Below are 72,089 nucleotides of genomic sequence, written 5' to 3'. Positions count from 1 at the left end.
TTAGGCAAAGGGTGTATGCTTTTGACTTATGTTTTTTCTCTGGCTACTTTTTGATCCCTTCTGTTGTTTTTAGAGGCGTATACATTTTGACATCATGTTTTTCCTTTGACTGGCTTTTCTTCTGTTTGGAGATCTTAATCGATATTTTAAATAGTGTAAAATATATATTTTACCTGCGTTGTTGTATTGAAACTATAAGGGAAAATAGGCAAAATTCCCCAAAATGGGGGTCAACTTGTCAAAATGCCCAGTCATTTGAAAATAAGTCAAAATGTCCCATTTTGTTAGTTTTTCTGTTACATAGAGTTAAGTAGTCAAATACGCACGCATGCGTACTCTCACGTGGGAAAATTTTACATTTTTATCCTTCAAAACTGGAGTGAACCAATGTTTGCCACGTGATAGTTTGATCCAACGGGTATCTTTCACATTACACGCACATCACTCACACGTGTTACATGCAATTTTACTGACTCTGGCATTGACTTCTTCGGAAATGGTCACCGAGTCCTTAGTGATAAGATAGCGACATGTGTCAGAGGATCTAGAATGGACAGCCACAGATGATTAAAAAAATCCACTGATATTTCTATATTCCTCACAATTACATGAGTTCAAATTAATTTATCTATTCTTAAAAGAGAACACAATTACTTGAGCTTAGGGGTGCACATATCCTATCCTTAACGGTCATTTCTACCCTATCCGCCATTGTTTTATCCGTACCCTATCCTACCCGTCAAACGGCGGATAGGGTGATGGTTAAAGATTTTTTACCTGCCATTAAATGGGTAGGGTGACGGGTAAAACTCGAAATTATCCTACCCTACCCGCCTACCCGCCTAATATCTGAAAAGACTAAATAGTCCTTTCATTTTTTTCTCCTACGTAAATTTTTGTTGTTTTCATCGATATTAGGGGTAAAAAGCTAACATGTTTTTGCTCTTCCTTCTTAAGTTCTTATCTTTCTTCTTCTCGCAAATCAAACGCACACCCCATACCTAATCGAACACACAAAATACTTCCTCCCATATCTATCAGAACAAATGGAGTACTTATTCGATTGAATTCTTAACGAAACCCCTTTCTCCTGTTATTGCTCCATGTCCGTGTAAAGAGGAATACAACAGGTAAATTGGATTTTGTTTGATTAATTGGTGACTCTGATATGTCTACTAATTTCATACTCTGCATGTTTATAAAATCATCTCCTTTGAATTGATTTATGGTCTCCCTCTCGCCACACTACCCTTCTAGTATCTGCATCTTCACTGCTAATATCATTTCAATGTTTTTCTGTTTTGTAGAGTAACGATTTAATCGCAGGAGGAAAAAGCAAGAGAACCAAAAGGATAGAACCAAAATCCAATGGTATCTACTTGAAACTTCTTGTCAAGGTATAAATCTAGAAACCCATTTCTGCAGTTCTTATTGTTTTCATATTCTCACTTGAAAATCTCATTAGATGTTGTATCTTGGTTCTGTGATTGATTTAGTTGTTTCTCTCGATCAGAAATTAGGGATTTGGTCATTTGTAAACTGATTGATAAATTGGATCTTCATGATTTCTAGCTAAAACCCATGTCTTTAAATGTATACATTTTCAATATTTCAAACAATTTCAGTAAAAATTTTGATTATTTGACTTTGAACCCATGTCTTTAAAAAAAAATTGCTGCTCTTCAGTTGTTTAGTATTTTTGTATTCACATTTTGGACTTTTGGTATGAATTTAGGTTTTCTAAGTGAGCAAAAGATGAAGGTCTCTCTGTTTATTGCAACGTGGAGGGCTAAACCAACAAAGAATGAGAGTAACTTAACTTATCCTGCATCCGAATCTTTGTAGGATGATAGAACATAGTCAAATTTATTCCTATCTGTGGTGGTGTTTCTATATAACTGCACAACTAGGGAGGCTAGGTTATACAATAAAAGGTTTTCGCATGAGTACTATACGTTTGTATCTGTTATATTTTGAAAAGCCTGCATTTACGATCAAAATTTGCAAACGAATTTTCTAATACAGTAGTGGATATTCTAGATTACCCGGCAAATAATTCAGTATAGATACTTAGTTGCTATAAAATAAATATATTGTGTCAGTCATATTGTATATGTTCTTTACGTACGTTCTAATGCTTGGTGTTTCATTTGTATTTGAAGAAATCATTTGAGAAATTAACATGCATGTTAACTAATTGATGAAATTTCTCATAGGAATTTGTTCCACATGGAGGACGAGTTTTAATGGGATTCTTAATTGGACATTTGTTGATTTTGGTCTAAGGATTCTTTACCAAAAAAGTAAGGTTAGAGTCTTGATTTCCTTCTTATTACTGTAACTGATTTTGAAATTCTTGTGAATTCCTTACCACCCACCAATTCCAGTTTTTTCCTGCACTCTCACCAAACAAGATGGTAATTAGAATTTTTAAGCTTGTAGTCTGTACTCCATTTACTGTCTGTTAATTGAGTTCTTCGTCATTTATCTATAATTACTTATTCGAATATGCATCTTATTGGCAGTATCGTTCATCAATGGCTTCTTTCAAGCAGTTCTTCTCCTTGCCCATCTTATGATCACTCTCATCTTTGGTTTCATGTTGGTCTCCTCCTTTGTTGATGCTGGCAGAGCTTAAACTTGTTGCAGGGTAAATGACACTACCACTTAATCAACATTTGTTGATTATTAATTTGATTCTGGTTTTTAACAATTTAGGTTGTTATTCTTTTCTGGCCTTAATTTTGTGCAGGCTTAGTGTGGGAAATATGGTTGAGATTACATAAGTGAAGTCAAAGAGACCTCATATTCCCTCTCAAGCTGCATCTCAATCTGTGCAACGAAGGGCCAGTGCGGTTGCATCTCCGCCGCCTGCACCTCCACCATCTTCTCAACCTGAGGTCAGAGAAAGTATGAAGCGGAAGAGAACATCTTGGGTATGGGATCATTTCGAAAGGAGTGTTGATGAAGTTGGTATTACATGGGGGAAGTGTAACTACTGTGAAGGTGGTAAATATAAGGTTGGTGGTAAGGATTATGGAACATCTAATTTGAACTGGCATTTGACTAAGTTTCAGAAGTATTTGGATACAGTAGAATCTGCACAGCCTAGCAATCTGGGAGATCATCAATGTATGGTTGGGGATACGTTTTGTCAAGAAGCATGTAGGAGAGCCTTGATAAATTTCATAATCACAGATGAACAATCTTTCTGAATGGTTGAGGGTGAAGGGTTCATAGCATTTTGAAGGTATCTTGAGCCGAGGTTCAAACTTCCATCTCGGATGACCGTCTATCGTGATATATGCAGGTTGTTTGTGACTGAAAAGGCCAAGTTGGTGAACTATTTCAAGGTGAACAAGGTTAGAGTTTGTCTCACAACAGATACTTGGACGTCCATTCAGAACTACAACTACATGGTAGTTACTGCCCACTTTATCGATGACCACTGGAAATTACACAAAAGAATCATATGTTTTTGTTTAATCACTAGTCATGGAGGTGAACATATTGGAAGAACATTGAAGAAGTGTTTGATCGAGTGGGGGCTTGAGAGAGTGTTCACCATCACTCTCGACAATGCATCTGCAAATAAAAAAGCAATAGAATATGTCAAGGAGAGAGTTTTCAGTTGGGGATCATCAATTATTGGAGGTAAACATTTGCATGTCAGATGTGTTGCCCACGTATTAGCTTTAGTTGTTAAGGATGGGTTGAAGAAGTATAATACTTCAGTGTCAAGAATCAGGTCAGTGGTTAAATACGTCACAGCCTCTCCTGCTAGGATGAAGAAGTTCTTAGAAGTTGTATTTGACGAAAGAATTGAGTATAAAAAAGGATTAATATTAGATGTAAAAACAAGATGGAACTCCATTTTTCTGATGTTGGATTCCGCGAAAAAAATATGAAAAAGCCTTTATAAGGCTAGCACGGTCAGATAAAGCATTTCGTGAGAGGTTTATCTTCGATATTCCCGATGAACCATAAATGGGTGTTAATATTGATGCTATTGACAGTACAGATGTTCCCGATGAATATGAATCCACTTCATCTGATTCTGATGCTCCTGAAGAACCCGTAGCTGGTCGGAGAAAAGCCAAGAAAAAAAGCCTCGTGTGCATGCTCCTGAAAAGTATGATTGGGCTAATACTCGAGTCATAGTTCCGTTTTTACAGGTATTTTATCTTTTTTTATCAACCATTTTAGAACTGATTGCATGAAACAAAGCAAGGTCTGAAACTTAGAACTGATTGCATGATACAAAACAAAGTCTGAAACCAGTAGATGGATTGTAGACTGCGATAGTCAAGGTGGTTAGTCTCAACTTTTGTTGATCACTCGTTGAATCTTACCTCGTCTGTCACTTGTCAGTGTTTGTTGATTGCTCATTCCAACTGTCTCTGTTTGTGATTCCGTGTCTTGTTAGAATAGCATAGTTTGAATGGTACAGGCCCTGCAGGGTATTATTACTGTACATGGTTTAATATGCATTATCAACTGGAGCAAATTTATTGCAAGTTTTGCTATGACAACATCCATCTCTATGGACGCAACGGTTGATAACAATTAGTACTGTATCTACAGGTATTTTTTGAAGCCACTGTTAAGTTTTCTGGTCCTACGCATGTCACTTCGCATACATTTTTGGCGGAAATTTGTGATGTACGTGGAGAGTTAAATGAATGGCAAAAAGCTCATTATGATCCTCACTTAAGCCATATGGGTGAGAAGATGTTACTTAAATACAACAAGTATTGGGGTGAGTATAAAAACATGAATCCTTTATTGTTTATTTCTGTGCTTCTTGATCCAAGAGAAAAAGAACGTGGAATGCAAGTAATACTAGAAGACTTGATTGTGCATGATATTCCTTGGATGAAACAAAGATTGGTAAAAAATTGATTAGATAAAGTGAAAGAGGATTTTAATGAATTATATACATCTTATAACGTAGAATATGCAGGTGTAGGAAGTGTGTTAGCCTCGTCAGAATCTGTAGGTGAAACTGGAGGTAGTCCTAGTCAAGAGAGATCTAGCTCTAGTTCTACGTTACATAGAAAGAGAAGATATAAGGCCCATAGAGAAGAACGTAAAACCCAGTTGTCTACAATGGAGGATTTTGACAAATCAGAGGTGGAAAGATAATTATCGGAGCAGATTTACTCACCAACAAAAGACAAGAAAGAAGGTTCAAAGTTTGATATATTGACTTGGTGGAAAAGCAATGCTGCAAGGTTTGATATTCTGTCACTTATAGCAAGAGACATACTTGCTATTCCCGTCTCTTCAGTTGCAAGTGAATCTGCTTTCAGTACTGGAAAGCGAATACTTGGTCATTTCCGTAGTTCTTTAAGACCCTGAACCGTGGAAGCATTGATTCTCCTACAGAACAGGTTGAGGACGCCGATTGATATGGATCCATCTACACTAGGAGCTGAAGAGAAGGAGGATGACGTCTTAGAGTCAGGTATACAACTTTCCTACATTGATTCTCCTACATTTTTCAAGTCTCTGCTGTTTTCAGTTTCTTAAAATATAGTATAACCATATGTATATTTCCATTAGTAAGTATACTGAGACCTCTTAATCAACATTTGTTGGTTCTCCTTCGGTGCAAGGATTTCTATTTTATCATGTTGTTGTAATCAAGTGCCATGTAGCTTGAAGTCAGAATTGCTTTACAGTTCGCAGTGCCTAAATCAGATCTTTTGATGACTGTAAAGGATGATTCAAGCATATAAATGCATTGTATTATATTAGGTGTTGTAGAACTACCTGGCATGTATCTCATTAGGAAACCGTGAAGTTGCAGATATAGCTTTAGTGTCTTTTTATTGATGTAGTGGTGATATATGCAAAGAGATGTGAACTCAGAAAACAAAAAATACAGAAATAATTGTTCCTGATAGATCTTAACTTTTTAGCAACCTGATTAATAAGGACACTCGACCTTCTAGATATTTCCATGTCGGACAGCCAGGTGCCTCTTGGACACTTCGATACCGGCACATGTAACGGTGTCATTGTTACAATGTGGAATACAGTGCTCTGAGTTGCATGTTAGTTCTAAACCTATCAAAGGAGCAGTTTCTTCTTCTTCTTCTTGTTCTGTACTTTTTTTTTGAAGTATAGTTAGCTATCTCGAACTCATACAATTTAGCAATTTCCTAACCTCTTATTTTGTCTTTCAAACATTAACAGATACAGAACTTGTTGTGATATTATTACTTGATGTTGGTATTATGAGTGAACTTTGCATCAAATCATTCACTATTATGACTGAATCTAACAAGAAATAACTTGTATGCCGATTTATTTGGTGATCTTAGTACTTATTCCATCATCGTAGATGATGATTGAAGAAGAAGGTCAATATGAAGAGATTTTCGTGATGATATTGTTATATGAAGAACAAGGTCACGTGAAGAACATGGAATTGGGCTGGGATTCATCGTCTATTTCAAAAAGAATAGAACTCTTTTCTTGAGAATACTTTTGTTTGTACATTTTTTATGGTTATACTTTTGTTTCTTGAGAAATAGAACTTGTTCGGAGTCTGAACTTCAGACTTCCGAAAGTCATGGAAAAAAAAACGGTTATACCCGCCACCCTACCCGACCCGCCAGAGAATGAGTTGGGTAGGATCTTACCCGTTTAATGGCGGGTTGGGTGGCAGGTAAAATTTTTCTTAACCGCCAGTAAACGGGTAGGGTGACGGGTATAGGCCATGTCCTACCCACCCTACTCGTTGTGCGGCCCTACTTGAGCTTATTGAATTCACTGGTTATTATACCAATGATCAATCATTTACAGTAAACTAGACTAATAAGTATAGATAGGATATACGGTAGAAAAGAGACCTAACACAGTTAACATTAAATCTCTCAAGAATACATGATGAATAATTCAGTTGTATTCTCCATAACTGTATCATGAAGCCAAAAGCCTTTTGGCTGGGGCACGTAAAGCAACGGCACTACGTTTATGACTTGAGTATTTGTTGAACACCACCCTCAGCTTATTTTCAGCTATCCCAGCATGGAATCTCACCAATAACTTGGCAAAATCACTGTGTAAAGTGAAATAAGAAATAAAACGGATGAGTTTGTCTTTTTGGCAAAAACCGTCAAACATGTCTGTCCACAATGCAGTTATGTTGATCTAGTATGGAAAATATATATACAGAGAAGAAGCAGCTTACATTAACTGAGAAGCAGTGTAACATGTATGAATCTCAAGAGTTTTGTCCCAGAGTGGGGTCTTGTTCAGGGTGCACCGTGTTGCATAGACTGCAGAGGCGACCAATATCGATCGACGGAACATTACCACCGCGTACTGGCAACTCATATCACTTACACATAAATCTCTATTCTCAGTACCCGTTCTGAAAGATTTAACAAAAATAAACCAATTCAATAAGTAAGACAGAATTCATTCTATTGCAACATTGGGTCACCATAAACAGAATGCAACAATCAATCATAACAGTATGTACTCTTCGCAGAATTATCAAAAGTATGAGTGGCAATGTTTTTGATAGTTGAAAAATGGGCGTAGCCCATTAGATTTAGTAGCTAATTTATGGTCATATGTCATATGCTTCCAATTCAAATCGTTAATCTCATCTGTCTCCATAATCCACTTGACAACATTTCAGAAAATATTAAGGTACTAGCTACTCAATCCAGAGTTGCAGATTTGTATCTTACAAGTGATTTTATCTCTAAGATGAAAAACAGGAGCGCATGTTGTATACACGAATGGATTGATCAACTAAGAAAAAATAAGCTAACCAAAAAAAGTAGACGAAAACATAAGAATAAGTGGAAAAAGAGATCTTGTTCATGAATAAGTATTAGTGAAACAGAACTATCCCAATACCGAGTGAAACATCCAATACGTACATATTTTGTTCATAAGTTCCGTCCTTGGATTTGTATTACTGCTTATAATTGGGCTACAAATATTTTATCAAACCATAAGGCTTGGATTTCTAAAACCAACCATAAACTAGTTCATATGTATTGCACAACATTACCTACAGTTTAACTATGTCATAGCATAACTACCAAAAAAAGAGTAAATTAGGTGAATGCATACAGCTAAATTAAATAATTACGGTTACTATACTCACCAAATTTGCGCCAAGAGTGCAAAACAGAACTAGCACGAACAACATCAAATACAAGAAAATTTTCAACGATAAGTCACGGCTGAGCATCTGTAGAAAATCCATAGAAGTCTCCATTCAAAACAACAGCTTTGAGAGAGCCAAACAAAAAGTAAGTACTGGAACTTTAACTCAAATTACAGGATTGAACTAAATTGGCAGCACTAAAAATGCTCCAGAACAGTACATATCGTCACTCAATTTGAACAATACATCTTGAAGAAAGTAAAAATATTTAACCAAAAAATTAGAAAACAAAAAAAACAGGCCATGGTACATACAAAATACCCAATTTAGGGTACAAAAATACCTCCTAAATTACAACTACTACAAGAGACTTCACCATCGGTACACACGAAATACCACCCAATTGAGGGTAAAACATCATACACTATGAACAACAAAATTCAAAAAAAAAAAAGAAATCATAGTACCATAAGCAATCACATGTCAATTTCTAATATTCAGAAACAAACAACGAACATACAAAAAACAATTCATTTCGTTGTTGATATGCATCAACCAAATCATGCATATTACTTTCAGCTTCAGTGAATTCCATTTCATCCATACATCCACCAGTATGCCAATTAAACTACTCTAATTTCAGAATCAAGAAATTCCCAAATAAATTGAAACCCTATATCTCCAAATATATTGAAACCTAATTTCCTTTCTCTAAACGAATATTTCAGAAAAAGCAAACATTCAACTACACTCATCAGAAAATCCATTCGAAAATCAACAACAATTAAAACGAATTTAGGGTTTCAGTTCTTACCTATTCCCCTCGCTGTTTATGAATTAGGGCTTCAATCTCTTCTGAGTCCTTGACTCTTCTCACGATAACATCTCTTGTTCCACCTCTCTCTCTCGATCTAACTATCTCTCTGCAATTAGTTCGCTCCTCCCTCTCTCGATCTATACCTCTCTGTCTCTGTGACATTACATTACGGATTCAGAAAGTGAACGAATCCCGACCACGAAAAGAAGATATAAAAGTTATAAATTAGCAGTAAGGCTAAAAGTGACATTTCAAAACAGCATTGACTGGTCAAGATTCCTTAGTTGACCACTTAACTCTCTTTAACGGGTAAATTAACAGAATGGGGCATTTTGACTTATTTTCAAATGACCGGGGCATGTTGGCAAGGTGACCCCCCATTTTGGAGCATTTTGCCTATTTTCCCAAATTATAATACATTGCACCCACAATTGTGTTTGTAATATATTGTACCAATCCATCAACATGTATAATGGAACGTGAATGGGGAGTCTACCTGTAAAAACATACCATGAAATGAATCAGACGTAGACCAACAATAACACCTTTCTAATATTAAATCAATGTTTCAGAAACTTTATAAGAAACAAAACTAAACTGAAAACCCCATGACTAATTGCCAATGAGGAAATTCAGAGAGTAAGATTTCTACTTTACGGTCTGCTCTGTCAACATAAACCAAGTCAAATTTCAACCTGTTTTACACATATGAACCAAGATGTTGCTTTGGAAGAGAGCCCTAATTTTCTTGTATATGACACTGTTGTGATTCTTGTGAAAAGGAGTTTCAAACTAGATGCACCATTTGGATGTGTCTTTTGTAAGACAACTGAAAAGGTAGTGGTGATGTTGATGTATCAATGATGCAGAGTTATCAATGTTTCAGACATATTGATGATGCAAGAGATATCAGTTCAAAAGATAAGGGTTTTTGTATTAAGAGTTGATGAGGTAGACAGCACATCATAGCATTTATAGCTAATGATAAGGACACAAGACCTAGAAACCCTAAAGGGATAAACCTAGGATATTCCTAGGAGGAAACAAACAAATCAAACGGTAAAGAAAGCAGTAAAACATAAATAACAAAGTTACTGTCTAATACTCCCCCTCAAACTGAGTCCGGAGAGGCACAGAAATGCATCAGTTTGTCTCTAAGGCCATCAAGGATTGGAAGAGGGAGACCCTTGGTGAAGATATTCGCAATCTGAAGAGCTGACGAAATGAACTTTATGTCTACAATCTCATCCTGAACTAGGTCTCTGATGTAGTGATATGTCAGTTCTATGTGCTTTGAACGAGAATGAAACACAGGGTTCAGAGCTAGAGCACGATCTCCCATGTTGTCGCAGAATAAGTGATGTGGTGTAGAGGGTGTAATGTTAAGCTCTTCAAGCAGAGTTGCAGTCCACAGAACTTCAGATGCAAGACATGACAGGGCCTTGTATTCAGCTTCAGTTGAGGACTTGAATACGGTTGCATGCTTCTTGGATTTCCATGACACCAAAGTAGAACCAACAAACACACAATAGCCTGAAGTGGATCGTCGAGAATCGGGACTTCCAGCCCAATCCGAGTCTGTGTAACCAGAGATAGTAGTTACATCACCTGAGGCAATAGTAATGCCAGATCCAAGGGAGGACTTCAGGTATCTCAGAATTCTCTTCACCAGCAGCATGTGCTCAGAGGTCGGAGCATGAAGAAACTGTGAGGCATAGTTTACAGCAAAAGCGATGTCTGGCCGTGTAAGTGTGAGATATTGCAACGCTCCAACTATGCTTCTGTAGTCTGAGGGGTTCGCTAGCAGTTCACCAGTGTGGATGGAGACCCTAGGGCCACTTTCCACTGGAGTAGAGGAAGGATTACACTCCAACATAGTTGTCTTCTCAAGCAGCTGAAGTGTATACTTTCTCTGAGTAAGTAATAAGTTGTTTCTACTGTTGGATTTAGTAACTTCCATGCCCAAGAAGTAATGAAGATCTCCCAAGTCCTTCATGGAAAAAGAAGTGCTGAGTGTAGACACAAAGCTTGAGAGTAGACAAGAAGAGCTTCCAATCAGAATTATGTCATCCACATAAAGTAGTAACAAGAGCACTTCACTGTTGGAGAAGTAAAAAAATAAGGAGTGGTCTGAGTCACTCATGATGAATCCAGCATTAATCAGAAAACCACTAAACTTCTCAAACCAAGCCCTAGGGGCCTGTTTTAGACCATAGATAGACTTGATAAGTTTGTAGACATGCTTAGGTCTTGTTGGATCAACATAGCCAGGTGGCTGCTGGATGTAAACTGTCTCAGTTAAATCTCCATGCAAGAATGCATTGGAGACATCAAGCTGCCTGATAGACCATCCATTGGAGACAGCAATGGTGAGAAGAATCCTTATGGTACTTTCCCTAACAACTGGACTGAAGGTCTCATTGAAGTCAATGCCTTCCACCTGATGAAAACCCTTTGCCACCAACCTTGATTTACACCTTTCTACTCTGCCATCAGAGCTCAGTTTGACTTTGTAGACCCACTTGCATCCCAACACATTCATGGAAGGATGATACTGAACCAAAGACCAAGTATTATTTTGTTGAAGTGCATTGTACTCATCATCCATTGTAGGTCTCCATATAGGACTTTGAATTGCAGATTTAAAGGATTTGGGTTCCCTAATCTGTTGAAGTTAAGTAACAAAGGCTGAGTGAAGGGGATGAGCTACTGAGAGGTTAGTGACAAAATCAGGGATCTGTTTAGTTTTTGTGATGCCCATTTTTGACCTTGTGGTCATAGTATGAAGAGGTAAAATGGGTTCAGGTGGTGGTTGTAAAGAAGTAAGCTCAGTTGAGTCAACTGGTGAAGATTCAATGGTATTGAGAGGTTCAGTGGTCTCACCAGAAGATGTCTTAGCTAGATCAATGTCAACAGGTGAGGGTGCTGACTCGAGTGAGAAGGATATAGGTAATATAGTGGTGCTATCAGCAGGTGTATAATAAATGGAGGCACAAGTACAAAAGGGAAAGGTTGTTTCTTCAAAAACCACATGCCTTGAGATAAAAATCTTCTTAGTTGAATTGTCATAGCACTTATATCCCTTATGCATTGGACTATAACCAATGAAGGTACATTTTGATGATTTGGGACTAAGTTTGTCTTTCCTATAAGGTCCAAGATAGGGGTAGCAAGTGCAACCAAAGACTTTGAGAATTGACAAATCAGGTTCTTTGTGAAACAATATCTCATATGGGGTTTTGTCGGCAAGCAATTTTGATGGGGTTCTATTTATGACAAATGTAGCAGTTAGGAAAGAGTCATACCAAAAAAATTTGGGCAAGCAAGCTTGAAAAGCCATGGTATTCCCCATGTCAGTGATGTGCCTGTGTTTTCTTTCAGCTACTCCATTTTGTTGGGGTGTGTGAGGCCAGGAAACACACACTGCAATGCCTGAGTCATCTAGGAACTTTCTCAATGAGCCTTGAACCAACTCTAGTGCCCCATCTGTTTGAAAAGTTTTGATCTTGCAGGAGAGAAGGTTCTCATTGAGTTGTTTGAAGTGCTTGAAGCAGACTATGCTCTCAGCTCTAGTTGTCATTGGGTATATCCAATGAAACCTGCTGAAATCATCTATAAACAATATATAGTATTTATATCCTAGATCAAATAAAGTTGGTGAAGGTCCCCAAATGTCACAACGAATGAGCTCAAGTGGTGTTGTGGTGACCCTTGTGGAAGGCTGAAATGGAAGTCTTTTACTCTTACCCAGCTGGTAAGAGTGAAACAGTGGATCTTCACCCTTGTTGTTGAACTGTATGCTAGAAGAGTGACAAAGTTTCTGGAGGATAGCTTTAGAGGGGTGACCCATTCTGTTGTGCCAAACTGATGATGGAGCTTGAAGAGAGACATTTGCCTGAGTAGTGGAGGTGACTTGAGCAGTGATTGGATACAAAATCTTGTCTACTTTTCCTTCAGCTAGTATTTGTCGAGTAGCAAGATCATATATACGAAAACCCCATGGTAGAAACTCAAATGAACAAGAGTGTTCATGAACAAACTTGCCAACAGAGATGAGATTTCTGTAGAGTGTTGGTACATACAAAACCTCTGGGAGTAAAAATAGCTGTATCAGTGTGCAACGCAGAAGTACCAATCATTGCAATAGGCAAATGATCACCATTTACAACTAGAACGCTTCCTAATCCAGTATATGGAGTTGGGTTTTGGAGAGCTGAGAGATCATTTGTCATATGTGCTGTTGCATCTAATCCAGTATAAGTCAGGCAGCCAGTCAATAGCTGCAGGATAGGATGAGTCTTCAGAGATATTAGTTGTATGAACTTGTAAACACATATTTGCTTGATGACCATTGTTTGAATGAGAGTTGTTGGTTGATTTTGAAGTTGTATAGCGATAAAAACATTTGTTTGCTGTATGGCCATTCTTTTTACAAATCTGGCAGGTAATGGAGCTGAAGTCAGTAATTGTAACGGATCAGGAAATCTAGACTTCCAAGGAACCGGGTTTCGGCCCGCTTGGCCAGCTCCAACTCTCTGACACGCCACTCAAAAAACCGGACCTTCAAGTTTTGCAAAACAATTCTAATTTAACCTGCAAAATGTTCATTGAATTATCCCAAAAAATACAAACTGGAGATCTTGCTAACAGAAAACTTGATCATTCCTAATCCTGCACACGGTAAAAATCTCATTAGTCTCAAACTCAGAATTCTATGAGCATATGTCCCATACCATAATACTCATAAAATTTGACAACGGTTCCAATTCCAAAATAAATACATACAAGAGTCGTCTAATTGCCTAAAATAAAATGTAGCATGTTGCCAACTCAATAATGCATGCGGCCACACGGTCCAGTTGCCTCAAAAATAACACGGGCCAGTTGGCCCAAAAATAACACGGGCCAGTTGGCCCAAAAATAACACGGGCCAGTTGCCCAAAATTAACACGGGCCAGTTGCCCAAAAGTAGAATGCCACTAGGTAGTATGAACAGCTAATACTGCAACTACCTCTTACCAACGATATATAGACTGCTAAGGTTGCAATCATCTCCGAATTCGGATGGTATGAATTGCCAAACAGTAACCAACTCCTTTTAGACGATATCAACAACCTTGCATAGTTGTGCTGAACCGCATACCTACGTACCCTCTCTGTTGATCGAAGGGATCAAGCACGACCGTAGTTCGTCATTATTTAGATAGTATGAACTTCCGAACAGAAGCAACTATCCCTCACTAGATGATATGAACTACTTTGTAAAAGTAGCAATCATCCCTTGCTAGATGATATGAACTATCCAGTTTAGGCAGTAATCATCTCCTAAAAATGGATAGTACGAACAAAAATTATCCCCAACTTCAAACTAACAACAAGAAGTCAACGATTGCATCTGCACCTGTACCTCAAGAAAATCAATAGCAAACTACAACGGAACTCATCCATAACAAGTGTATATAATAGTTTAAGTGTACAACTAGTCTTCAATTAAACAACAACCATTTTGAAGCTACACCAATATTTAAGAATTTAATCACTAAACTTAACCATCCCAAACTAAACGTCGTCATCATGCAGTAACTAAGTGTAGCTGAATTTTTATCATCATATCAGAACTACGACACAAATTCATGGAGAGAGCTGACTACACTCTCAATCGGTAATTATCAAATAGTGTATCGAAGGACATCATCCACAAAAAAATAGCTTATTAAACTGAAAGATAGAAGGCACACATGAATTGCTTTTGTAATAATATACTGAAGGAATTTTAATCTTTCATACTCTCAAGTTCTCAACCACAACACGAGTAGTAGAAAAGCAAGTATCACACAGGTTTCAAGGACTAGTTTTGAAACGCAAGGTTCGGTCCCAATCATTCAAATGTCAGTCGGAGGGGTGACATTTTTGTACAAGTTAACTATTCTGTCTACATTGTACGGTAGTCGTAATCTTTAAAAATGAAATAATCTTCATTAGCTAACTACTTAATTTAGCCACTTACCGACACATCCATGGCATTCCATTACACAAATTTGAAAACCTAGCTCCACAGATATTACAAACTCCATTTCCCATTTCCTAACAGTTGACTAGTTAGAGATGTGGCAACAGAAAAACATGGTCTCCTCCACAGACACGTGGGGCTATTGGATGCATTGAAAAAAAAAGGACTTTTCATTCTCTTTTCAATGAAAATGCTAACATACCAAAACGTGAGTTTTTAATATACTAATCAAATCATTACCTTTGATATCAAACAACACCGTCTTAAATTTTGAGTAGTAGAGTTCAGGTGAAACCAAGGTCTCAAAAAAAAAAGCAAAGGGATACAGTACCCTGTTTCATTTTAAACCCACGACAGGCCATTTTTCATAGTACATGTAAATACCAAATACTACCAAATATTGTCAACCAAGGTTATCAAAGGAGGGGAAGCATCAATGCCACACTACCACCCGTACTACTCTATAATGCATTAGAACCAAGTATAATCTCACTGGGCCATATAGCATAATAGCACTACAACTAAAAATGGAACAAATCAAAGGTACTAGTTTATGAATGAGGCAAAATTCTGTTGTTCCACCTATCACCAGTTTGCAAGCTAACTCTCCGGAAATGATCATGCCAGTACATATCCAAGATACTAAATCCCATTAATTTAGCTAACCAATTCAACATGTACATTTACTTTTGTACGTTAACTTAGCATGTCCTATTAAACTCAGTCAAGTACTTGGCTGTATTACAAATTAGAAAGTGACCCTACTAACCTTTCATCAACTCTCTTCCAATACGGAGGTATCAATTTACAAGTCCCAAACGACAAACATTTTCAAAGTATATGTATCTTACGAGCCCTTTTTCTGAGCCAAAGTGATGTCGATTTCGTACATAAGGTCATGGATCAAACAAAAACATGAAATGTATAGCATAATCATTTTATAATTTAGTGGACAACACTAACACTATCACCTAATGCAGCTTTCGTAGTATCCCGCGGATCCGAACGACTACTAAAATATTGCATGAAATGAAAGAACATTAGATAGCTTGAGGTAAGTCATTCATACCCCATGGAACACTAAGCCCCAGTCTTCATTTCTAGAAAGTTATCTAGACACACTTTCCCTCTTCAAGGTCGGAAAAGCTTACACACTAATCAATATAGTGTAAAATCAAAAGCACCAGGACCGCTTCATTTCATTTATCTACTGCATTTGTATTAACAAAATGTTAGAAAAATTCAAATGCAGTCTACATGAAATTTCGCATTTGCACCGTAAACCGACGAATTTTGTTAGGCAAGTCAGGCCTTTCTAGACCAGGCCTTAAGAACAAAACTTAGTCCTCTACAATTCGGTATATAAGCAGATAACTCTAGCTTTCATTTCTAAAGCATGTCTAATTCAGAACAAGTGACACCCATTTCAATGACTTTGCACAAATAATCAAAAATGGATAGATTTGCACTAAGCCTTAAGCCTAAACGACATTCATATCATTATTCTATAAATTTTAAATTAGTGTAATCTTGTACTAATGACTCGTCTCGGTATGCATGAATACAGATTTAACCATTTTGGGTTTCTCATTAGAGTGCCATAAATTCAACTTCAAAAAGAACACAATGCAATCTAATTTCACTTGAATACTAACCTTGATGGTCTGGAATCTTAATTATTCTTCAAAGCAAAAGGTCAGGTTTATGTAGATTGACTTACATAAACACTAGCTTTTCTTCCTCTTATGAGTTCTCTTCCAGCACCATTGAGGCATAACAACAAACACTTTATACTCAGGTATGTTAGACCACTTCCTTGGGAATAAGAAATTGAATCGGTTATGCTAATTAACACAAAGAAATAAATCAAGGGTTTCAATAAAATTATAAACACAAAATCCAAACCCAAAAACCTTTCTCCTCCTCCCTGTTCTTCTACATCATGACCAAAAAGTGTAAATCAACTCCATTAATTTCTCTCCAACTTTTACTGCTTTCTCCCCAACTTTGGTGTTGGTAGTTTTGGCTAATATATCAAAGGATACGATACGAGAGTATATATGAAGATAAGGAAAAACAGGAGTTGTTCTTCTTCCCCCTCCTTCCAATTCCTCTATCAACTCCTATTTTTTTATCCCCTAGCTCCAAACAAATACCGCGTGTAGAAAAACTAAACCTGATGTGTAAACACATGTCCAGCTCCATGCATAGATATTTAGGCACCCAGAGTTTGGTTTAAGACAAACCATTCTATCTAGGCACAAACATATACTACTGGGGAAACCCAGTGCTAAAAATACATGGATATCGCAATTTTAGGAATTCAAAATTCATTAAAGGCTCCAAATGTTAAGTTTTTTATTTTTATTTTTATTCTAAGCGTTTAATTTGGTTACTAGGTTCACTTAAACCCGATAAAAAGAACGTGGTGCTACAGTAGTTGTTGGGTTTGACAGAGGTATTGAAAGGTGTATCTTTATAAGGTTTTGAAGATGTATTTTTAGATGTAGAAGGGTTGAAAGTGGTTTTAGTAAAAAAGGCTGAGTTCATGGCAGAATCCAGACTCTTGGTAAGATCAGCTTCTTGAGTAGACAACCATTGCTCGTGATGGATAAGTCTAGATCTCAGTTCATTGAAGGTAAAGGGTACATCCCTATTTTGAGTGGAGACAACAAAGTTGTCATACTCTCTACCAACACCATTAAGAGTGTACATAACAAGATCTGACTAAGAGACATGCTCATTGATAGCAGCTAAAGAATCAGCAATTTCTTTAAGACGGAGCAAATAATCAGACATCGAAGAAGAACTCCTTTTAATAGAATGAAGCTGATTTCTTGATAAATTTTTTCTTGCAACAAACTGGTCAGAAAAGTTCTTAGCTAGAGATAGCCATACCTGTTTAGATGTGGATAAACCAATAATAGCAGATGAAACAGACGGAGTGAAAGTAGCGTTTAAGCAGCTCATAACAAATCTGTCCCATTTCCTCCATTTAAGATACTCAGGGTTCAAAACTTCAGTAAAACCAACTAGTATTGATGGTGAAGGAGGTGTGATGCTACCATCTATGAACCCAAATAGATCTGTGCAAATGAGTATTGATTCCATCTGGTTTTTCCATATCAAATAGTTGGAGTCATCAAGTTTTGAGGTGACAAAGTTAGTGATAGTGGTAAAGGGTAAGGTAGAGATGTTGAAATCAAAAGAGGTACTGGTATTTTGTTGTTGTTCATACTTATCAGTTTCATTTGATTGATTTTCTGAGAATGGGTTTTCTGGTGGGGTGGTATCATTAATGAGAGGTGTAGACATCTTTCACCAGAGGATAAGGTGATGAAAGCAAACGGCGGAGAGTGGTGGACACAGATCCCAGGAAATAGTTTTAATGATTTCCCGATGATACCATGTAAGACAACTGAAAAGGCAGTGGTGATGTTGATGTATCAATGATGCAGAGTTATCAATGTTTCAGACATATTGATGATGCAAGAGATATCAGTTCAAAAGATAAGGGTTTCTGTATTAAGAGTTGATGAGGTAGACAACACATCATAACATTTATAGCTAATGATAAGGACACAAGACCTAGAAACCCTAAAGGGATAAACCTAGGATATTCCTAGGAGGAAACAAACAAAGCAAACGGTAAAGAAAGCAGTAAAACATAAATAACAAAGTTACTGTCTAATATCTTCATCGAACTGTTTCAAACAAAACTAATGAAACAAACGTTCACATAATCGCTTGGATCCTGATAAGGAATGCCGCAACTTGTAATACATATTCATATGGTCTTTACCTTGAACCTTGATGATTCTGTCCATCCATAGCAAGCTACGTCCTGAGAGTAAAATCCTTTGCGCCATTCTTTTTTGTAAAATCTGTTACTCTGCAATACTACATTGATGTACCATAATTACTATTTTAAAAGAAAAATTACGAATCCATTATATACTTGGACTGCAAAAAGGATTGAGTTCATTAAACAAAACTAATATAATTATTATTTATGGTGCTCTGTCTCAGTTGAAATACAAAATACGATTTAAACGAGAAAAGAAACTTGACCCGGCCATATAATTCCTTTCTTATATTTGTCTTCCAACAACTTTTATTTGTCCAGAAACAATGTTCGCCGCTCAATTACAAGTGCCACCACCAGGTCCTCCAAAGTGAAGGATGGCGTGTTCATCATCCCAAAATGAATCATAAGACCCTTTACAATCAACTATAGGCTGAATCTTGGGATAAGGTACCCAACGGTCGTCCTTGTCTTTATATTCAAGTTGTTCAAAATAGCCAGTGCGATTGGTAAACCTATCTGGTCTATTACCACTAGCCATTTCTGGCATCCCGTCTTTTCCGGATTTTACGTGACCACCCCAGTAAATATAATCGGCACCAGATTCAAAAAGAGGGAATAGTTCTCTTGGCCAGTAACCAATTTGAATCTTGTTTTCAAGCATCAACCACCAATGCCCTGTTTCACGTTCCTGTAATGCAACATGCACACATTACTTAATCATAGGGTGGTTAGGTCATTGGTGCAACAAATGGTAAGGCTTACTATTAGATAATTGTTACTACGAGGGAGTCAAAGGTAAAGAAAGGCTATAATGTTCAGTTACATACCCGAATAATACTCGATATAAGTATATACTGGGTGCCTCCAATAGTTGATGTGTCAGCAAAGGCCATAGCAGGGGTATAATGTTGGTCCACTTGTACAAATCCAGAGCAAAGAGTGTTGTAACATCCTGTATTACCATCACCCTGATAAGAAAAACAAAAAATTACCATATTCATAAATTTTCCAAGTCAAAAACTGACCAAAAAGATAAATGCTGTGAGGTTTACTATCAAAAACTTACAGTCCAGTACGAATAAGTTGAAGTCAGATCATCCCCATATAATTGTGGATTAACCTGATAGATGTAAGTCAAATAAATTACAAGAACAATGATGAAACAAAAACAGTTGTTTTTAGAAGAAACTTACAAATGAAAAGTAGGATATCTTTGCACCCTATTTACTGGGAGTGCGGAAAATGGGATTCATGATACGGAACTGTTTAATTAACAACACGTATATATGTATTTGTGGCAAACGCCCTAATATGGTTGTTATAGAAGAAGAGAGATGCAAGAGACATTTGGAAGCAACGGAAAGACAGGTAGGGAGGTACGTTTAGATGTAAAAGCTAGTGAAGTGCAATGGTTTAATCTTTTAATAACATTCTAATGTGATGGTAATTATTGTTATTTAACTGTAAAACGAAAACAAATAGAGAAACTAATACTCACTGTCCATCCAAATCTGATTTCATTAGTCTGGTCTGCCGGGCCTGCTGTTACTGAAATTTCAGCCCCGCTAAATTGGTCGGGATTTACTTTGGGATGCCACACATTTACTACTCCAGTGGCTCCAAAGATTTTCTGGTCTGATGTTTGAAGAGTACTACCTGCTCTCTGAAAACAAGCAATTTTTGCAGCATAAAAAAGACAGTTTAAAACATTATATGATAAAAGGATTCACCACTAATAATTGAAATTGCAAATACAATTAGAGTTATTTTACATACATATTCATCGCCTGGGGCGTTGGAAGTGGAAGATAAATATTTGGCTCTCAAAAGATCTTCTTTAGTTGTCCTACGAATAGGAACTGTTCCCTTTGGGCATCCTTCAATTCGACTCATTAATGTTTCCTTTGGGCTTCTAGGTGCAGTTTCGACTTTTTTCTGAAAGTAAAACTCAACCATTAGACCATATCCATAAATTAGGATCACAAAATATTACCTAAATATTAAACGCGACAAAAAGAAATCAATCGATAAATGCATCCGTCTATATTAATCATCATTTCTATGACCAAAAAGCTGCCTAACAAGGAGTAATTAAGCACAACAAAAATCTTACAGATGGAGAGACAAAAGCATTACCGGGATTGCATGTTTCTTCAACAATGGATTATCAAATGCAGGTTGCTTGTGGAATTCAATGCAGTCATAGATGACGCCCCAACGGGTCTAGTATGCCATAACAACCAAAATAGTAAAATCATTAGTATCATTTTATTTTTCCGTAGATTCCACATATATATATAAATGGGTATACACATCCATGTGAAATAGTAAATTTCCCCGTAAACCATCTTGGCAGAGATCACTAGGCCTCATATTCAGGATACCTTTTCTTTTATTCGGTGTTCTTTTAATCTCACAATACTATTCTTTACCGACCAAAATTAAGACAACTATGAACAGGAAGAGCAAAACCAAAATTGCAAAATCTAAGACTGATAACATCATGAAAAGAAACATACACTGGACCAAATACTTACATGTATTGTTTTGATAGGTGGTTTGTTTAGCATCTGGAGTTGTCTTTCCACCTCCAGATTCTCTTCCTCGGTTAATTTACTAGCAATATCCCTTACTCCTTCTACTTGTATAACTACATGATATGCCAAAAACAATCCAACAAAAAGTGGTACGAAGCTAGTAATCTTAAGACCAGAAAATGGAGCCATGTAAATTGTTTTGACCAGAGAGCAGAATCGTTAATTACAAAATGAAATTGTAGTCGGAGGAAGACTGGTTTATAAAGGACAGACTTCGTGTATACTTGGAAATATAATAAAGTTTTGATACTCCATTATTATTAAGATTTGATACTCTTTCATATTTAAACATGGCATTTATGAGTATATTTAATTTATATTATATGATAATAAGATCTTTAATGCCCACTCAATGGTGACATATATCCACTTTGAAATGCTTTTGACATTTTCTAGTGATCCATCATAAGTGAAAATATAATTTGAATCGTTTTTCATTCCCAGAAAACAACAAAACAGTATTCATTCATTAAATCTCCATGCATTGTCACTGCCAAGGGTGTACACCACGATATTTACCAAATTGGGTTCTTTATGTAGCTGTTGCAATAGTACAACTTTGTACTCGTTCGTTGAAGGAAGGTAACCAAATCCTGTCCACCTTTTTATATACAGACCAGACCTTTTGATAGGTTAAATTTAATCCTTAAATTTTAGGAATCCCATCTTACTTAAACTGCTTCATCGGCTAATCTCCACCTTCAGCGTCCTCACCTTAAACCAACTCCGTTATATTCGTGTATTTTTCTCTCACAATTGTTTCCGAGGTTGATTCTTTTGGATCATAAAAACGGAGAAAATAAGTATTGTAGCTTAAACTATCGCCACTCTTCCTAAAGGCTAATGGTTGTCCTTGGGAAGTCTAAACTCAGAAGTCCAACCCGATCCGGAAGCACTTCACGTATGAAAGTTCTCAGTAACCATAATCAACCCTCTTCCATCTTGCCACCAATAAAGAGCTCCATTCAAAAACTCACCTGGTCTGTTGAAAGTACTGTAATTTCCGTCCTAGATAAGGTTAACTTTAGAATCAAATTTTGCAACATTTCTCCATCCATGGCCACTACCAAGTGTATACACCATGGCCTCTAAATAGCAGGGGTCTTTATACAACGCGAGAACTTTGTATTCATCGGTTGAAGGATGGCAACCAAATCCGCTAGACCAATAACTACGATGACCAGAACTAGTCTTACGTTTAGGAAGAATAACACATTCCTTTGTCACGGGTTTACAAATGCAAAATCTATTGTCCTCCATATCGCAAAGACATATCAGACCATTAGTCGAACCGAGGATCGAAGACAATAAACGCATAATCATTCTCAAATGGAGAGTTATTTTGATCCTTCTAATTTTAGTTCCATCAATGGGTGGCTTATGATCTATGATTCTCAAGATATTCAAAATAGTGGTGTAGTTGGGGAAAATACCACAACTACACCGGATGAAGTGATAAGAACACTAAGTCTAAGGTTTGAAGATGAACTTAAACATTAATGATATTACCCCCCTTGACACTAAATATGATCTTCACACAATGTTTATATTGGAAGTATGATGTTATTATTAATATCACAAGTATTCATACATAATACAATGGAAATGACACTACAGGAAAATATGCATTTAGTAACAAATATTTTTGTCAATGAACTACCTTGTTTAGTCAGTCGAATAAAATTTGGAACAAAAAAATATTTGTCGTCTAATCATCGTCGTGGAAACTTCTTTTGGTCGCGGAAGATAATTTCGGTGACACCAAATATTATGTCGTTTTATATGTTTTTCAATGACTAACATAAATTGTCTTGAAAGTAAAAAATTAACTTTAAAAAATTAGGACATCAAAAATTTCGCCGTTGTAAATCTATTTTTCACTAACAACTATTTTTTGTCACAAACATATAAGTTACCCTAACAACAAGTTATTTCGTCAGCGGAAATTTTTTGTTGTGTCTAAAAATTTTTCACTCTAAAACATACTTTCGAGCGACTATTCTTGTTCCTGGCAGAAAAAACATGCTAGCGTTAACATTTTATTTCTCACCTAAAGTTTATATCGTGGCGAAGTATTTTAGATGCAAAAACAGTATGGCGACAAAATCCTGTCTCGTCGCAGTTAAAAGTTTTCAACAACCATTGGATATTGTCGCCCTATATATATTTAACGACAAAACGGAATAGTAGTTACAAATCATTGTCAGTATAAGTAAATTTGGTGACTGGTGAAATACTCTCCGAACAAATCATTAGCGACGGAGAAATTCACAACAAGTTTCGGTTGTCATCCATGCTTTCGGTGACAATTGGAAAGACAAAAAAAATATATTTGCCGCAAAAAGAATATCTATACTAATAATTTTGATATTCGGTACAAGTGAATATGTTTCATGACTAAAAAACTTTGATGGGAAAACATTTGTCACTAAAGGACCATTTTCTTGTAGTATTGGAAGCCAACTCTACTGGCTCTCTTCTAGTGATGGTTTTAACTCTTGTTTCTTGACTGAATTCTCTTTCAACCTGCCTCCTCTCTCTTCATTATTTGAATTCTTATATAGCCAAATGTCATGGTAAAAGACAACAGGGTTCACATGCTAAGTCTCTGCCTACTGATCTCTGCTTATTCTGTCTTACTAGCCAGGCTTTGGGGGACGCCGCTATCTTTCGCGCCGCTGCTTCGTGCTCATCTTGGCGGACATCGTTTTATGCTTGTCGTATGGTTATTCTTCGTATATATTTATTCTTATCGCATAATTATTCTTCGTCCGGTTTCTCTCTTCGTTGTGTTGATGATTATCTTGGTTTGGACGAGGTTATGGGTTTTCCCTTGTGCGATATTTCGCCCCTACATTTTTCCTCTTCTCGCGTTATTCTTCTGTAGGTGGAATAATGCGAGAATCCTTTGGTCAATTCCTCGTGTCAGACCCGCGTGTTTGCGGTTTCGTCCTCTTTGGGCGGCACGTCTATACTGCTTTCCTTCTGTTAAATATAAGAGAGAGGTAAAAAGAAAAAAAGTTTTTATTTTCTTACTCCCCTCTCTTTCTTACCTGTTCATCTTATTTTTTCGAATTCTTTCTTTCAGCTTCTCTGTTTCTGATATTCATGGCGGATCAAGAGGTACCTGTTCCTTCTGCTGTTGCTCCATCACTTTCTGGTAAGTTTTTGCCAATTGCTATTTTCCCTCAGCCATTTTCTATTTTGCCTCAATTGCTTGTTTTTTCATGAGTATGATTCTCCTTTTGGCTCTGTCGTTAATTTAACATCCCCATATTGATTCCCTGAGTCAATAACAGTGCAAAGCGGAAACCCGCTAAGAAGTGGGTTGATGTTCTAAAAGAACATCAAACTATCCTTGAGGAGAAGGGATTCACAATTATTGTTCCTCCTGGTTCGTCACCTGCTGTTCCTTTAAGCGAAAAGGAGATTTTGGAGGGTTCATGGAGCGCGACCCGCATGCCTATCGCGTTCGGGCAGTTAAAAGTTGGTCTTCTGCTTCCTCTTTTTGATCCTGAGACTCCTTTATTCTATCAGATTCTTGCAAGGATGGATCGAGCCGCTTACCAACTTAGTGGTGACGCAATTCGCATCATTCGTGAGTTTTCGCTTAGAGCGACCAGGGTTGGGAAGTCTCTATGCCCTGACGTAATAGATCCTTACGATCCAGTAGACTACACTGTTGAGTCCTTCTTTCAACAATATAATGTGAAGTGGTCTATGAAGGATGGTTCGCGTTGGGGTATTCGTTTAAATAAGGCGAAATTGAAAGAAGGAGCGAAGAAGCTTATGTTCATCGTGGAGCATAGCAACACGAATTCCCTTCTTCGACATTACAGTGATCCCAGTTGGATGAATTTATTTTTGATTGTTGAGGGTCCTCTTCAATGGGGTAGTAACGCAGATGGGACTCCTCGCACTGCTCCAGATGTCTCTCTTGTGGGACCTGATGCTCTCGCGTACTGTCCTTAGAGATTCAACTGGCCAAACAGAGAAGATTGTGTATGGGCGCCTTCTTTACCCTCTGATCCTTCGTTTTCTGTATATCCTGTGTTTTTCTGTATCTCCTTTGGGTTAATAGTTGGCGAGAGAGTCCACTTCGCTTGAAAACAAAGCGAAGGCTGCTACCAAGAAGAAGAGCAAAGATCTTGCTGATGCGAAAGCGGGAAAGAGATCTCCCCATTCAAAAAAGGTAATGTGTTTGTGCCGTTTTGCAAATGTGTCTTTTTTACTTTCTGTGGCTAAGTCACTCCTCTTATATTTTAGTCCATTTATGAAGGGGAGGAGGTCGAAGATGGAATGGATGAAGAATGTAAGAAGGGCGAAGGTTCTGAGGACGAAGGTGGAAAGTCTGATCATGAAAGTCCCCCTGTTTCGCACAAGTCCAAGAAGGCGAAGACTAGCAAGTTTATCCAGACTTCCACTAGGCCCAAATGCATGCTAAAGGGTAAATATTTCATGAACGTGGTCAATCCTTTAACTCTGGGATCCACCAATCCGTCTGCCTCGGCTAAAATGGTTGGATCTGTCGAACTGTCTTCACTTAAAAAGCTCTTCATTGCATATTCCGAGAGAGGAATGGGTTCGAGTGGAGTCACGCATTCTTCCCATGTGGAGATGTCTGAAAAATCTTCTTCCCAAGATGTTGGCATAGATTTTGCTTCAAAGTTAGTTTCCATTGGTCAATTTTCTGTGTTTGATCCTCATCTTGCTGTTGTGCGTGAGATGGCACTGAATCTCGCTTCTCTCCCTTCTTCTGATGCTTCTCAACCCGGATGGGAATTCCACTCCGAGCTTTCTCTCGATCGTCACCTTGCATTTGACTATCTGGTAAGTTCTGTATTTGATAGTTCTTCATTTCAGCAAATTGCGTCATTTTATTGATATCGTTCGTGTTACTTCTCAGAACATATGTCGCTCGAGTGCTCAAGTGGAAGATTACCGTAGATTGAAGATTCAGAGCTTACCGTATTACTAGAAGTTGATAAACATAGATTCCCAATAATTCTCTATCAACAAATCTTTGGACTTTATTGATTCCCAATAATTCCATATCAACAAATCATACAATGTTGTAAGGAGAATCCAATCTTCCCCTTCCACCATGTACAACCTAAATTATAATGTTATGATATGCAGCAGGTAACCAAAACTCTAAAAAAAAAACTGGGTTTGCTAGATTCATAAATCAAGAATAAAAATCGAACTTACCACCATGAAACCGTACCCCTTTCTTTGCTAGGGTTTCTCTGATAGGGAACTAATTTCTCCGGAACAAATAAAAATGGGGAAATCAGGGGAAGAGGAAGAGAAAATAGAAAATGGGGAATTGGAAGAAAAAAAAACTGAATTGGTGGGGAAACTGGGGTGTGCTTTCTCGAATCTTCACTCCCACAATTACAGTAGGCAGTGGGAAATATGGGGATTGAGGTTAACTAACCACCAAATTCACTCTGATTTTTTCTCATACACGATCGTAAAGGGGAAAGAAGAGATGGAGATAAGATTTACTCCATTTAGATTTAGAACATCAAACACGTGTATTTTATGCACACCGGGAAGGTCAAGTTTATACTTGTGATGATTTAGCCACGCGTCCCTTAATATTCCGAGACCATTAAATACCTACGATGTGGAGACACGGTTCACACAGATCTCGAGACGAAAGATATGATGAATGGTCACGGGATCTCAAAACACCGTGTCAAACAGAAATTTAGTCACGGTTCTAGCTTAAACCGTGACAACGACAACCGTGACCATAACCCCTTATTCTACTAGTGTTGTTCAATTGTTTAGAAAACATAATTGAAATCAAATAGGTTTGATTCACTAGAATCCATCGTGGACATTATAGACACGGTTTGAAAAGATTGCATTCCTTACGATTTAAATGCACAAGTCCATGAACCGACCGACTTGACAAAGTAACCAGCATAAGTATGCGTACGGGTATGCGTACTTAAGCAACCGGATTTGAGTTTGTTAAATTTCCAAACTCAGCAGAAATTTTCGGTTCAAAAACTTCCTCCAGTATGCGTACGATATGCATACTTAAGGTGACTCAGTAGCTTAGTTGGTTAGAGCGTCCTGCTAATAACGTGAAGGTCGCAGGTTTGAGACCTGCATGGACCATTTGTTTTGCTATGTTGCAGAATAGATAATAGCACAAATTAATGGTTCCCAATCTCAATGAACCTTGGTGCTGATTTTTTTTAGCTATTGATATGAAAAGCAGAGATCGCATTAGTATCTTCCTTTTAGGTAAAGCACTCTTGACTATAAACCAAGCATGCCATACGATGTACTCCGACTTTCAAAATTAATTAACACCTAGGTGCGAAATTCTGAACCATTGTTCCATGATGGTTTTTAGATAAGTTTTACAATGAAATTCTAGATTGGTTAGGATTTCTGTGCAATCTGAACATACATTCATTATTGTACTCAAAATCTCACATTGCAATTATTGGTCTCTGCCAAACTCTATTCGAATGAAGTATGACCAATGGCAATGGTAATAGTCGAGATTTCACGGAATAATGGCTAATGATTTGTGGCTGGTATTGGGACATACATGCAGGTCTTTCAACCCAATGTATTCCCTCCTTTTGCAATGTGGATTTGTAACTAGAATTCTCTATTTGTTGAAAGCGACCTTGAATGGCTGATGTCCTTGGAGTCATTGCCGAACCAAATCTTTTGCGCCATTTTTTTTTGTAAAATCTGTTACTCTGCAATACTACATTGATGTACCATAATTACTATTTTAAAAGAAAAATTACGAATCCATTATATACTTGGACTGCAAAGAGGATTGAGTTCACTAAACATAACTGATATAATTATTACTTATGGTTCTCTGTCTCAGTTGAAATACAAAATACGATTTAAACGAGAAAAGAAATTTGAGCCGTCCATATAATGCCTTTCTTATTTTTGTCTTCCAACAACTTTTATTTTCCCAGAAACAATGTTCGCCGCTCAATCACAAGTGCCACCACCAGGTCCTCCAAAGTGAAGGATGGCGTGTTCATCATCCCAAAATGAATCATAAGACCCTTTACAATCAACTATGGACTGAATCTTGGGATAAGGTACCCAACGGTCGTCCTTGTCTTTATATTCAAGTTGTTCAAAATAGCCAGTGTGATTGTTAAACCTATCTGGTCTATTACCACTAGCCATTTCTGGCATCCCGTCTTTTCCAGATTTTACGTGACCACCCCAGTAAATATAATCGGCACCAGATTCAAATTGAGGGAATAGTTCTCTTGGCCAGTAACCAACTTGAATCTTGTTTTCAAGCATCAACCACCAGTGCCCTGTTTCACGTTCCTGTTAATGCAACATGCACATATTACTTAAAACACAGGGTGGTTAGGCCATTGGTGCAACAAATGGTTAAGGCTTATTATTAGATAATTGTTACTAGGAGAGAGTCAAAGGTAAATAAAGGCTATAATGTTTACATACCCGAATAATGCTCGATATAAGTATATACTGGGTGCCTCCAATAGTTGATGTGTTAGCAACGGCCATAGCAGGGGTATAATGTTGGTCAACTTGTACAAATCCAGAGCAAAGAGTATTGTAACATCCTGTATTATGACCACCATCACCCTGATAGAAAAACGAAAAAATTACCATATCCATAAATCTTCCAAGTCAAAAACTGACCAAAAAGATAAATGCTGTAAGGTTTACTATCAAAAACTTACAGTCCAGTACGAATAAGTTGAAGGCCGATCATCCCCATATAATTGTGGATTAACCTGATAGATGTAAGTCAAATAAATTACAAGAACAAAGATGGAACAAAAACAGTTGTTTTTAGAAGAAACTTACAAATGAAAAGTAGGATATCTTTGCACCCTACTTACTGGGAATGCGGAAAATGGGATTCATGATACAGAACTGTTTAATTAACAACATGTATATATGTATTTGTGGCAAACGCCCTAATATGGTTGTTATAGAAGAAGAGAGATGCAAGAGACATTTGGAAGCAACGGAAAGACAGGTAGGGAGGTACGTTTAGATGTAAAAGCTAGTGAAGTGCAATGGTTTAATCTTTTAATAACATTCTAATGTGATGGTAATTATTGTTATTTAACTGTAAAACGAAAACAAATAGAGAAACTAATACTCACTGTCCATCCAAATCTGATTTCATTAGTCTGGTCTGCCGGGCCTGCTGTTACTGAAATTTCAGCCCCGCTAAATTGGTCGGGATTTACTTTGGGATGCCACACATTTACTACTCCAGTGGCTCCAAAGATTTTCTGGTCTGATGTTTGAAGAGTACTACCTGCTCTCTGAAAACAAGCAATTTTTGCAGCATAAAAAAGACAGTTTAAAACATTATATGATAAAAGGATTCACCACTAATAATTGAAATTGCAAATACAATTAGAGTTATTTTACATACATATTCATCGCCTGGGGCGTTGGAAGTGGAAGATAAATATTTGGCTCTCAAAAGATCTTCTTTAGTTGTCCTACGAATAGGAACTGTTCCCTTTGGGCATCCTTCAATTCGACTCATTAATGTTTCCTTTGGGCTTCTAGGTGCAGTTTCGACTTTTTTCTGAAAGTAAAACTCAACCATTAGACCATATCCATAAATTAGGATCACAAAATATTACCTAAATATTAAACGCGACAAAAAGAAATCAATCGATAAATGCATCCGTCTATATTAATCATCATTTCTATGACCAAAAAGCTGCCTAACAAGGAGTAATTAAGCACAACAAAAATCTTACAGATGGAGAGACAAAAGCATTACCGGGATTGCATGTTTCTTCAACAATGGATTATCAAATGCAGGTTGCTTGTGGAATTCAATGCAGTCATAGATGACGCCCCAACGGGTCTAGTATGCCATAACAACCAAAATAGTAAAATCATTAGTATCATTTTATTTTTCCGTAGATTCCACATATATATATAAATGGGTATACACATCCATGTGAAATAGTAAATTTCCCCGTAAACCATCTTGGCAGAGATCACTAGGCCTCATATTCAGGATACCTTTTCTTTTATTCGGTGTTCTTTTAATCTCACAATACTATTCTTTACCGACCAAAATTATGAACAGGAAGAGCAAAATCAAAATTGCAAAATCTAAGACTGATAACATCATGAAAAGAAACATACACTGGACCAAATACTTACATGTATTGTTTTGATAGGTGGTTTGTTTAGCATCTGGAGTTGTCTTTCCACCTCCAGATTTTCTTCCTCGGTTAATCTACTAGCAATATCCCTTACTCCTTGTACTTGTATAACTACATGATATGCCAAAAACAATCCAACAAAAAGTGGTACGAAGCTAGTAATCTTAAGACCAGAAAATGGAGCCATGTAAATTGTTTTGACCAGAGAGCAGAATCGTTAATTACAAAATGAAATTGTAGTTGGAGCCTTGGAGGAAGACTGGTTTATAAAGGACAGACTTCGTGTATACTTGGAAATAAAATAAAGTTTTGATACTCCAATATTATTAAGATTTTTTAATTTTTTTTTTTTGAAGCATTATTATTAAGATTTGATACTCTTTCATATTAGACATGGTATTTATGAGTATATTTAATTTTATATTACTCCTATATGATAACAAGTGTTGCGCATGCCCGTGCAAAATGCACGGGCTAGTGTCCTAATATTGCTCCCGGTTTTCTGTTTACTAAGAACTGAATTTTTCTTTGGATCGATAAAAAGAATCTAGAACGGGATTATGTAGCGGGTAAGTCACATTTAAGGCGTAAGTATGAACTACTAATTCTTTTTGTACTTTCACTTTTCATTTTAATCTAAAAATTGGTCAAATTGAAGAAAAAAAAATTAACACTTTTCCAAAAACGGAACGAGTATATACGATGCCTTAATTTTAAAAAAATATTAATAGGTCAGATAGTGTCCTATGGTGTCCTAACCATTGGCATGATTATTTGTTGTTCCAGAAGTAACTTTTTTGTCCTTTCTGCTCCTCTTACAGTTCATTCAATGGTTTAACTTGTAAGACTGAAAATTTCTATGCCATCCACGTTCCACCAAATCTTGTTTAAACCTACATTTTTGATCACGGGAGAAATTTTGCGATGTTGACATATTTAAACAGGTACTTCTCGGGTGTTGTTCTGTTGCAGAGCTCGACATTAATATGGGATTAATTAGGAACCACCGAAGTGTGTCCAAAGAAATCCGATGAACTTTTTTGTTTACTGGTAGTAACATCTCTTCTAAAACCCTTCTCATCAATGATTGTTTCAGTGGTCAACCATTTGGCATAGTGATTGGAACATTATTTTTACCATGCACCGTGAATCTGGACTCGTAGTTCCACATGGTTTGTGAATCATGTACTCGCAAACTGTCTCAAATGCATGCCATAAAGTTATAGCTCCTTTTTCATTAATTTGATTTTACAACTATTGCCCTTTCCACCTCTTCAATATGGATTTTATCATGGAATATCGTAGGTTATGTGACATATCCACGTCCTAATTTTTTAAGTAATTCTCATGCCACTATGTCTTCCATGTATGCATCCTTCCCTAATCATCATATAAAAAACATTCATGAACAAAAATTTAATCAAACGATCAATGTTATGACTTACCATTTCTATATTACTATATATGTTGAAGGGATTCTTGACTTTCCAGCTTTGTATTTCTTTTTGGCTAATGCTCATTCTTCCTTCCATTTTATTAAAGTATTGAGGCATCCAAGCTGCAGGATCTTAAATAACTCAACCATGTGGGACTAATAATCTCAACACGCCCCCTCACGTATAGTTTCGGGTCTTACAAACACGTGGACAATTAAATCGGGTGACGCGGAATAAAAGTGCGGTCAACTGACTCGACACAAATAGTCTGCTCTGATACCATATTAAAGTCGGTGGTATCCAACTCAAAACCAATTGGCTATAAGTGGAGAGGCCCTAATAGATTATAAACTGCAGGATCTTAAATAACCCAACCATGTGGGACTAATAATCTCAACACATTTCTAAGTTCTTCTTTCTTTTTTTTTATCTTTCGTTGGACTACTTCCCACTTTGTTAACCTCTGTTAACATAGCATGCATCTTTCTCGTTATTATTACTCATGGAGTTTGTCTTCCTCATGTGAGTTGAGTTGTACACCAACGGCCAACCCTGTAACTCAATCTCTCTATTTCTCTATCAGCCGATCACGATGAAATTAGATGTCGTTTTGATAGTACGAGGAGATAGACTTGACTTAAATTATGCCATTGATAATTTCTCCCTTACTTTCGTATCCCTGTAAAACAAACTGTAAAAAGAATACCGCATTAATTAGTTCTCTATTTCTCGAATTTTAGCTAATCGCTAGTTCACAAACTGCCTAACTATGACCACATTACTATATCAAAAATATAGGTTCATAGGTTTAAATTCCTATCATAAGCATATTTGGACGTCTGTATATATATGCGATAACAAATTTTAAATCTCAAGTATTCTTTTGATTTCGAGAAGATATCTTGAGTGGTCGACATTCCTGGCGGCTGATAGTGTTCAGTTCAGTGTCTTCGTCCACCATTGATTTCAGTGTAAGTCTGTAAAAGAGATGGGCGCTCCATTTAGATCAATCGACAACCTAGGGATCCAGTGGTATAAACATATCTTAGAAGAACAAATAAAACCAAATCAAGATGTTGTAGAGACTTTGAGAATATGTATATTTACAGCTATAAACAGTAGACATACCTGCGCCTGTCCATTTCTTGCCAAAAGATATACCAGTTGGCCGTTATTGCAGCGAAACATGCAATCAAGTTTACACTATTCCACTTGAACGAAGCGAAGATCGATACCACTTTTGCGGATACCTGAATCTCCTAACATCACCAACTGCAATTGTAAGATATATATCAGAAACATGAAATCAAATACTCATCAGAGTAACAAGAGTTCTACCAATATATGAAAGAAGACGAATAGACGATGTTCTTTTGTTTGGTAAAACTATATGAAGAATATTGTTCTCTAAATGGAATGAAACAGTTGCTAAAACCATTTTAAAAATTGAACTGTAAAACTTGAATGCAATTAAATGCAAAAAAACTTAATATGAAAGATACAAAATTGGATTTTTTCTGAGAACTTGAACTTTTTTATAGTTATGGTTTCTACCTTGTTATCATCAAGAATTACATTTTGATTTTTCACTACGTATTTGCATTTCATCTTTCAAATGGATGATTCTGCGATTAAAAAGGAGTGACATTTTAAAAGAAACAAAAACTAAAAGCAAAAAAAAAAAAAACGTGTTTCCAAAACCGGGCTAAGGAAAGAATCTGATCAAAAGGAGACTTGAATTTGAGTTTATTACCTCTTTAGTCATTGATGACTTTGAATGTCCTTTGAGAGTAACACGGCTTCAAAAGGACTTGTGCATGAAAGTTCATCTCAAAGTTTTATATTGTTCTTCTACCAACAACTTATTGAATTTCCATCACTTCATTTGATTATTACTGAGAAAATAATTCAGTGAAAGTACTTTGGATCCCATTGAAATGTAAGCAAACATAGAGTTATATCCCCTAATTTTATTCCTGAAGTGTCTGTTTCCTCCTTGGTATAGTCCAGCAGATTCTCGACAAAACAGCAGGTGCACTTGACCATTGGAGCAACAGATTGAGAACTCAGGTTCTTTAGTTCTTTGAGATTTATTATTTCTCTCCTCGTACAATTGCATTACCTTTATGGCACGTATGTGTTGGAGGGCCAATATTCCAAACCTTGTTTACTATACATAAAAAATTTGATTAGCAATACCCCGAATTAACTTCATATGAAGAATCCATAATCGGGCAACACTCAGTTGAATTTGAGATATGAAATATCTAATAAAGCGTTAAATTAATGTGACACCACGTCATTTTTTGTAACTATAAGGTTCAGTAGCATATCTGAAATTAAGTTTTGCAAAGATGATCATCTATGTAGAATATCTGATATCAAAGACTTAATGAAAGAATACAAAACTTAACTCAAACAAACTCTCTTCAATTGATGTGGTTCTTCTCATGGCTCAAAAACGTATTTATATGACTCACAAACTTGACTCTCAAGTAAAAAGACTTTCCTAATCAAAAACAAACTCTAACAAGAAACTTCTAGACAATTCTCACGAGAACAAATTCTTAAAACAAGTATTACTTGTAACCCAAGTAAACTTCTAAAAACCGTACCGTGGATCAACAACTCTTGTTGATCCATCCACTTGATCCATACTATACTGGATCAACACACACTGTTGATCCATATCACTTTCTTCATACTGTATCAACACACATTGTTGATCTCTTCTATCTTCTTCATAGTATCTTGGTTTACTTGTCAACATTCTCCCGTAAACCAAGATACTCTTTTCTAATCATTCCCAACTTTCCACGCAAGTAAATGAAAGTGTTAGACTTCAAAGACTTGGTGAAAATATCTTCTACTTGCTCTTCACTCTCAACAAACTCCACAGCTATCTCCTTGTTACTGACAAACTCTCTAATGTAATGATACTTAATATGAATGTGCTTCCTCCTTCCATGAAGCACTGGATTCTTAGTTAATGAAATTGTAGACTTGTTGTCACAAACTATTGTTGTTAGTGTCTTATGTTCTTGAAACAATGACTTCAGCATCATTCTTAGCCATACAACTTGTGTAGCACAGTTGCTAGCAGCTATATACTCAGCTTCTGTTGTAGATAATGCAACAACTTGTTGTTTCTTTGATGACCAAGAGAAAAAACTAGTTCCTAACTGAAATCCATAACCTGATGTACTTCTTCTTCCTTCTGTATCACCAGTCCAATCATTATTAGTAAAACCAACTAGTTTTGGATCTTCTGAAAACATTATAGAGAATTACCATACTGGTTTTACCTCTAACATATCTCAGAATACGTTTTGCAGCTTGTAAATGTGATTTCCTTGGATCTTCCATAAATCTGCTAACCAATCCAACTGCATACATGATGTCAGGTCTTGTAGCAGTCAGATATCTAAGACATCCAACAAGACCTTTAAAGTCAGATATCTACATACATAAAGCTTTGTTTAGCTTGTATACTTTATTCTCCTTCCCCTCCATAATGTAACCAGCTAGTTGCTCAATGTAAACTTCTTCTTCCAATACTCCATTCAAAAATGTTGACTTCACATCCATCTGAAAAATCTTCCACTTCTTTTGTGCAACTAATGCAATTATCATTCTTACTGTATCTAGTCTTGCAACTGGTGCAAATACTTCTGAGTAATCTACTCCTTGTCTTTGTCTATATCTCTTAGCAAATAACCTTGCTTTCTGTCTGTCCACTTCACTATTTGACTTGTATTTTTTTTTAAACCCACTTAACACCATGGGTTTCTTCCCTGGTGGAAGTTCTGTTAGTTCCCATGTATCATTTTTCTCAATTGACTTCAGATCTTCATTCATAGCTTGAATCCAACCTTGTTCTTTTGATGCTTCTTCATAAGTTACAAGATCACAATCTCCAAATGGTGCAAAATTTACCACTTCATCATCAGTATCTTCATCATCTCTTGATACAATATAATCAACCTAGCAGGTATGATATATTTTCTTCTTGGTCTTGTAGTTTCTTGTTGTTGTACTGTTTCAGTTCCTTCTTCTTCATGTTTCTCTTCAACATTATCTTGAATCTGCACTTCTTCTTCAACTTCAACTGTAACTGTTCTGACAGCAGCAGGTGGATCAACATCCCTTGTTGATCCAATATTATGTGGATCAACATCCCTTGTTTATCCATTGTTATATGGATCAACATTAGTTGTTGATCCATTATTCCAGTTCTATTTTGAATCTTCATCAAAGATCACATCTCTACTTGTAAACATTTTTCCTTCTTCTGGGTTGTATAATTTATATCCTTTGGTTACTGAACTATAACCAACAAGGATACACTTCTCACTCTTGTGATCCAATTTCTTTCTTAGTTCTTTGGGTACATGTGCATATGCAATACACCTAAAAAATTTCAGATGTCTTACACTTGGTCTTACACCTCTCCAAGCTTCTTCTGATGTTATGTTGTTCAAACTATTTGTAGGACATCTGTTGATTAAATACACAGCTTGTGTCAACTACATAACCCCAAAAACTTTTTGGTAAATCTTTTGTTTTTCTTATAGTTCTTGCCATCTCCATTATGGTTATATTCTTCCTCTCTGCAACTGCATTCTTTTGTGGTGTATATCTTGCAGTTAGTTGATGCTGAATGTCATGCTCTTCCATAAACTTGTCAACAACAATATATTCTTTACTTCTATCATTTCTCAAGATCTTGATACTCTTACCAATTTGTCTCTCACCATAAGCTTTGAAACTTTTAAAAGCTTGAAATGCATCACTCTTTTGTTTAAGCAAATAAACCCATGCTTTCCTAATAAAATCATCAATGAAAGTTATAAAATAATTATTACCTCCATGTGAAGTTACTTCAATAGGACCACACAGATCACTATGAACAATCTCCAATTGTTGATCATCTCTTCTAGCTTTGTTGACTGGGAATTGATCTTTGTGTTGCTTGACAAAGATGCAATTTTCACATCTTGATTCTGGTACCTCAATAAAGGGTAATCCTGACACCATCTCCTTCTTTGCTAAAGTTTGCAAACTGTTAAAGTTTACATGTCTCATCCTTTTATGCCATAACCAAGAATCATCATGAACACTGCTACTATAACAGCTTTCCTTTTAATACTGAATATTCATAGGAAATAATATATTCTTAGTCATTTGCACTCTTGTAATAAGTCTTCTAAAACGATCTCGAATTGTACAAACACCATTAAAGATGTTCATAGAATAACCTCTTTCAAACAATTGACCCATACTCAAAAGATTTTGATGCAAACCCGGAACATAAAGCACATCCATAATATATGTTTTTGCACCATTTTTCAAAAAAATTTCAATCCTTCCTTTTCGCATAACTGGAATGGTAGAATTGTTTCCAAGCTTCACAATTGATCGTACTGATTCATCAAGATTATCAAACAAATCTTTTCTTCCACTCATATGATTACTGCAACCTGTATCTAGATACCACTTATGTTGAGGTTGTTCTGCAGGTGTATGACAAGCCAACAACATATTTTCAGCTTTCTTTTCTTCTTCATCTTCTTCTTCCTCTTGACATGCAAGTAGCATGTTTTCATCCTCCTTTTCTTCTTCTTCTTCTTCTTCCTCTTGACTTTCTGCAATATTAGCTTTGAAATTTTCTTTGTAGTTATTAGCAATTGTCTTTCTAGGTTTTGGACATTCAGTAGCAATGTGTCCAAAATATCCACAATCATAACACTGTATTTTTGATCTATCAAATGGCTTCCTATAACTTCCATTATTTGATCTCCCTCAATTATTGTATCCTCCTTGAAAACCTCTAGCAATAGGTTTTCCTTGATTATTTCTCCAGCTAACTTGACTTTGAAGAGCTTCTTCAACTTGTTTTGCAACAATTGTCTTCTCCAACAACCTTTGTTCATAGGCTTGTAAATAACCCAATAACTCATTAAGAGTTATGGTTGCAACTGTGTTGCATTCCTCTATAGTAGTCACCTTGGACTCAAATTTTTCTGGTAAACTTCTTAATATCTTTTCAACAACTGTTGAATCTTCTACAATATCACCATTAGCCTTCATCTCATTGACAAGATTCAAAGTCTTTGAGAAAAAATCTGATGTTGTTTCAGTACTTTCCATCTGCAATAATTCATATTTTCTCTTTAGAGTTTCCAATCTAACCTTCTTGACTTTGTCAGACCCTGTGTAGTAGCTTACCAAACCATCCCATGATGCTTTAACTTGCTTGATATAGATAACTCTGTCCATCAGAGATTCATGAATACCCTGATGAAGAATATATGTAACTTTAGAATTTTTATTTATGTTTTCAGTTAATTGAGTTTGCGCAGCTCCTTCAAGTACAACTCCTTCTGCTGGTTCTACATAACCATCCTTCACAATATCCCAAACCTCTTGAAATATGAATATATTCTCCACCTGCAACCTCCAGTGTTCAAAGTTTTTACCTTCAAACACCGACGCCTTGATTGAACTTAAACTTGTCATCTTCTTCAACTTAACTTCTCATACCCACAACACTAGAACCTGATACCAGTGCTCTGATACCAGATGTAGAAAATCTGATATCAAAGACTTAATGAAAGAACACAAAACTTAACTCAAACAATCTCTCTTCCATTGATGTGGTTCGTCTCATGGATCAACAACCTATTTATATGACTCACAACCTTGACTCTCAAGTAAAAAGACTTTCCAATAAAAAACAAACTCTAACAAGAAACTTCTAGACAATTCTCACGTAAAAGAATTCTTAAAATAAGTATTAACTGTAACCCAAGTAAATTTCTAAAAATTGTGTCGTGGATCAAAAACTCTTGTTGATCCATCCACTTCATGTCAACTGTCCCAGTTGATCCATACTATATTGGATCAACACACACTGTTGATCCATATCACTTTCTTCATACTATATCAACACACATTGTTGATCTCTTCTATCTTCTTCATAGTATCTTGGTTTACTTCTCAACAATCTAGTAGGTAGTGTCTCCTTGTTTTTTAATCTTGTCTGGCTTGATTCTCCTTCAATTGATTAAATGCCGTGATTATTATCTTGTAAGCTAATGTAAGATCAGGGGATCACTTGTTGCTCTGGAATTCAAATCATAAGCCTAATGGTTAATATATAAACTTCTCCAATCAATGTTTTCTCCGCTTTCCCTAACTGGAGAGAAATTAGTCGGCATAATCGGAATGGTTAAAGTTAATGTTAACCAAAAAAAAAAAAAATTGGCATATTAATAGAAAATAATCTCCAAGCCGACTCATTGGAAAATGAGAAGGTTTTCAAATAATATTACCTTATGAGGTTTTCATCCCTTAAAAAAAAATCAGTTTTAATATTTCGGGTCTTGATGAAGAGCGAAACATCTACAAACAATTTTCTGATCAATGAATTCTTTGAGTTGTTCCTAATGGCGAAGTTCCTTTAAAGTTCCTCACTCACTGCCCGATAAGATTGCAACTTTTCAAACAAAACTCTTCGGAACAAAGAGAAAGGGTTTTCAGGAAGCGTAAAATCCTCACGACACGTCAGACTAAAAAATATGGAACTTCCCAACTGTCCTTGAATTGATTTTGCAAATGGTCGTGTTTGTTTTGGTATTCACCGTTCCGTCGGTATGGAATATGGAATCTGAGTAGGTGGTCCTCATAGAATTTTCTATTCCGTTGAGTGGTTGATTTTGTTTGTGTTCCTATTTGGTCCATGAACACCTTTTCGACGCAGATCGATAATCTTTTTCCTTTTTTCTCTGACATAGACTGCAGGCTGTTGGTTCAGTGTATTATCCATGGCGCGCTTTCTCTTCACTCTCTCCTCCATCTGATGTTGTTGTTTATGTCTATCCAGTATCGTAGAGAACAAACTAATGAATCTTCCGGGATTATAATTTGTGAAGAGAACAAACTGTAAAGGAAGATAATTGCGAAGGGCAATCTTTTAACACTAACTGACCAAGAGGGGTGTATTTTCGTTGATTTCTAACACAATGACCCAGAGACGCAAATTGAACAAACGTCACGATTAAGAGTAACCAATCGGTTGAATGAGAAATTGTTCCTCTTCGAAAAAGTAACTAATCGGGTAAGTATTGTCTATGTGCCTCACTTGAACTGGAAAAAATGTGAGGGATGTTGTCGAGCCTCCACGTCATCCAAAACATTCTCCTTTATATAAAGAAAAATTGATTGATTGATAAGATCTTTAATGCCCACTCAATGTACGGGCTAGGTTTTGGTTATACTTTACATTGTTAAATAAAACCCGTACTCATATTGGGTCCAAATAAGCATTTCTTTAATGATTTTTCACCTATTAATAACCTCGTTTCAGAAAAGAAATTGTTCACAATTGTCTGATTCTATCGGGATGATTATACCAAGTTGCAATTAACCTGACTTGAAGTGGCTTCAATAAACGTCATTCACTTTTCAGGTATCTCTAAATTTTATGTATCCGACACAAATCACATCCATGGTAAACATTTTTCCTAAAGAAAAATATGATAATCTATATAAATATATTCTTTCAAAAAAAAAATCAGTGAAAATAAATAACAGAAAATGCTAATTTATTTTCCCAATAAATAACAAAGACGTGCGTATCTTTATTTTCCACTGGCTATTTTCATAAACAACATAAGTGAAAATCAGTAGCACATAGTTCTACTTTGAAATGTTTTTCACATTTTCTAGTGATCCATCATAAGTGAAAATCTGCTTTAAATAGTTTTTCATTCCTAGAAAACAACAAAACAATATTCATATCATTAAATTACTCGTTCATAAAATCTCCAGCATTTTCATGAAGACATATCAAACCATTAAATGAACCAACCAAAGTATAATATTGTTAAATGGAGATGTTGGATGAATCCTTCTACCTCAATGGGTATCTTACTGTTCTCATTGTATTCATGAATAGTATATGTTTGTACCATGGTAAAATTGCAACATATTGTGCCAGAAAATTGTCTGGGTCACTATTCAGTTGCCATCCAGCCAACCAACACAGTCCACTAGCCCACCAACCGAAGTAACTACCAGCTAGTTCAGTGCTCCATGAAGTCATTGACTGGTCAACAGTCAAAGTCAACGCCTTGGTCAATGGTCAAAGTCAACCGACGGTCAACTTTCCAAGCCAACTTGCCAACCGTGCTTCTAGCAAGTTTCCATCCATATTGCCAGCAGTGCTGCCAACCAGCGTCCAACCAAGTTGTCAGTCGAACTGCCAACTAGTTTCCACCCAAATACTCAGCCTTGCTACCAGCCAGCCTCCCTCCATGTTGCCAGTCGTGCAGTCAGCCAGCCTCCATCCAGTCTCCTGTCAAGGCAGTCTGCCAGTCAAAGATCGATAGTCGCGGTCTACAACGAAAGTCAACCATGTCAGTCAAAGTCAAGGTTGATGGTCTAACCCGCAAGACCATGTCTATTTGGCCCGTTTACACCGACCCAATACAAAAACCCTGGAAGAGGATTTTGGAAGTTTCTGGATGACTTGCTGAACATGTTACTTGCACATGAAGTTTATCTCGAAATCAGGGTTTAACCCAGGTACTCAACTGTATAAATAGAGGAAATTATAACCATAAAAGGACACACCCTTATAAAGGAATATACACCAGCAAACCCTAAAAGGGATCAGAAATCATTGTAACCCATACATTAATAAAATATCTCTCCCTACGGGGATTCATCCGTGGAAGTAGGAAAACCATGCCGAACCACGTTAAATTCGTGTCTATCATCTTTATGCTTGTTTTGTGTAAAATCCTAGATCTGATCATCATCACCAAAATCATCGTGTTTAGTGCCTGGAAATATTTATGGGTACAAACTGTATAGTTAGTGATTCTTAGTCACGGCAAGAGAGTACAACACAGTAGGATTGCAAACGAGTTAACAGAACAATAATATTTCTATTCGCGCAACTATCTGTGGCTTGAGAATGTCAGAGAGGATTTTCATTCTTCTGAGGATCTCGACTGGAAAAAGAATGTTGCTGCATGTTGGGATCACAAGAGACGAAGCACTGATTTATAATAAAATATGAACCATTCATCGCTCTTATAGTAGTTAGTTTTATTATGCTTCCAAATAGTTAGCATTCTAATAGTGTTCATGAATTTTTTAGTGTCATATTATTCTTCATTTGTAAGGCTTAAGCTATTGTAGTGTCAACACTCAATAAATTCGACTGCAACTTATATAGAACACATACAATGATAAATATATTGCTTCGAGTTTGTAAGATTACCATTTATAAGGATTAGATTTTAGGAATCTCATCCTACTTAAACTTCTTCATCGGCTAATTTCCACCTTCAGCGTCCTCAGCTTAAACTAACTTCGTTATATTCGTGTATTTTTCTCTCCCAATTCTTTCCGAGATTGATTCATTTGGATCATAAAAACGGAGAAATCAAGTACTGTAGCTTAAACTATTGCCACCCTTCCTAATGGTTGTTCTTTGGGAAGTCTAAATTCATAAGTCCAAACTGATGAATGATATAGTTCTTTTATGTCACTATTATCATTCCTGTTTTTATACAGCCATACGTTATAAGATGTTCCTCCTATGCTGCAATTTCTCTCGGTACAGATCAAATACCCAAACCCTAATTTCAACAGCGTTCCACTGCCTAGCGAAGCAGCAGGTTGTGGAAGTTCTTCACCAAAGTTTCATTAACCAAATTGAAGACCATAATCAACGCTCTTCCATCCTACCCCCGAATAAAGAGCTTCGTTCAAAAATTCACTTGGTCTGTCGTAAATATTAGGAACCGCAGAATCAAATTTTGTAACATATCTCCATCCAATGCCGTTACCAAGTGTATAAACAATGGCCTCTAATGACAACTTTGTATTCATTAGTTTAAGGAACGCAACCAAATCCGCTAGACCAATAACTACAATGACCAGAGCTAGTCTTACCTTTAGGAAGAATAACACATTTCTTTCGTCATGGGGTTACAAATGCGAAGTCCATTTCTCCATATCACAAAGACATATCAAATCATTAATCGAACCGAAAAAGACAATAAATGCATAATCATTCTCAAATGGAGAAGTTAATGGGTGGTTTATGGATCTCAAGATATTCAAAATAGTGGAGTTGTTGATCCATAGCCAAGGCAAGAAAACTCAACTTTCCAAGATCAGTATAATGATGGAGTCGATTTGAGTGCATCCTACATACCGATGGATGTAGAATTAGATTTTTCCATGATTTGGATACTAATTTGCACTCTAAAAATTAAAAATAGATTCAGTGGGTAAGCGATTGACAATGTCTAATGTAATATCTATTGGAAGGCAACTTAAATTCTCCATCGAAACCGTGAAGAGGCTGATGTCCACCGACAAGTTGAACTGAGAATATTTCACTTATAAAACCTTAACTTGGGTTTTAAGTGGCCTAAAATAAGAACTAGAATAAATCACTCCCATAAAACAGGATTCCTGACTGGGGAATTAATTACATAAAACTAGAATAAATCACTCCCATAAAATAAAATTCCATTGAAAAAAAAATCACTCCCATAAAATCAGGATAGATAATTGTATAAACATACTAACAATAATTAAAAAACATAATATCCTTTCAGAATTCCAAAGGCTGATCACCCTGATGCCATAATCTGGATGAAGTAAATGTAAGTCTATGTAATCACGGATGTATGAGATTTGGAGTCTCCTTGCTTGCGCAGTTGCATGGAATGTGTGGAAGTAGAGGAATGCTCGTCTGTTCGTGGCCAAAGAAAAAACTTCAAAATCAAAAAATACCGGATACGTATGTGTCTAGGTAGAAATTTCATCTTCCTAAGGCGACTTTAATCGCCTAACTAATTCCGTCTTTGCTGATCACTCCATTATTCTAATATCTTCTTCTCCCAATTCTTTCAATGAAAGTAAGGTGTTTTTGTGAGGAAATACTTGAGATATTCCTTCCTTGAAAACTGTAAGACGTCTAGAGGTCGATGCTTTTGGATCGTAAATATTGAGATTATTAGAACTGTAACTTAAAATACCGCCAGTTTCTGTTAAGGCTAATAGCTGTCTATTGGGAAGTCTAAACTCATTAATCCAACCCAATGACTGGTATGGTTCCTGGTGCTCTTGTGTGTCATGATTATCAATCTTCCTCTCCTTAAGTAACCATATGTCAAAAGATGGTTTTCTATTTTGGTAATAGTAATCTTTCTTGGCGTAGAACAGATATCCACCTAAAACCCCTATTGTATAATCACCCCAACGAAAGTGTTATCAATCTAGTGGAACATGTTCACCGAAGGATTCATCAGCCAAATCGAAGACTGCAATTTCACCTCTTCCAACATTTCCCAAATAAAGAGCTCCATTCAAAAAGACACCTGATCTGCCATCAACATTGGAAGTTCTTAAATCAAGTTTCTCAACATAAAATAATGCATAACTCCCAGTAACAAGTAGTCTGCAAGTGTAATATGAAAAATGCACCATGTACAACATAATAGAAAATCCAACTGAAGATGTATATTCATAACTGAAAAGACTCTAAGTATGAGAACAATCAAAAACAACAATCTTCAACAGTTTAAAATTCATTAACCTTTGAACATAAATCCAATGTGAAGAGGTAGCACCGATTGTTAAAATTCACATTGGACTTCTGTTATCAATAACACCAACTGTCGATAAGAATTTGATGTTGATGTTGTTTGAAATAATATTTTCAAGAACAAGTGATATCTCAATAGACATAAACTCATAAAAAAGAAGTAGATTCCCTTAATTAGTACACTATCCTTGAAAATACCCTTGTTTACTACTGTTTGTGCCAGAATTGTTACATAATCCATCATATTCAACTGTTTTTTATGTACTCCAAGTACTGATTGTGACCCAATATAAAATGAAAGCAAACCCACTGGATGTTAATCTTCACCCAACATCAGATTCAAAACCTTTTGGTTGGATGAATTAAATAAAGTTTCGTTTGTTCTCTCTATGTGAAAGTTGAAGTTGGAACCCAACAAATCTTAAGGATGAGAGATTTCGGGAAGATGAAACAACAGACCATTTTGTTGATGGGAAATATTTGATCTTTAGGGTTTGAAAAGAAATAATGAGTTGATGTGAATTGATGAGAAGATAATTAGGTGGGTGGTGATGATGTTTTAGTAGTGGGTTTTGAATAATTAGAGGAAGAAATAATTTCAAAGAAGGATTAGGGTTCAAAAGATGAATGAGTCTTTTAATGGTCAATAATTATAAACTGGTAAAACTTGTTTTTTGCATAGATCGAATGAAGTTGTTTGATCTGATTCACGATTATAGATCGAATGAGGTTGTTTAATTTGATTCACGATTTTAAATTTATTTATGACTACGGAGCTAGGGATTTTGATAGATTTTTTTAATCTTTTGTTTTACTGGTTTCTAGGGTTTGTGGGTTCTTAGAGGAAACTTTAGATTTTTGAACTTAGCTCATCTGATAATGATCCTTGTTATAGATTCAAATCTTGGGTTCACGTTATGCAGCTAGTTTCGTGTCCAGATTTGAATATTTATCTGCTTATGACCCTTTAAGTCTATTTATGAGAATGTCTGCTTATGACCCTTTAAGTCTATTTATGAGAATGAATCAAATATTTGTAGATTGAAATTTCAGTTTCTGGTTGATTAAAGATTAGCTAGTGGTTTATGAAGGTGGACTAGAACTAGCTATTCTTGTGCTATGCAGATAGTTAGTTTTGCTTTACTTTGATTTGTATATGTAGTTGTTGTGCTCATTCATTGTTTTGGAATTGTTCAAAGTGTACTAAAATATGTAGTCTCAATGATATAGCGTTGCCTGGTTTTCCATGTGATCATTGCTAACCTCATCAGCAGAAAATCACCATCAATTATCTAATGCGCAAGAACTGATTACATGTAGGAAGGGGATTATAGAACACGGTAGAAAAAAAGAGAAGTCTAATGCGCAAGAACTGATTACATGTAGGAATGGGATTATATAACATGGTATAAAGAAAGAGAAGTATTATGTAGAAGTGTTGAGGTTTGAGAGGGAACTTTATAACAAGAAGTTAGATTAATCATTTACTTTAAGCTTATAACATTTTAAAAACTGAGAAAACACTAACTTGTTAGTTAATGAATGAACTGAGAAATTGGTATTGACTTCATTCGACACATACACGTTGGCTTCTGATTTGCAGCTCAGCAGCAAGATATGCAGGGAATTTAAATTTTTAATCTCTTTAAACCTCAGTGCTTTTGTTTCTTATCCAGAGAAACTGAGATAAGATCTATGATACAGTGAAGTTTGATGGATGCATTCACATACTCGTTATTTCTGCATTACCCTATAGTGAGTGTTTGTAGTTTGGTTTGTCAGTATACATTTTGCTTATATGGTCTCAATGTACATATAGAGTTTACATTTTACCTTGTAATGTGCATCATCGATGGGGGTTGAATGCAAATGAGTTTCTATTAAAGAAGAGAAAGTTGATCTGTCGGCTCCACCAGGTTTTCTTACTTACATCCGTCACTCTAAAGAAGATGGATAAAGGTGAATTTTTGATGAGTAATATGGTCTCTGCGGGTGCAAATGAGTGTCTGAGGCTTAAGATATCTCTTAGGTACAGACCATGGGTACACGACAGTAATTAGGTGATAGCTCGGATGAGGAATCTACAGATCGACAACCTCATCAGGTTCATCCTTGTACTGAAAGTTCGAAATATCTAACTGGTCTTTCACATTATGAAATTAACTATAATCACATATTTGTGATCTGAATATTTTTGTTCTTTATTGTCAGCATCTTCCTCCGAGACCATGCCTTCCTAAAGGTGTTCTTCGTGGGTGTTTTAAGTGTACTAATTGCGAAAAGGTTAAGTGATGGTGTCTGAGTCATTCTTTCATTGCTCATTTATGTCTTAATTATGATGAGAGGTTTATGCTGTTAAATTATGATGTTAATGGTGTCTTTAAACAGGTCACGATAAAGTGGCGTCCAGAATCTGCACAAAGTTCTTTCCTTGACGATGCACCTGTTTTCTATCCATTTTACATAAATTATATCCATTAGTTTTTCTTTAGGAGGATGCTATGATGTACAAGTTTGGGTTTCTGATCATTTAAAACTTTATTTGAAGGAGTTTAACGATACACTTAAATATATAGACAACATACGTTCAAAAGCAGAGCCATATAGAATTTGAAGAATAGTTCCTTCCTCTTCATGGAGACCTCACTTCCCTCTTAAAGAAAACATTGTATGAGAGACTCAACTGACTAGGAAGATACAACTACATCCGGTACGTGTACATGATATGCTTACTGCTACGTCCCTCATGTAGGATACATTCTAATTGTAAAGAAGTATGAAAAACTAATTGTAGGTATTGTTGAACTCATACATATAAATACATCTATTCCTTGCATAGATGAAACACACTTTCTTTTGCATGTTCACTGAAATTTCTTTCATTTGGTTATCATTCTTTAGAAATCTTTTATATGCTATCTTAGGTCTAATAATTTTTCTCATTCTATAATCTTGCTGATGAACATTAAGTTTAGTGACCTTATAAAGCAGTACATCTCAGCATCTATTAGTGTTTCGTACATACCCAAAGATTCAATTAGTAGTAAACTCACATGACCTAAAGGCATACATATTACATTCACATATATTGATATCACGAAGTTTTTGTTGTAAGGAATAACCAATTACTCTTATGAATAATTACTTAATTAACTTTGTTACATCGCGAGAGTTGTACTGTTGCTCATTAAACCTTTCTCATGGAATGGGTATCAGTGATGTTGCCTTTTAAATGCTTAATCTTCCTTTCCAGATGTGAAATTTTAATTCTACTCTTGCTAAGGGTACTTGAATATGGGTACTTGAACATGTTTGTTTGCTAATATGACATACTTCCCTCATTCCCTTGGCAGGTTAGTGAACTTCCATACTATGACTACATATTATTTTGTACTTTTAGATTTCTTTGTTGAGCTGCATTTTATTTAATCCTTGTGTTGTCATATGGAAATAGTAGTCATATTAGTCTGATCTTTATATATGATTAGCTTGATTCCTCTTAGTTTTGCAAAACTACACGATGGACAATGAACTGAGTACAAACTATGCTTGTAAAGTCTTGCATAATAGGTTTCTTTATGGACAATGAAATGTGTATTATTAATTCTCTTTGTTGCATGTTTTCAGCCAGAGGTCATGGAAACATCCATATGGTGTTGGTCTGCTTGTTGGAGGGTTGGATGAATCAGGAGCACACCTCTACTACAATTTCCCAAGTGGGAACTACTTCGAATACCAGGCCTTTGCTATTGGGGCCCGCTCACAATCTACTAAAACTTGTTTGCAATGCAAATTTGATTCCTTCGCCAACTCTACCCGTGATGATCTGATCAAAGATGCACTCTTTGCAATCAAGGAAACTTTACAAGGAGAGAAACTAACAACTCAATCTGCACTGTTATTCTTGTTGGTCTTGAAGAGGATTTTCACATTTTGGATCAGAAAACTACGCAAGAGTTTATCGAGTTGTTAGAGATAAGGGAAGACGTGCACGTGCAAGAAGAAGCATGCCTCCTCCAGCTCCAATGGACATTGGAGATCTATAAGAGAAGCGGTTGCATTGCTTTGAAGTGGTGCATTGCGTTGCTTCGATTATACAGAAATGTTTATAGGTAGAAACTGAACTCAGGATGACATTGTTAGTAATGGAGAACATCTTTGTTCAATGCACACTTAATGTCTCTTTCATTGTTCAATGCGCAATTGATGTCTCTTTCAGTGAATTCTTGGCCTGAAAATTTTCCAGGGAACTTTTGACTAGGTCACCTGATGATTGACTTGACTTTTTTTAGTTGCAAAAATTTAGCAACGGCCTACAAATGTTGCTAAATTTAGAACCAGAATACTAAAACCGGGTCCGGCTAAGATTAGTCGTTTTAAGTGTTTTTAGTTCTAAATTTTGCAACTGCTATAGAACAGTTGCGAATCTTCCATTCCGCAACTGCTCGAGGCTGTTGTGACAAGAACATAGCAACACCACCCAGCTGTTGCTAAACCTATTCGCAACGGCCGTAAACGTTGCAAAGTGAAAGAAAAACACAGTTGGCTGAACCGAAAACCGTTGCGGAAAAAATTTCGCAAAGGCTCTTGAGCTGTTGCGAAAAAATACAACGCCACATTTCACAACGGCTGTCTGCTGTTGCAAGTCCCTTTTGCAACAGCAAGCAGCCGTTGCTAATCCCGAAAAATGGTGTAGTGTTTGTTACAATGGGTGATACCTAATTCAAAAATAATAGACTCATCCTACTTATAGATGAAACCGGTTTCATCCTAGTTTAAAATGGGTGAAAGCAAATTCAACCCAATTTAGTATAGGATGAAACCGGTTTCATCCTAGTTTAAAATGGGTGAAAGCAAATTTAACCCAATTTAGTATAAGATGAAACCAGTTTCGCCATGTCTGTTCAACTCAATCTAGCACAGGATAAAACCTGTTTCATCTAATTAAGATGAACAAATTTGAAATCAATTGCAATCAAAATACAATTAAGGTTAAGAAATTTACCAATTTGAGGATATTCTTCATTTCTTATCTTCTAAAATCGAGTTAACATAAAACCCTAATTTGAGAAATTAATTAAATTACGCACACAGAAAATCCATTTTGATGGTGGTGTTGATGATACCTATGATGGTGTTGTTGGATAAAGTTGATGATGTCGATGTTGGTGTTGGTGATTTGTGGAGGAGATAGAGATGGTAGAGGAATATGTTACTGGTTTGATATTGGAGACGATGTAGAAAGAAGACGAAGACGATGGTACGTGCTGTTTGGTAATGGAAAATATGAGGTGCAGAAGCTGATGGAAAACAAGAGCTTGTAATGGCTTTTTTAGATCTGGTTTCTGTTTGAGGCGACGGAGAAGACGAGAAGAACATATCAAGTAGCTTGATTTAAAGGGTAGTTTAGTCTCTTTCAAACAAAAAAGAGTACTGTCCATTTGATCCAGATAAAATGTTTACCGGTCCGTATGACCGTGAAAAAGTACTCTTTTGGCTAAATAGCCCATTTTCTCAAGTTTTTATTTATTACGATCTTTGTTGTTTTCATATCAGTTTCTCTTGTTACTTTGAAAATGATTTTATGCTTATTGGTTGTTTATAAAACTTCTTCAGGCGTACATAGGGATAATTAACGTGAATTTGAGTCCCCTTATTTAGTAAGTAACTAACTTCCTATCGATGCTTTACAGTGTCTGCTATATGTCTATGTGGTCATGCAGATACAAGTATGTCACAGCAGCCATGGATGTTTTTGATAAATGTGAACGAATACAAACTCATTTAAAACCGTCTGTGTCCGATCTGAACGCCATTGACACATTTTAGGTGAGTAGCAGTTATTGGGAAGTTTTTATTTTGTGCGGTTTGTTTACACTGCTTTTATGGGTGCTCTGTCTCATTTGGAATACAAATATACTCCTACAATTTAAGATAAAAACAACAATTGAAGAAAGCTATATGGATTCATATAAATGCTTTCTTATTTTTGGTTACAAAAGCTTTTATTTGCACACCAACAGCTTTCACCAGTCAAGCACAAGGTCCACCAGGTCCTCCATACATAAGGACGTGGTCTTCAGAATATTTCCAACTTGCATCGTAAGACCCTTTACAATCAACTGAAATTGGACCTTGTTGAACAAGTATCCAATCTCCCTCGACCTCGTTTGTATAATTAAGAGATGCATAATAACCAACATGATTGGGAAAATCATCCAGTTTACTACCACTAGCCATTTCTGGAGCAATCCCATCTTTCCCAGACCTTACACGACCACCCCAGTAAATATACTCTGCGCCTAGATGAAACAGGGTGAATAGATCTTTTGGCCAATAACCAACTTTGACAGTTTGGTCTATTATCAACCACCAGTCCCCGGTTTCAGGGTCCTGCAGTGTAACACAAAATGCTTAAAACTTTGGAACTTATTATTCTTGTGCAACGATTGGGAAATACACATTTCCACATATCGGTTAGGTTAGTTACATACCATATGTATGCTCGAAAACAATTGAATCTGCTCGCCTGCAATGACGGATGTTTTGTTGAAGTGCAAAAAGGGAGTATATGTTGGGTGGAGTTGCACAAATCCAGGACAGAGAGTATTATAGCAACCTGTCGTGTAACCACTATCACTCTAATACAAAACATTAAAAATAAGAAAAGCATTATAAACCTCTCCCAAGCTGAACCAAAATGTAACAAAGATTAATATAAATGTCATTTCTGTCAAAACTTACGCTCCAATATGTATAAGTCCGAGTCGCATTATCACCATACAATCCTGGGTCTACCTGGTGAACGTAAGTAAAAATAAAAATAAAAATGCTAGTCAATTCATAATAAGGAAATCACAACTAGAGGTGTTAAACGAGCCGACATAGTTCAGCACAGTCGATCAAAAGGCGGCCGCGTGATACATAGTGTGTTGTGACGTGCTCGAGAGCATATTGCGGCGTGCGTGGCACATCTACCTTATATTTTTCTAAGTAAATATTTTGAAATATTTAGATATTATATGTGTTATTATTAAAATAATTCGACATAACGAAGATAGAATGTCAACAAATGGTAAGAATAAACACACGAAGAACAAATACGGTAAGAATAAAAACTCGTTAATGAAATATACTAAAAAAAAGTGTTGTGTTGTATTGTTTCACATCGTGCAGTGTTTTATACATATTTTTGATGTGCTTTTCTCGCGTGTTGTGCCACGTTCTCATCCGTGTCACGTACAGTGTTGTGCCACCGTGTCGATTAGCCTGACCAGCACAACACACTAAAGTAACGTGCTGAGCTAACTCACGTCCTGGGTTGGCCTGTGCTCATGCTAGCACGGCCTAATTTACACCTTGATCGCAACATCGGATCAATACCATTAATTTTTATTTTTTTTGGTTTTTTATTGATGGATAGAGATTGTTTTTTTTTTCCGTGGTAATTATATAATTGCCCCTCCTTTTCATGGGCTTCACAAATACCTTGATAACACAACAAATATACCCTTCTCAATCAAAAGCCCATCAGGGATCCATTAAAAATTGTGCAACATTACAATTATACCCTTCATATATATTTATTAATTTAAACTAAAATTCAGTTTTCAAAGGAAAGAAAAACAGAAAGGAGTTTGAAAGTGTGGCCGTTCTTCATCAGCTGAGGAAGAATTTTTTTTCGAAAATATATTTAATTAACCCTTTTTTTCCAGATCAATAATTTTCTTAGAATTCACGAGTTATTTTCGAGCTGAAATTAAAAGTCATTGACTCATTGTTATCATCACCTAACAATTAGCCACCGTACTAGAGTGATATCGATAAAAAAAACATCATTTTGCTAGTAATCTGATGCAGAATCCAGACCAAATTAGTTATTGGTTTTTATTTCATTGTCATTATATGTTCACACCCAAAAGGGGACACAACCAATTTCCTAGGTGTAGGATCTAGACGATAGTTTGTCCAAATTGTTGATATTTAATTTTGAACCAAATAAATAGAGAAAATAATACTTACTGTCCATCCAAATATGATATAATTAGCATGTTCTATCGGGCCTGCTACAAGTTGAATTTCAGCTCCACTAGATTGATCAGTGTTTACTTTGGGATTCCATACGTTTGCTAAACCACTGGCTCCAAAGTACCGTTCGCCTTTTTGTTGAACAGTCATACCTGCAAACTGATAATCAACAATTTTCGCAACCAATAAAATCAGTTGAGCGTGGTATACAATACAGTGAAACTTTTTAAAATAATACTCGTTAAAATAACAATCTCTGTAAAATAATAAAATTCTTTAGTCCCAGTTAGACTTGCACAGATAAAATTTCTTCTCTTTAAAATAATAATCTCTCTAAAATAATAATTTTTTCCGGACCCAAAACTATTATTTTAAAGAAGTTTTATTGTATATAAAAAAATTCATCACTAATAAGTTGATAACATAAAAGACAATTAGAATTAGACATAGCATACATATTCATCACCAGCAGTGTTGGATGAGGAAGATAAATGTTTGGCTCGGATCAGATCTTCTTTAGTTGTCCTACGAATAGGAACCGTTCTTTTTGGGCACCCTTCGATTTGACTCATCAGTGTTTTATGTGGTCTTGTAGATACCGGTTCGTCTATTTTCTGAAGTGGGACTCAACCATTAGATAACAATTACAAATATGAAATAGAAAATACTTCCCCCATCCCTCAAAAATGGGGCATTCATTTAAAAAAGATTCATGGGGCTTTCCTAAAATGAAACTCAACCATTAAAACATGTTTATTGATAATAATTTCCATATAATAATTTCCTTGTTCTCCTAATTAAACAAGAAGTGAGCAAAATAAAATGTAATATGTTGAGAGAAGAAAACATTACCGAGATAGTAATTGTACGGTTTTTTAACAGAGGATGATCAAAGGCAGGTTGTTTGTGGAATTCGATGCAATCATAGATATCTCCCCAACCAGTCTATTCACCATAACAAACAAAATAATTCAACACTAATCTCATTTAATTGTTTAACTTAATTTGTAGAATCAATATATTACAAATTATTCAGTCTGATCTTGGTCGTGAATATCATACATGACTTGGCCTCATATCTATTAGAAGAATCTCTGACTCTGTGACATCAACAAATGAACAAAACATATATTTCTGACCTAATACTTACATGAATTGTTTTGATAGGTGATTTGTTTAGAATGTTGAGTTGTCTTTCCAACTCCAAATCCTCTTCTTCCGATAATCTACTCGCAATATCCCTTCCTCCTTCCACTAGTATAACTACATGATATGCGAGAACCAGTCCCACAAAAAATATTGTCTGAAAGCTACCAATCTTTAGACCAAAAAATGAAGCCATGAATTGATGAATATAAATAAAATAATTTGATTAGAAGAGGAGAATCGTATGGAAAATGCAATTGCAGTCGGATTTTATAAAGGACTGACTTTGTTAAAACTTGGAAATGTAATAAATTTTTGATATTCCTTTGGCATTAATATTTTGATACTCTTCCATATTAGAATCTGGCATTTATGACTCGATGTTTTTCCTTTATGTTGTGGTCTGAATTAACAAAAACAAAAAATGAAAAATGTATCTTTGCTCTGCTTCCATACGAGAGCACACTGATCGTGAGATGTCCTCCAAGTTCCTTGGCTCTCTATCTCTTGACATTGTCTAGTTATCTGTAAGGATGAAGGCTTGCTTAGTTGAAGCTTACCAGTACTGCCTTATTCATAGAGTTAGCCTGACAGTTGTCTTTTTAGTAACTGCATTATTTGAAGCATTATTTGAAGATATACTTGGGTTCCAAAACAGGATTGGGCTCATTAGAAATAGGAAAGCAACAACTGTAAGCGCAAAAAAAAACACTAGGAATTACTGGTTAATCCAGTTTAGAAGAACCGTTTAGTGTATAGTCCACCACTAGAACAATTTTAATCACTTGTCCAAAAACATGTTTTTGGACCAGATTTTTTACTCGCTCGTCCAGCACACGTGCGAGACCTTATGCTGCCTTTTCTTAAATGCCTAAATCACCCTCCGTTTATAATACCGATAGAGATGATATACTTCAGTTCTACACGAATAAAGTGATTTTCGTTAAGGTTTTCAAATCGTTATTATGGTAAGTTAATTTCTAGTATTTTTTTTACACAAAATTGGTTAAAAAAGACCAAAATCAATAATTCCTGGGTGAAAAGGACATTTAAATTTTGATACTGTTTAAATGGACAAAAATTTAAAAATAGCTAGGATATAAACAGTTTCATCCTACTTATTTTCAAATACTTTTTCTTATTTTTAATTTACATCAGGATGCATCCAGTTTCATCCTTGCTATTTTTTAAGTTTAAGTCAGGATGAATCCAGTTTCATCCTCGCTATTTTTTTGGTGTCCATTTCACCCGTAATAATTTTTACTCGTCTATTTGAACCATGTTTTAAAAATATTTGGACAAATGACCCATTTTCCGTTTTTTTTATGAGTTTGATCAAATTGGATATGTTTTTCTTTTTGTGACTCATAGATTGGCACCTTGTCTTTTTTATGAGTCTCCAGGTACATATCAGTGATGGATATGTATTGTAAGACAGTCTTTCTATCAGTACACATATCAATATGTAATGTCAAAAACAGTATGTTCTTACATGAATTTTCCTTTCGCAAAGTAGTACATGCTATTGTGTACCAAGTACATATGTATTGAAAACTATGAAAATACTTATTGACAAAACCCCAAAATATTATTGGACTAAAGTAACAAAGAAAAAGAACATTTTCACTTTTTCCTTTTGGAACATAGTACATCTAAATATGTATCTAAAACTATTAGAGCTTCTCCAATGGAATGTATGTGAAGATAAATGTCTAGGTCCACATTGGATAAACATTCATTTTCCTAAAAATCTTCTCCAACCCAACTTTTTAAATCAATGTGAAGATGACATGACTTAGTTTTTGTTAGACATTGTCAAGGTGAATGTCAAGTTTTAGACATTCATCTTGACAATGTCAGGCTATCCTATTAAGCTTTTGCTTCCTAAAATTAATTCCAATATATTAAATAGTCCTCTGTAGGTGTAATAAAATCTAAAATTTACTAAAAATAAAGAATGCATTTAATTCATAAAAAATCACTTACCACACCATTGGAGATGAAATGTTTTTCCCCCTAAATTTAAGGAAAAATTGGAATGAGATGTCTTAGTTGGGTTGCCACCTAGCAAACACACACAACCACCATTGGAGAAGCTCTTAGTAAACAAAGACCCCCAGTACATCTAAATATGTATCTAAAAGATACGTTGTACATCTATACATGTACCAAAAGCAATCAGTAAATAAAGACCCTGAGTACATCTTAATATGTACCTAAAGCAATAAGTAAATAAAATCCCTGAGTACATCTTAACATTCCTGAGTAATTGGGGGCCATAACTTCCAATTGGGGGTTATGCATTACGGAAAAAAAAGGTCACCCAATTCTAATTTGGGTCACCCCTTAAAAAAATATTTTCTAAATGGCAAAACTGCCCTTATATGGTTAGTATTAGGAATTAAGTGTATTAAGATTAAAATCTGATTTTAGGAAAAAAATTATGAAAAATGTGTTCTATGTGTTGAGAAGAGGAGGAGTTTTGAGAGGAAAACCTAGGATTTTTACAAATGGGTGATTCAAGTGGAGAGAATGAGATTGGTGAAGCTTCAAATAACAACAATGATTTTGTTGATGGTAAGACTGTCTCAACTAATGATATGGGTTGGATGTTTGATGAGGAGATGTTGATAGAGGAAGGCATGGATAATGGTTGCAACGAAGATCCCATTTCTCAAGATGAAGGAACCAACACTCAAAATGAGGAACCCCAAGGCCAAAACAATCAGGTAAACTTCCTATACTCTTCAAATTGTCGGAATGGTGATCCAAGTGGTTGAATCATCCACACTATGGAACAACTTAGAGAAAGGGTCGTCAAAGTCGGGGGGTGTATACCCAAACGACTCTCTAAGGTTGTCAGTATATTGACACTACCAGTAACGACTCAAACCTGCAACTTTTCCAGGTTATGAAAAATCGTTAGGATAGTGTGCTAAACATTGACGAACCTTTTTAACTAGGTCACTTAGAGTCGTTTTATTGTTTTGTTTACACATTGACGACTCTAAAAACAAAAATCTCTATAAAAAGTAACACTTAGGGTCGTCATACATGTAGTCATATGAAATGACGATCCTAACTATCAATTACTAATTTCTTTTAGAGTCGTTAGTTTGATTAGTTATATAAAATAACGACCCTTGCACTAGATTCTCATAATTTTTGATTTCATAGAATCATTTCATTGAATCGTAAAAGGCATACATCTCGCATAGCGTTGCATTGAAGGAAATGAAATACAATAGATAATAAAGGTGCACTGATACACTTAATCATATATGGCGTAGTTATATCTAGTGCCTTCCAAGATAAAGTAGCAATCGTGGAGATCAAACTTTTCCCCACGAAGCTCCTCATAATAGCGATACGCCTTCCCCAACTGAAAATGCAAATATACTTAGTTAGTATCGATCAAATCTTTTTATAAGTTTTACCTCTTGTTCAAATCCTTACTCTTACAACACTCAACATATCCGGAAAGGCTTCCCTAACATCCTTAAGTTCTCTTTTCAAAATATCACACTCGAATTGTATCTTCTGGAAGCGTTCCTTGACTTGTTTCAAAGACCTTGAGTTGCAATTTCCGTCCAACTCCACAAAAACGATGAATACGCGGTTCCACCAAGCATCCGATGTTTCATCAATGTCTTTGTCTAGACTTTCAAAGTGGTTAGTGACTGTTTTCCAAGCTCTTGTAATGGCACAATTATCTTCATTATTGAATGGAGTCATGATCCAGGATATCCAAATAGAACTTTTCCCCCATCTCTAGGTTCTTCTCTAAGTTTACCACCTCGAAGAGGAGGCAACATCAAATGAGTAGCGGGAACGTGTCTCGCACTGGGTGCAATATCTGTTCCACCCTTCTTAACTCTCTTTACCATCTTTTTCTTCTTTTCATTCTCTTTCTCATCCTCAACAGTGGTTTTACTATCGTCACCATCTTCATCCTTTTCATCATCATTACCTTCATTCTCTTCCTCCTCATCATCATTATCATCACCGCCATTATTACCTTTATGTTGTTCCTCCTCATTATCATCATCCTCATCATCACCACTACCATTACCTTCACCCTATTCCTCCTCTTCTTGCTCTTCTTCTTGTTCCTCTTATTCTTATTGAATCTCTTCTTCTTGTATCTCATGTTCTACACCCTGTTCCTCCTCTACTTGCTCTTCTTCTTGTTCATCTTCTTCTTCAGCACTAGTGTTAGATGAAACAACAAGAGTGTCTGATTCTGACGAATTGGACAACTTATTACCTTTGTCTATTGGTTCGGTGATAGAAAATGACACCTCACTCGGCCTTCTTCCGCGCAATGGACCGGCAAGTAAATATTTATCGTTGCGGGGAGGTTTCGAAGGAGGAGTTATCGTGATTTCAACCTTGTCTTTCGTTTTCTAGTCACTACATTCCAAACACGAAAATTTTCTTTATAAGAAATCAACTTTATCTCTATCAGTTAAAGAGTCGTCAATGATATGCTCTAACAAAATAACGACTCTAATTTATAAGGTAACGACTCTTTGCAAAAATTGGACAGTGAGGATGATTTTGGTCCTTAAAGGGTCGTTAAAGATTAAACTTGGGTCGTCAAACAAGTAACTGCCGACCCTTTAAAAGAGATGACGACTCTAGGGATTATAGATTACTAACGACTCTAGTCTAGGGATTATATACTACTGACGAATCTATCGTTTTCTCCAACAGAAGGCAGTTCAAGTTCAACCCAGAGTCGTTAAGCACTAATTTGGGGTCGTCAAACTACAGTCGTCATCTTCAACCTAATATGGCGACGACTCTATTCTAGGGAAAAAAAAGTCGAAGTAGCAGAACAAGGGTCGTCATATTTACACTAACAGGTTAACGATTTTTCATAGAAAAAGCATGCAATGTAAGAGTCGTTAGGGTATTATTTCTTCGATGCTAACAACTCTCACTCTGTAACTTCTATTTTTCAGTTACCAATCTCGATTACACAATCAAAAAACAACCAAAACATCGAATATTAGGTGGGTTTAAGTTCACGTACCCTCTAATTGGAGCCATTCCCTTTTTGGATTTCGATTTGCTTGCTTCAGGAGCTCTTCGCACGTACACCTTTGCATTCACCGCATCTACAAGATTAGGAATTTGAAGTGCTTTGCGAGCAGTTTGCTTTGTTTTAGCCATATTTGTAGAAGAAGTTAATCGTCGATTAAAATTTTATCATCGACGATTACGCGATGAATCGGTTCGAAGAATTTTCCTCGGTGGAGGTGGAGTCGTTAATGGTGGAGGTGGAGAAGAGAAAGGGAGGAGAGGAAGATGAAGATAAAAGAGAAACTGATTTTCTCTTTGATTTAATTAGGGTATATAGATTAGGGCCTTAATTAGGATAGTTAATTAGTGAAGGGTAAAATAGTATATTCATATTGCGATATTTACACCCCTGAAAATTTTGGGGGGCAAACAAAATTCCATGGCCCCCAATCGAAAGTTATGGCCCCCAATTAAACTAGGCTTAATATGTACCTAAAGCAATCAGTAAATAAAGCCCCTGAGTACATCTATATATAATCCAAAAGCAATCAATAAATAAAAACCCTGAGTGCATCTTAATATCCACATCAAGGGTTTCATCTGTAGGATCATATGAAAAAATTGCTACGAAGGATCAACAAAAATAAGAATAAAAACATTATACATATTGTATTGTATTTTATAAAATTAGAAGTAATACCATTTTCTTTTCTTTTTTGGAAGAAATCCCATGTTTCTTTGATGTCAGTTATTAATCGACATCTTCTTCTTCTTTTGGTTCAGAAACAACAGATTTATTCTTCTTTGATTTAGGATCAGAATTTGGAGTATTTTGTTCTTCAAAATGATATTCTTCTACCGGTTTTTGGGAGAAGAATCTCGTATTATGCTAATTTTTCTTAGTAAACTAGGGTTTTGTTTCTTGCGATTCCTCAAAAATGAGATTTTTGATTTCATGTAATTTCTTTGTTGTAGAACTAGGTTTTCGATGATCATCACGTGATTTGATTTGTATATCTAGGTTTCTGTGGATTTAACCGAAAAAGAAACATGAAGACAGAAGGAGAACGAAGACAGACGAGGAACGAAGAGATTTTGAGAGAACCGTGTTTCTATTCACACGAATTTAGGGACGCAGAGGATATCACACGTGAATGGTGATGGGAAGGGATGTAAATTACAGTTTTTAAAAGGTTTTTGTACCTCCGGTTAATTATTTTTTGCCGCTGGATTATAGGTTAAGTTGGGTCGGGTTTGCAGGACCAACTAAAAACCTAGGAATTACTGATGAGCATGTAAATTCTACATTTTATACCCATATTTATATTAGCTAGGATTCAATATTTTAGTTACTAATACTATTTTAGTGCTTTTTTAGAAAGTACAAGTGAATTCGATCATCCAACGAATAAACAGCAAAATGTGAGACTTAATGGTGTTTGCGACGAAAATGGAAAATATGTTGGCCTGGTATTTCTATATATCAGCAGCACTTATTATGTTGGCCTGGTATTTCTATATATCATCAGCACTTATTATGCTGGCTTGGTATATCCATGTATCAGCAGCCGGGTCGACCTGGTATCTCCATGTATCAGCAACCACAATGATCAAATATGCTGGCCTGGTATTTCTATATATCACAACACAATGATAAATGAGGTTGGCCTGGTATCTCCATGTATCAGTAACCACCATGATGAAACGGGGTTGGCCTGGTATTTCCATATATCAGCAACCAGTCTAGTTACCATGACAACAGAAGGGAGTCGAAATGGTGAATATGAAACTAAAACGGTGTTGGCGTAAATTTACGTATAGCATGAACAAAATTGAGTTTCCAAAGGTATCCGCATTAATTCTTGAAGCACCTGCTACACTTCCAAATTCAATATCCAAGATTGTTTCCTTAGTGGCACACCTCAATCGGGTAATGACATGCAGAAGAAAAATATATGGGGATAATTAATTGGTGTTAATTTATTAATGAGAGAATATTGTGGTTGTCAAGAGGGAATCAGTATTCAATGTGAAAAGATTTTGCAAGATGGTATATGGCATGACAATATATTCATGAAGTATTATGGGATCCACATACATGCAACTCTCACTCGGAAAAGGAAAGAAAATAAGGAAATGAAGTGGTATTATGGAAAACGAAAGAAAATAAAGTAATGAAGTAATATTATTTTACTTACCATTATTAGTGGGAGTGAACTATATTAAACATGGGCACGAGATTGTGAACATGCATTTTGGTTGGTGGTCAAAGATACATGCAAGGGAATTAATTGTGATTGGAGAAAGAATTATACTTCTTACTTTAATTATTGACATGCAAAAATTTGATAAGGAAAGAATATATTATTCTCATGTACACTTTAATATGTTTGAAGTGGAGGAACCATAAAAAGGGTGGAGTGGCGTCTGTGTTGTGGGGGGGCGGCTGCAGAGCCATGAAGCGGAGAAACAAGGGTTTGCAGTTTTGATTTCATTTTTCTCCATTGTTTGCTAAATTGTTTGTTAGGGTTGAGATGAAAACCAATTTAATAATATAGACTCAACAATGATATTTCTAATAATAATTCATTGATTAGTAATTTCTCTTCATATAGCTTGGTATTTAATTGCTCATGTGATTTTCTAGATTATTTATGCTTTTGAATTGATATTTCATGCTTCGATTAAATCCCTAGACGTGGTATGCAAGGATAGATAGGTAATGCTTTAGAATCACTACCCTTGAAGCGAAGAAGATTACAACGGAGAAACTATATTTGAGAATTTAACATACAATCTTCCGAGACATGAGATTGGTTTCAAAATTGTCTTGAGTAATAAATAGAGATTAGTAGAGTTTTATATGATTGAATTGGTGAAAATCGAAAACCCTATCAACCCTTTCCCATTATTGTTTGAATTATTATTATTTCATTTTTGTCCCTAATTTCTGAAAAATCATTAAAACATTATCTATTTGATTATTTTGTTTTGGTATTAGTTGGTAGAGTATTTCACACTCCCTGTGGGAACGAACCGCATTTGCTATCTATATTATTATTGACCTGTGCGCTTGCGGATATAACTGGGTTTCACATAATCATTAATTTTGGTTATCTAAAATCTACATCAATTACTGATTAATCCAGTTTAGAAGAATCGTTTAGTGCGTAGTCCAGCACTAAAACAATTTTAATCACTCGTCCAAAACTATGAGACTTTTTTTCCTGTAAGTATTTGCATTCCTAGTATCTCATAATATAATTGTTATATTCAAATTTGTCTCTCAATTCATTTGTTGTTGTTGATTTTGTTTAGATTTTTAAATTTTACACATCAAAGGTACGTAAAAATAAAATGAGATGCAACCGAAATATTTTTGGTTATTGAATGACTTAAAATGAGCTGATTTTTCCTATTATTATTTTGCTTCTCCATGATATCTACCTAATATTGCTAATAGGGTCTGTAAGAGTTGGCACCATCAACTTGCTTATTAAAGAAGGAGATAATATCAAAAGCGTGATATCTACTAAGTTTCAAACTGTACATATCAATATGTATCCGATTTTCACATAGTACATATCAATAGAGAAGGAGAAAGTTTCTTTACGAGCTGAGAAAGCAACTCATTCCATTTTACCTCCAACCATTTCACTACCACTGGTAATTTATCTATTTTTTTTGTTTAATTTAGTAGGTGATAAGCTGGTAGCTTAGTCATAATTAATGGTATTTTAATGTTTGATTTATTGTGAATGATGTTCTGCTCTTTTGTTCATAGACAAATGGTGGATTGGATGAAAAATGTTGCAAAGCTTGGTGTGATTTTTATCATGCAGATGATTATTGAGATTCATATGCTGCTGGTAGTAGTCATTGCTATATTAGGATCTTTTTTATAGTCGTCATTTTCAATATTACTACGATAGCAATCTTTTATAGGTGTAGTTCTCCGGATTCCCGATGTCGAATCATTTGGATTAGTTTCTATAACTAAAGAGTCCATAAATTTCGGTATGCATGATACAGTAATCATACTTAGTGATCTTGTTATATCTGTTTACAATTTATAACCTTTTTGCATGAATTTTTCTGGATGATTTTGTTTGTTTACAGTTATTTAATATAGTCACTGAGGTGTATTTCTAAATCTTGTTTATATGTTGAAACTTCCCAGTTTATCAGCTCTTGGAGGACAGCAAAGGAGTGGAACACGTAACTAAGTATGCACGTCTTGTTTATGTAGACAGCACCAGCCTAGAGCACTTTGAACTCAGGTCAGTTATAGGTTTAAATAGTTTACCTTATCTCCCATGAAAGGCCCTCAAAACAATAAGAACATGAGGAAAAATGAGACATGTTGAGATGAATCAGAACAACCTAAGGCCAACTGTATGTTCAAATAATTTACCTTAGCTCCATCTAGTAAGATTAATTGGCATCCGTTTTCTTATCAGTACATATCCATGCCACTTATGTCTAATGGAATTTTGTTTGACAGGTGTTAAGAAAGCACCATTTGGAAGTTAGTGTCTGTCTTCTATTAGGTGATTATAAAAATTATGTCCAGAATTTTTGGTTGAGTTATTAAAAGGATGTTGTTCTCTTTCCCTATAATTGATTACTGTGTTATTACTTGGAGGATATTACTAAATCAGTTACATACGAAATGCTATATTCAAAGAAGAAAAGACGGAATTAACTTTCGGCAATTAAGGTGAAGGAAGAAATTCTTCTCTGTAAGCGTCGTATCGTTCTCCAGACATAGCTAGAACTTATTGTTCCTAAATAGGATTTGCACCAACAACTAGATGCACTATGAATTTTCACACAAAATATGTAACTCAAAACTGCTATAGGTTTCACTCAGTACATATCGATATGTGATGGGTTTTCACATAGGTACATATCAGTATGTGCTAAAGTTGGGTTACGTTTTAGTTCATATATGTATGTAGTGAGTACTGAATACTTTTGTGAATTATCGGGTCTTTTGGATCAAATAATATATTTATTAATGCACTAAGGTTTTAGTACACATTGGTATGTACTAAAGAATCATACATTGGATTCTGAGCATATAAATACGGTTAGCTTTCTTTAATCTATATGTCATATGTATTGGATTTCGCTCAGTACATATCAATATATACTACGGTTACCCAGTACATATAAATATGTATTATATTTTTTTCACGATGTCTCCGAGCTGACAAAAGAAGCAATGATCCTGAGCTGTTCAAAAAATAAAAAATACGGCTTGGAACACCATTATTTCTTTACTTCCCCGTCGTAAATAAAATATACGACTTGGAACACCATCATTTCCCAACCGTTTTTGCGTTCTACGGTTGGGCCGACAAATTATCCCAGCCGAATAAGTGTCAGTTGCGGCTGGGATTTGATGTTTTCCTGGCCGTAATTGGTTCTGAAAACAAAAAAAAAAAATCGAAAAAACTTCTGGTTGGGAAAATCAAGCCGAAACATGGACTCTCGGTTGGGTCGACAAACTATCCCAGTCGTAATCTTGATTCACGGTTGGGAATCTAAGAACTCCCAGCCGTAAGTACTTTCAGAAACTGTTTTTTTTTTTTTACCCGAAATTCATCGAATTGGAATTTTAACCATTTAAAAGAAAAATAAATGGTGGGTTTTCTTATCACCATCATTTCTATGATGATCATCATCTTTACCATGATCTTTGAATGAGAAGGAGAAGAAAATAATTTTTAGGTTTTCTTGATGATCATTATCCTCATCATGATGAAATTATGCTCATCATCTATTCACAATTTATGAATGAGAAGAATAGGATGGGGAAAAGATAATAAATTTAGTTTTTTTTTTATCTGCATCATGATGAAATCATGATCATCATCTTCATCATGATTTGTCAACGAAAAGAGGAGGAGAAGATTATAGATTTAAGATTTTTTTTTATGAATAGTGAAATTTAAGGATATAATAGACATTAGGAATACCATGTGATAAGGAATAACTTCATTTACTATTCCATGACCCAAAAATGCCCCCAAAAGACTATTGACTTCAAAACCGCAATAATAGGATTCTTTTGCAATACCTAGTAATGTATAACGTGATAGCTCTTTTCCAAGAAAGTGCTACGTGAAATATCGTTTATGAGAAAAAAAATGAGCTGGGCCACTACGTTTTCAAGGAATTAAATTGAACCATGTTTTAGGGTATACAAGAAAATTTTAGGGCATACAAAATGATTACCATAACTAGGATGTGGTGATAAGGGGTATTCAAGGATAGATAAGTTACTTAGTTACCCTCAATGAATTTATTAATTTACTTTTCTATTATTTATTTTGTCATTTAAACAAAATATTTAATTTTGTTTTTTTTTTCCTTTTTAGTTTTCTCTTTTTCCTGTTTTTTAGTTAATTTTTTTTTTAACTTGAATTTTTCTGGTTTTGAAGAAAACTAAAAAAATAATATTTTGAAAGATTAAAACTTTTTATTTTAAAAGCATATACTCCCTCCGTCCCACCATTGAGTGACCTATTTGATTTTAGATTTTGTCCCACTAATAAGTGACCAACATCACTAATCAAGGAGATATTTCTAAAATTATCCTTTTAGTTAATTATAAAAAATATAAGAAATATGCATAATTTGATAGGCATGTTTATATTCATTATGTTGGTGTTTTAAATGCTTTTCAATGGTATGAAGTTTGCGAACATCCGTGGAATAGTTTGAGAGATAAATCATTTCTAAATTTCATTAGTTATTATCCATAAGGTATAATTGTAAAAAATGCTTAAAAGTACTCTTTTTCTTGCTTGCCTTAAAAATTGTGCAAACTTAAACTAGGTCACTTAATAGTGGGACGGAGGGAGTACTATCTTTTTAAAGAAAATACTAGAAAAAAAATCAATTTAAAATTTTTCAAATTTTTACTTTTTTTTAAAAAGAAATAAAAAGAAAAAAAATAAATAATTAAATAATTTTTTAAAATATTTAATTTAAAAAATTTAAAAGAAAATAAATTTAAAAAAAAATAAAGAAAAATATATATAAGGACAGTTTTGGCATTAGTAAAAATTTTGGATAAGGAACTTCTAAGAATTACTATCTAATAACCCGATTTCATCATTACATGGTATGCCCTAAAATTTTTAGATATGCCCTAAAACATGATTTATTAAATTAGGAAGAGAATGCTCAGAAAGTAGATAATCATTATCTGATAATGGGCCGCCTGGGACATAAATGTCTACCAAACAGTAGATGGTTGTTGAGACAACAAAGAATGGTGTTTTCTCTGCCGTTTTACTTCTCTTTACCTCATCTGCCGCTTTGTTTTAACCACTCCGTCGTATGAATGATTCTTCAGCTGATTTGAGAAACAATGGGCACCTACCTATAATACCCCCAACATTTTGGTAAATTCTTTTATTTTGATTGAGACTCTCACCCCTTTAAGCTTGAGGTGTAAAATGTGCCGGCGCGGCACAGTCCGACCAACGAAATCACGTGCTTAGCGTGTCGCGTGCTGGGTTGTACCAGGAATTCCGACGTTTTATACCGTGTTAATTGGCGTGCTATGCTGTGTTGTGTCAGAAAAATAAACGTGTTGTGTCTTGCTGTAATATGCTAGCACAAATATTTATGTTTTCCAAAGTAAATTTTTTTAAGATATGTTAGTTAGTATATGTATTATTATAGCAATAAATTAGCATAAGAAAAATAAAATGTTAAAAACAGGCTAAAACAAATATTCTTTACTGAAATATGCATCTAATAGGATACCTAGGAAAATGGCGGTACTGCTAGAACACATACTATTATTTAAAAGTAACTGACCACCTATTCCTATCTATATGGTATTCCTAACAATCCTTCTCTGTTACTGCACCAAGTGGGATGAAGCTCAATGAAAATACAAGTATTTCACAATTTAACTCTACTTATATTGTTCATCATATATTTACTTCCCAGGTAATCTGCTTTTTTAAAGTTTATAAATCTTAGACACCCAAACCTCTTTTAAGTAAGTTTTCAAAGTTAATTAGGTCCATAAACTTCTAACATGATATCTGAGCAGGTATATGATAATAGGTACATTCAGTGTACTGTAATATGGAGATATCTTGAGGACTATCTTGAAAAGGTAAACGTAGAAAGTTTGTGTAGGTGGTAGAATTTGCTCACATAGTTTTCTAGAAAGAGAGGTTAACACCAGCACCAATCCACTTATTTAAGTGTTAGATACTAGTGTTTGAAATATTTGATGTGACTTCTCCTCATTTCTTTTTCCATCATGAGTTCCAGTTGCAACCCACTAGGTAGTGTTCAATTCAATTCATGTTTGCATATAGTGTGTTGAAATAGAGTATGCATGTATGAGATGCACATGACAAGGGCTGGTGCACGATTCACAGTACCTTGCCATTTCGTAACCATATACGTAATTTCATCCATCAAAATCTTATCTCCAGAAATTTCAGCTAAAATGATACTAGGATCAGAGAGAGATGGAACTAAAAGACCAGATTAGCCAGCTAGAGAGCGACTGGATTGGAAATATTAACTAACGTGTCTGTAGTACTGCTAGTGAAGTGCAACCTAGTCTAGTCAATGTATGTATTCTTTGAGTGGATTTCTAATTATTGAGTAAGATGGTGTTCTTAGAGTTGTAAATAGTACTAAGCCATTCTGCATAATCACTCATCAAACAAATTATATTAAGTTAATTCACTTTCACTTAGTCATGGCCTCATTCGATAAGAATACTAAAGTAACATTATTTCACTTCCTATTTATTCATCTTTATTTCTTGGTATTTATTTTTTCTACTGAAGTAACGGCTCATGGATGCCATGAAGACGAAAGAAGGGCTCTCCTCGATATTAAGTCCGCTTTGTATGATCCTTCAAATCGCTTGATTTCCTGGGGAGAAGGCAGACAACATGAACCCTGGTGCAGTTGGCATGGAATCAGATGTTCCAATGATTCTTTTTATGTCATCTCCATCGACCTTCGTAACATAGATCTTGAGAACTACAAAATTGGACAAGACGAAAATTACAAATTTGAACACGAAGAGTTTATACTCAGTCGGCCACCAAACACTATGTTGCAAGGTAAAATCTCTCCTTCCCTTTTCAACATAACCCATCTTGAGTATCTTGATCTTGGGTAGAATGATTTTCAGGAATCCGAAATCCCGCTTCCATTTTCTGTTCTATCAAAACTCGTTCACCTTGATCTCTCTTTCTCCAACTTTTCAGCATCCACTCCGGAAAAATTCTCCAACCCAACATCTTTACAATACCTCGATTTGTCTTGCCAAGGATACTTTTATTACAGGACCTCCTGCTTACAAACATCTTCAACCAAGTGGGTTAGAGGGTTACTGAATCTCCGAGTACTAAGGCTGAGTGGTATTTCTCTAAATGAGGCCACATCCGGACAAGAAGATGTTGGCGAAGATATATTGCAACTTCGTAATCTTCGGGAACTTGATCTCTCATACTGCAACATATTTAGCCCAATTTTCCTCCTAAACCAGTTTCACAACCTTTCCCGTCTATCCTCCCTCAAAATGAATAACAACTATATGGTGAATGGCACCCTTTTCAATACAGGGGTGGTTTCTCCATTCCCAGCACAGCTTTCTAATTTGACTTCACTCTCCAATCTACAGTTATCTCAGTGTCAACTAGGTGGTGCAGTTCCTCAACTTCCTCAACGAGGATGTTTAAATATCCATGGCCTAAATTACAAAAACTTTGGATATTGTACACCAAAGTAACTGGACCAATTCTTCCTTTAATTTCAAATACCCCGGTTTTGGCCACGCTTGATGCCTCACTCTGTTCAATTCAAGGAACTCTACCACCTCTACTATTCAACCTTTCTCAATTGCAGTATCTTAACCTCGGTAGCAATTCTATAACAGGTGATATTCCTTCTTCAATCTCAAATCTAAAACAGTTATACTCTTTATACATGCCCAGCAATAATATCCAAGGTCCCCTACCAAATTCAGTATGTGAGATTTTTCCTCTCCGAGAGCTTGTTTTAGATAGTAATAATATAACAGGAACCATACCAAGTTGCATAAATAAACTCCAAAATCTTAGTTACTTTAGCATTTCAAACAACACCTCTATTCAAGGTAACGTTTCCCTCATCTCTTTGATTAACAATTTAAGTCTAACTCACCTGGATTTGAGTTTAAATGTGCAGCTAAATGTAGTTATAGATAAACACTTAAATCTGTACCCTAATCTTAAACCAAAGAAATTAAAGCTGACATCTACCAATCTCAAAGGATCTCCTACATTCATCTGTAATTTGACTGGCCTTGTAGTATTAGATTTGTCTCGAACTAATCTAACAGAAAGTGTCCCTTCTTGTCTCTTCAAACTCAAATATCTCAATGAATTACATTTAGCAAACAACATGTTTTCCGGTATTCTACCTCTTCCACCTCGGAATCTTTCAGCTTTTGATTTATCAAATAACCAATTAACCGGTGAAATCTCAATAGAAACGGGGAAAAGACTATCGAATGCGAAGATCATCCTTCTATACGGTAATGAACTGTCAGGCCAATCCCATTTTCTATATATCCCACGGAATCTTATGGAGGTATTCTTGATCTCTCCAACAACAAACTAACCGGGTGTATACGTACTAATATATGGCGTGGGAGTACACTTGCTTCTTTAAACCTTGGCGCCAACAATCTCACAGGAGTAGTTCCAAAAGAGTTCGAATTTGCAAAAGATCTGCAGATTCTTTTGCTAAATGACAACCATCTGGAGGGTACTATCGATTCCATCAGCGGACTTCACAACTTGGAATATCTCAACTTAGCTAATAACAACTTTGGAGGTAGTATACCAACTGCTTTGGGTTCACTAGAGAATCTTAATGTCCTTTCTTTAAGGTCAAACAAGTTATGTGGACCAATCCCTGAGGAGATTCTTCATTTGCAGGAACTCTGCGTATTAGATTTATCCCTGAACAATCTCTCGAGCAATATTCCTACGAAATTAGGAAACTTGAGTGGATTAACAACAAAAAATTCTTGTTATTGGTTCTTCGATGTTGGTAATAATTAACTGTCACTGCTTGTCAAAGGGACAATGGTACAAGTTAAGAGATTTTATGACTAGAGCTCTGTAGTCGATCTATCATGCAATGCTCTTGATGGAAACATTCCTAATGAGATTGGTTTGGTAAAAGGATTATCTTCATTTAACTTGTCCCATAATCATTTTTCAGATGTTATCCCAGAAAACATCGGGGACTTGTCTGCTCTAGAGTCTTTGGACTTAAGTTCCAATAGATTGACCGGACATATCCCACAATCTTTGACGACAATTGATACCCTTGGAGTTTTGTACGTTTCTTACAATAATTTGAGTGGCAAGATTCCAAGAGGAACTCACTTTGATACACTGAGTTTGGATGGTTCCGCTTTCAATGGGAACAATTTATTGTGTGGTTTCCCAACAGACAAAATTTGCAAGGGGGATCATAATACTAGTACCAGTGTTGGTATTGTTGATGAAGATGATCACGATGATGTAAAAGGTACGTTGTTGTTGTCTGCTTTTATTTTCTTGGGATTTGGAGTTGGCTTTTGGCTTTTCCGAGGAAAGAGAAATGGTGGTTTCCATATTGGAGATTTGTTAACCATATTGCTGCTAGAATAGTGGGAGTAACAGATTATGTTCAAAATCACTGATTGTAGACAATAATATTGTAACTTATATTAGTGATTTTTTTTTATAGTTATAAATAATTATAAATAAGAGTTATTTTGTAAAAGGGTAATATGTTTAGTGTTTAATTAGGGTCTGGATCCTAAAAATTAAGTTGATGCGTTAGGATCGTAGACTAACAAAAACCATTAAATAATTGTTTGTTGACTTTTGTATGATGCAAAACTCCTTGACTATTAGTTTACTAGCGTTGACCGCTTAAGTATTTCCGAAACATTTATTTATCTCGTCTTTTCCATCTTCCTCCATTTCTATATAGATTCTTGTCCACTCCAATCAAATTAGTATAATAAATCTTTACCACTGATCTCATAATCCGAACAGAGCCATTGCAGAGAGGGAGAGGTATGTGGGAAAAGGGATGGAGGAAAAAGTATTCTCGGTTTTGATAATGTTTTGGTCTAAGAATCCTTAATATTCAAGTAGTCTGCATATACTTCTATCCCACAGTACGCGAGTGATTGAACCTTCCAGTTCTTCTGACTTCTTCATGATAGCGTTTCTAGAAGTACAAAACATAATGATTTTTTAGATTCTAGGTATCAAACTAACTATGTCGACATATGCTGTTGCTCTTGTTGATGTTTAGATGAAGAAAGTTGATGTTTAGATGAAGAAACAAACACATTCATATGAGATTTGAAACTTAAAAGACTTCAAATTGAGGATTACAAAGTCTTAATATGCATTGGAGATGTTCGTCGAAATGTCTCTCAATAGTTGGTTAAGATTTTAGCTACGGTTGAGAATATTGTCATTTAACTACTTTATAAGGATATTTTGGTAAACATATCAAATGGTCGAAGTTAGTCTACGACTCGAGCGCATTAACTACATCTTCTACGACCCAGATCCCAATTAGAGTCCGGGTCGTAAAAGACGCAGTTGATGCATATAGGTCGTCGACAAACCAAAGACAAGTTTGACCGTCTAAAATTTTTACCCAAATGCCCTTGTCAAAGTAGTTAAATGACATTATATCTTAACCTTCCCTGAAAACTTAACTGTGTTCTTTTAAAAATTTTGTCAAGCATTTGTCTTGCATTATGCACAATCGAAAGTTTATCAAGCACTTACCATAATCGAATGAATTCAACAATCCAGTTTCTCCAACTCACGTTAAATACAAAATCTGTTCACAAATTAATAACAACACGGTTTAAATTTCTGCTAAATTTCTCATTTTTCAATACAAAGTACAAACCAATGAAATCACCTCAAATTTTAACACAAACTTACAAATCTCATCATACGGTGGCAAAATACATATACCTTAATATCTGAGAAGCTCTAAAACTCAACTTCTCCAGGCCATTAAAAGAACTGTTCACAAAATCATTCTAAACCAAATTTGAGGACCAGGAATTTCATCATTCTTACTATTTGAGAAAGATGAATTTGACAAGATCATCAAACACCTTACAGGGTATCTATTAAGGAATATAAGCAATCACTATAAAATTCTGATGTTGCTTGTTATGTGCATGTA

The 72,089-nt window shown here is 35.7% G+C and overlaps 5 protein-coding genes and 1 long non-coding RNA gene across 6 annotated transcripts; 2 read left to right on the top strand and 4 right to left on the bottom strand.

Moving 5' to 3' along the window:
* Positions 1-6,771: 6,771 nt before the first annotated feature.
* LOC113328271 lies at positions 6,772-9,134 on the bottom strand. Its single transcript, XR_003349333.1, has 4 exons — positions 8,952-9,134; positions 8,135-8,221; positions 7,202-7,384; positions 6,772-7,069 (listed from the first exon to the last, which is right to left on the bottom strand). It is a non-coding gene; the product is annotated as an uncharacterized LOC113328271 (long non-coding RNA).
* Positions 9,135-18,944: 9,810 nt separating this feature from the next.
* Positions 18,945-21,525, bottom strand: LOC113327655. Its single transcript, XM_026574809.1, has 7 exons — positions 21,310-21,525; positions 20,909-20,995; positions 20,549-20,707; positions 20,271-20,435; positions 19,839-19,892; positions 19,600-19,740; positions 18,945-19,460 (listed from the first exon to the last, which is right to left on the bottom strand). The coding sequence occupies exons 1-7, from the start codon at positions 21,496-21,498 to the stop codon at positions 19,107-19,109; spliced, it is 1,149 nt and encodes a 382-aa protein (XP_026430594.1). The 5' UTR covers positions 21,499-21,525; the 3' UTR covers positions 18,945-19,106.
* A 6,655-nt stretch (positions 21,526-28,180) lies between these two features.
* Positions 28,181-30,768, bottom strand: LOC113327686. Its single transcript, XM_026574832.1, has 7 exons — positions 30,553-30,768; positions 30,161-30,247; positions 29,801-29,959; positions 29,523-29,687; positions 29,091-29,144; positions 28,846-28,992; positions 28,181-28,707 (listed from the first exon to the last, which is right to left on the bottom strand). Exons 1-7 carry the CDS (start codon positions 30,739-30,741, stop codon positions 28,354-28,356), a joined length of 1,155 nt encoding a protein of 384 aa, XP_026430617.1. The 5' UTR covers positions 30,742-30,768; the 3' UTR covers positions 28,181-28,353.
* Positions 30,769-47,948: 17,180 nt separating this feature from the next.
* On the top strand, positions 47,949-50,453 carry LOC113328110 (proteasome subunit alpha type-1-A-like). The gene is made up of 3 exons (XM_026575202.1): positions 47,949-47,977; positions 48,252-48,530; positions 50,348-50,453. Exons 1-3 carry the CDS (start codon positions 47,949-47,951, stop codon positions 50,451-50,453), a joined length of 414 nt encoding a protein of 137 aa, XP_026430987.1.
* Positions 50,454-50,458: 5 nt separating this feature from the next.
* LOC113327664 lies at positions 50,459-54,019 on the bottom strand. The gene is made up of 7 exons (XM_026574817.1): positions 53,803-54,019; positions 53,505-53,597; positions 53,108-53,266; positions 52,647-52,811; positions 51,369-51,422; positions 51,119-51,265; positions 50,459-51,017 (listed from the first exon to the last, which is right to left on the bottom strand). Exons 1-7 carry the CDS (start codon positions 53,992-53,994, stop codon positions 50,658-50,660), a joined length of 1,170 nt encoding a protein of 389 aa, XP_026430602.1. The 5' UTR covers positions 53,995-54,019; the 3' UTR covers positions 50,459-50,657.
* A 12,600-nt stretch (positions 54,020-66,619) lies between these two features.
* On the top strand, positions 66,620-70,531 carry LOC113328109 (leucine-rich repeat receptor protein kinase EMS1-like). Its single transcript, XM_026575201.1, has 5 exons — positions 66,620-66,625; positions 66,907-66,972; positions 69,054-69,402; positions 69,564-69,923; positions 70,098-70,531. Exons 1-5 carry the CDS (start codon positions 66,620-66,622, stop codon positions 70,529-70,531), a joined length of 1,215 nt encoding a protein of 404 aa, XP_026430986.1.
* Positions 70,532-72,089: the final 1,558 nt, after the last annotated feature.

This window comes from Papaver somniferum, unplaced genomic scaffold (genome assembly GCF_003573695.1).
Source record: "Papaver somniferum cultivar HN1 unplaced genomic scaffold, ASM357369v1 unplaced-scaffold_107, whole genome shotgun sequence".
In the NCBI taxonomy this organism is placed as follows: Eukaryota; Viridiplantae; Streptophyta; class Magnoliopsida; order Ranunculales; family Papaveraceae; genus Papaver; species Papaver somniferum.
The sequence above is the reverse complement of the archived record's forward strand: the minus strand, read 5'-3'. Positions and strand labels throughout refer to the sequence as shown.

Excerpts from the sequence above, each read along its gene's own strand:
- LOC113328109 (XM_026575201.1), top strand. Across the intron at positions 66,973-69,053 it reads TTGAGGACTATCTTGAAAAG|CTAAATGTAGTTATAGATAA; the intron begins GTAAACGTAGAA and ends TTAAATGTGCAG. Across the intron at positions 69,924-70,097 it reads TTATTGGTTCTTCGATGTTG|ATGTTATCCCAGAAAACATC; the intron begins GTAATAATTAAC and ends ATCATTTTTCAG.
- LOC113327655 (XM_026574809.1), bottom strand. The coding sequence starts at position 21,498 with ATGGCTCCATTTTCTGGTCTTAAGATTACTAGCTTCGTACCACTTTTT. Across the intron at positions 20,996-21,309 it reads CACCTATCAAAACAATACAT|ACCCGTTGGGGCGTCATCTA; the intron begins GTAAGTATTTGG and ends ATGGCATACTAG. Across the intron at positions 19,893-20,270 it reads AAATCAGATTTGGATGGACA|GTTAATCCACAATTATATGG; the intron begins GTGAGTATTAGT and ends TACATCTATCAG.
- LOC113327664 (XM_026574817.1), bottom strand. The coding sequence starts at position 53,994 with ATGGCTTCATTTTTTGGTCTAAAGATTGGTAGCTTTCAGACAATATTT. Across the intron at positions 53,598-53,802 it reads CACCTATCAAAACAATTCAT|ACTGGTTGGGGAGATATCTA; the intron begins GTAAGTATTAGG and ends TATGGTGAATAG. Across the intron at positions 52,812-53,107 it reads ACACTGCTGGTGATGAATAT|TTTGCAGGTATGACTGTTCA; the intron begins GTATGCTATGTC and ends GTTGATTATCAG.
- LOC113328110 (XM_026575202.1), top strand. The coding sequence starts at position 47,949 with ATGACATACTTCCCTCATTCCCTTGGCAG. Across the intron at positions 47,978-48,251 it reads TTCCCTCATTCCCTTGGCAG|CCAGAGGTCATGGAAACATC; the intron begins GTTAGTGAACTT and ends GCATGTTTTCAG. Across the intron at positions 48,531-50,347 it reads CAATCTGCACTGTTATTCTT|ATACAAGTATGTCACAGCAG; the intron begins GTTGGTCTTGAA and ends GTGGTCATGCAG.
- LOC113327686 (XM_026574832.1), bottom strand. The coding sequence starts at position 30,741 with ATGGCTCCATTTTCTGGTCTTAAGATTACTAGCTTCGTACCACTTTTT. Across the intron at positions 28,993-29,090 it reads CAACTTATTCGTACTGGACT|GGTGATGGTGGTCATAATAC; the intron begins GTAAGTTTTTGA and ends TTTTTCTATCAG. Across the intron at positions 28,708-28,845 it reads TTATATCGAGCATTATTCGG|GAACGTGAAACAGGGCACTG; the intron begins GTATGTAAACAT and ends TTGCATTAACAG.